The 70,853-nt window shown below is 46.6% G+C and overlaps 1 protein-coding gene, 2 long non-coding RNA genes and 1 pseudogene across 6 annotated transcripts in view; 3 read left to right on the forward strand and 1 right to left on the reverse strand.

Moving 5' to 3' along the window:
* Positions 1-1,614: 1,614 nt before the first annotated feature.
* Positions 1,615-3,973, forward strand: LOC115281806. The gene is made up of 2 exons (XR_003904413.1): positions 1,615-1,777; positions 3,750-3,973. It is a non-coding gene; the product is annotated as an uncharacterized LOC115281806 (long non-coding RNA).
* A 7,345-nt stretch (positions 3,974-11,318) lies between these two features.
* LOC115282934 lies at positions 11,319-12,233 on the forward strand (annotated as a pseudogene).
* A 6,741-nt stretch (positions 12,234-18,974) lies between these two features.
* ZNF287 (zinc finger protein 287) lies at positions 18,975-38,368 on the forward strand. 4 transcript variants are annotated; one of them, XM_029929000.1, is made up of 6 exons: positions 18,975-19,041; positions 20,748-21,330; positions 21,984-22,084; positions 24,644-24,770; positions 25,212-25,298; positions 34,224-38,368. In XM_029929000.1, the coding sequence occupies exons 2-6, from the start codon at positions 20,928-20,930 to the stop codon at positions 35,789-35,791; spliced, it is 2,286 nt and encodes a 761-aa protein (XP_029784860.1). In that variant the 5' UTR covers positions 18,975-19,041; positions 20,748-20,927; the 3' UTR covers positions 35,792-38,368. The 4 variants fall into 4 exon arrangements, with proteins under 4 accessions (XP_029784860.1, XP_029784859.1, XP_029784862.1 ...); XM_029928999.1 differs by having other exon boundaries at positions 18,987-19,217; XM_029929002.1 differs by lacking the exon at positions 34,224-38,368 and adding an exon at positions 31,265-31,358 and having other exon boundaries at positions 18,987-19,217.
* Positions 38,369-49,568: 11,200 nt separating this feature from the next.
* LOC115282755 overlaps positions 49,569-70,853 on the reverse strand; it is a 22,914-nt gene continuing 1,629 nt past the window's right edge. The window contains exon 2 of the long non-coding RNA XR_003904735.1: positions 49,569-49,756. This is a non-coding gene — a long non-coding RNA (uncharacterized LOC115282755). The remainder of the gene's footprint in view (positions 49,757-70,853) is intronic.

Here is a 70,853-nt window from a genome sequence, read left to right on the forward strand (position 1 = left end):
GTCAAATAGAAACTTAGAAATCCCTTCATTGTTCCACCTTTCAAGAATTTTACATTCACAGAATCTATTCTGTAGATATGACAGCCTAAGAATTAGTTCTGTGCAAACTTCATTAACATTTTAACAACGTCCTTCAAGTTTCTGGTGTGAATTAATAAAATTCTCTTTTCATACATTTATAAATCAAAATTGAAAAGGTCTACTTGTTAGATAATATTTTACTATTAGAATCTCCTTTTATTATAAAAGCAGATTTTCAGCCATCAGTTTTCACCCTCGCTCATTTATTTCAGATAAACAAACACCTGTTCTTCCCACACTGAGGAAACATAATCAGCATACACTTCTAGAAAACCCGAAGCAAGAGTATTTTTTTTCGGGGCAAAGTATCATTTCCTAGAAAGAAAAGATACAGAAGAGTAGAAAGACAGGGTTAGAGAAATTGCCCTACACTTACTTTCAAAGGTTTGCACCACCTGAACCAACACATCGGACTTGTTTCTTAATTCCTATAGGGGCACTTGGATAGCTCAGTTGATTACGCAACTTTTGGTTAAGAAACTCTTGGTTTCAGCTCAGGCTCAAGTCATGATCTCACAGTTGGGGAGTTTGAGCCCCACATCTTGGAATTCTCTCTCTCTCCCTCTCTGTTTCTGTCTCTGTCTCTCTCTTTCTCTCAAAAGAAATAAGTAAACTTAAAATTCTTTTAGGGGCACCTGGGTGCCTCAGTTTGTTAAATGTCCAACTTCAGCTCAGGTCATGATCTCACCGTTCGTGAGTTCAAGCCCCGTGTTGGGCTCTGTGCTGACAGCTCGGAGCCTGGAGTCTGCCTCGGATTCTGCATCTCCCTCTCTCTCTGCCCCTCCCTGGCTCATGCTCTGTCTCTGTCTCAGAAATAAATAAAACATTAAAAAAAAAAAAGCTTAAATAAATTCATGAAAGGAAAGTAGGCTTTAAAGATGGCAGAGCCTTCCCACATAGTATTTGCTCCATTTTGTGGCCCCCTGTCCCTCCCAGTGAGGGTGCTTGCTCAGCTCCAGCCAGCCTGGGACTCGAGAACTGCTTCTCTAGCTAGAGAAATGCTCCCCAGACAGAACCTGAGCCAACTGCTTCTTAGCTCCAAGGAATTTGGACTGGAAATAAATGGAACTCGGTGTTTGCTTTGGAGGGCCTTCTAAACCGGCGTGAGAAAAAGTCATCCGGTGACTTGATTTCTGTCATTCCTTACAATACATGTTGTTTGCTCCTCCCAATGAGGGAGCGAAGCAGGGGGTTGGGGAGGGGAGGGGAGGGAGGGACAGTTCCCGAGACTCTTCTGGTCACTTTGTGATGAGAGCCGCTCCCAGGGCCCTGATCTCAGCGTCCAGCCTGTGTGATAGGCTTTCTTCCCTCCTGCTCTGTACCTCTATCTCCTGCCCTCAGCTTGCTCACTGCGTCTCCGATCCCGTCAGAATCAGAGCAGGGGCGTAGGAGGAAAAGGGGTGCAGGGAAGTCTACGTGGTAGGTAGTGTCGTCAGCAGGGGGTCCTACTCTTGGGGACTCGGGGAATTTTGAGAGACCCCCTCAGTGCCTGCATTCCACTTAACCCTGAGGAACGCATTTTTATTTCAGCTGCTGGCTCTTTATGGAGCAACATCTAGGATTGTCCCCTTGGAGGTGTGATCAGCTCTCCAGGCTGCCCGTGTGGACAGCACCTACGAAGACCCCAGGCGCATAGGTGTGTCTACACCACGGGAAGAACTCATGTGTCTCTTGTCTCCCAATATGTCCCCCAAAGGTATGCAGACACCTTCTTTCCACTGGACCCTCTCTTGCCCATTAGGTTTCTTTCTTCCTTTTTTTCTATTTGTTATGTTTATTTATTTTTGAGAAAGAGAGACAGAGCATGTGCGTGGGAGGGTCAGAGACAGCGGGAGACCCAGAATCTGAAGCAGGCTCTGGGCCCTGAGCTGTCAGCACAGAGCCCGACGTGGGGCTTGAACCCACAGACCACGGGATCATGACCTGAACTAAAGTAAGTCGCTTAACTGACTGGGCCATGCAGGGGCCCCGCCCATTAGGTTCCTTAAGCGAAAATATGCATCAGGCCTCTGAGACTCCCAACTCCGGTGGACGCGCATCAAGCTGTCCACCCGGGGTCGGGGAACATGGGGGGTCCTGCTGAAGCCTCACTAGGTCTGAACTGCGGGGTAAGCAGCCTCCGCTCTCCTTTGTGAAGCTCTCTCCAAAAGTTCAGAAGCCGTATTCAGTCTCTTTCCGGATCCGTTGGGTCCTCTCGCTGTAGGTGAGGACCTTTACCAGCCAACGGTCTCTCGGCCACTAAGCGTTTGGTTTTGCCGGTTCCGTGGCGGCCTCACAACTCACTTTAGCCGTATGTGATCTCCTGTTAGAGTCTCGGCCCAAGCTTCCAGGCGAACGTCGTGCTGTCCTTACGCAGCAGAGGGGAAGGACCGGGGTGGAGGTGGGGGCATTTCTCTTCTCTGCACAGAAGTGGGGTCCCCCCAAGGGCCCAGGCCTGGCACGCTACTCTGGGATGGCTGTTCGAGGGTCATGGTGTGTCCACCGTCTCCAGCTGCCTGCCCTCGGCCCCAGGCAGACCTCCACCTTGCCTCCTGGTCCCAAGCTCTGGTCCAGGGAGTGGGGACACCTCCTTTTCCAGGGGGGCTCAGTGCTGAGACATCTCGGTTCTTTCCACCCTTGAAGGAAGTGGCCCGGCCTCCATTTCCAGCCCCCATTTCCCAGCCTCTGTTTCCACGTGGCCCGAAATCCAGACCTGGGCCACACAGGCTCAATTATCCCCAGCGACCCTCCACTGCCTCAGCGCTCTGACCACCCGGCCTTTGAACCCGACTCTCCTGGGGAGGTCGACCTTCCCTGAGGAGGCCCAGAGGGACCCACAGGGTGAGCAGTGGAGCAGGTCCCCTCCCACTTCCTAGACCAGGTACCAGATCACACACCCAGGGCATTCTCACCAACCTCAGACCTTTCAGAGTTGTGAGAAGCGACTGGACCCACGGGAGCGCCTCCCACTTCCTCGGGACTCCAGAAAATTCCTAATATCCTCGCCTGCACATTCCAGGCAGTAAAGGCACCTCCTCTCTAGTCCCGGCCACCTCCCAGCTGCGCGGACACCCTCATCCCTTGCCCCCAAGTCCGGCCAGGGAGATCCATCCAGGCGGCCCCAGTGAAGGCCAGAGAAACGATCCAGACGCTCTTCCTGGAGCGCGTCGATGGCGAGGTTGTCCTGGCAGTTTTGCAGAATCTGGATGGCAGTGATGTGAGGGAGCACGGAGAAGGCCGGCGCTGCTCCCACAGGCAGCGAACAGTTCAGAAAGGAAGGGCCTGTGGGAAGCCAGCGTGGGCGCTGGTGGCCACCACCGAGCCCCCCAGTACTCACCAGCTCCCCTCTCCCAGGCTGCCGCTGGGACCACCCTTCGCGGGAGCCCAGGCCCCTCGCACCTCCTTAGGTAGCATCGGCCAGCAATCAGTGTGAGACCAGAAGGGAGACGGGGTCGTGGTCGGAAAACAAGGGTTTGGAGAAAGTGGCCCAAAGATGGCTGGGCGAGGGTCCCAGGGGGACGGAGCCCCAGCTCCGATCGCCACCAGGTGGCGCTCCAGTCGAAGACTCGGCAGGTGCAGGCTCTCTGCAAACCCCAGGCTTGTTGAAGCGTCCCCAGGACACTTTTGTAAGAGGGACTGTTGCGAAGCTTGTTGCTGGACCCTCACAGCCTGCACCTTTCCTTATCCAGGAGACCAGCTGGTGTGGAAAGAGGCGCTTCTGGAGGCTGATACCAGGCACACAGGCCAAGAGGCGCTTCAAGTCCTCGCCCTCATCTATGTGGATCCTACTCAGGAGTTTACTCAAGGGGAGCAAGTCCTTGCTGGGAAAACATCTTGATATTCATCCATTGCCAGATGGTTATTTTGAAATGTGTGATTTTGTTATTCCTTATTATAGATCATGTTAACGATACACTTGAAGTTTTTTTTAATTTATTAAACGTTTATTTATTTTTGACAGAAAGAGACAGAGTGGGAGTGGGAGAGAGGCAGAGAGAGAGGAAAACACAGAGTTGGAAGCAGGCTCCAGGCTCTGAGCTGTCAGCACAGAGCCAGACATGGGGCTCGAACCCACAAGCGGTGAGATTATGGCCTAAAGTGAGACGCTTAACTGACTGAGTCACTCAGATCCCCCATACTTGAGATTTGCAATTGAAAATTGTGTTTATTTTCCCCTGCGTCATTGAGGTATCATTGACAAATCATTTAACAAACTTTAAAAAAAAATTTTTTTTTAATGTTTGTTTATTTTTGAGAGACAGAGCATTAGCAGGAGAGGGACAGAGAGAGAGAGAGACACAGAATTTGAAGCAAGCTGTCAGCACAGAGCCCCACACTGGGCTGGAACCCACACATCATAACCTGAGCTGAAGTCAGATGCTTAACTGACTAAGCCACCTAGGTGTCCTGTTTAGGAAAAGTTTTAACAGAAATTTTAGTTAAGTCCTTGGCATTGTTATTCAGCAATTTCACGGCCATGAAAAATCATAACATTTAAATGAAATTAACATATATAGGCATACCTTGGAGATATTGTGGGTTCTGTTCCAGACCACAACAATAAAGTCAGCCAAATGAAATTTTTTGGTTTCCCAGTGCCTATAAAAGTTTGTTCATATTATATGTAGTCTATTAAGTGTACAATAGCATTATGTCTTTAAAAACAATGTACATACCTTAATTTAAAAATACGTTCTTGCAGGGTACCTGGGTAAGGCGTTGGTAGACCGGACATCCAACTCTTGATCTTGGCTCAGGTCATGATCTCACGGTTCATGAGTTTGAGCCCCAGGTCGGGCTCTGCGCTGATGCAGCGCCTGCTTGGAATTCTCTCTCCATCTCTCTCTGCCCCTACCCTGCTCGTGTTTCTCTCTTGCTCGCTCTCTCTCAAAATAAGTAAATTAAAAGTTTTTTTAAAAACACAATATCCACGAAGTGCAATAAAACAAAATATGCCTGCAGCAGTATTTCCATCGCTGCGTTGTTTCACGTTCCTTGGTTTAGAAGGATTTTAAAACTTGAAATGACATTTTATAAGTCAACACTTTATTAAAATACAGAGGTTTGGGTTCTTTATGGAAAACAATATGCTAACTATCTCTCATCTTTTCAGTTTGGCTTCGCCTGGTGTCATCACCCCCAGTAACTTCTCTTGGGGTCTCTGAAGACACCCTGCTGTAGTGATGGGGTGCCTGGTAAGGGCGGACCCATGGACCCCGGAGTTTGTTCCCTGAACGCGGTGAGTTTGCTGTGCTCCCAGTGTTTCTAGAACTACCAGCCTTGCCTTGTCAGTGCCTGGGTCTGCAGGTCAGAAACACCGGGCCAGGGGCGCCTGGCCAGCTCAGCCGGGAGTGCATGTGACTCTTGATCTCAGGCTTGTGACTCTGAGCCCCACATTGGGTGGAGAGGTTATTTAAAAATAAAATCTTGGAAAAAAAAAAAGCAAAGGAAAAGAAGCACCAGGCCAGCAGGTGTATTGCCCTCGCAGAACAGGGTCAGAGGTTAGAGCCGGGGCCTGGCGAGCATTCTCCGTACCTGGGGGGATGGCTTGGCAGTCTGCAATGCTAGATGCTGGGATTTTTTTTTAATGTTTATTTATTTTTGAGACAGAGAGAGAGCAAGCAGGGAAGGGGCAGAGAGAGGGAATCGGAAGCAGGCTCCGTGCTATCAGCGCAGAGTTCAGCATGGGGGTCAAGCTCATGAACTGTGAGATCATGACCTGAACTGAAATCAAGAGTGGACACTTAACTACTGAGCCTCCCAGGCGCCCCTGCTAGATGCTGATTTAAAGTTGGAGGCGCAACGGGTCTCCGAATCATTCAGTAGGTTTGTTTTGTGTAGCGGTATGGGTGAAACAAATCCAAAAATGTCTTAGATGTATTGAAGGATTGAACAAATGGGTAATGAGATATTGTTGGTCTCACTGAGAAGAGGGGGCATTCAAATAGGGACTAAAAAAAGGCAAGAAGAGATTCTAGGGCGCAGAACAATTAAAAGTATTTGTTTGACTCTGGGGCCCCTGGGTGGCTCAGTCGGTTAAGCACCCAACTTCATCTCAGGTCCTGATCTTGTGGCTCGTGAGTTTGAGCCCCATGTCGGGCTCTGTGCTGACAGCTCAGAGCCTGGAACCTGTTTCAGACTCTGTGTCTCCTTTTCTCTGCCCCTCCCCCACTCGCACTGTATCTCTCTCTTTTTAAAAAAATTTAAAATTAAAAAAAAATTTAAGTAACAAAATAAGAAATATTTGTATGACTTTTATCTTAAAGAGATATGTCTCTTTAAGATAAAAGAGAAAAGATTGCATGTATATCTCTTTAAGATAAAAGAGAAAAGGTTGCATGTACAACCATACAATCTAGAGAAATGAACAGTTTGCACAAACATGCATACATCTATACAAATCATCTACACAAATACATGTATGCTTATGTGCATGAATATGTATATATGTGGGTGTATACATACGTGTGTATACACTTCCTAGCTCTTGCCCACTGGAAGGGAAAACCCACAGAAGCACCCCAGTGACAATGAGCATACCAGATCATGGTCTCTTTATTCCCCACTAATACTTGTTTTAAAACAAGGTCTGTTTTATTTATTTTTAAGAGAGAGATTGCGAGTGGGAGAAGGGCAGAGAGAGAGAGAGGGAGACACAGGATCAGAAGCAGGCTCTAGGCTCTGAGCTGTCAGCACAGAGCTCAACACGGGACTCAAACCCACGACCCATGAGATCATGACCTGAGCTGAAGTTAGACGCTTAACCGACTGAGCCACCCAGGCGCCCCTTAAACCTCTGTTTTAAAAAAATTTTTAATGTTCATTTATTTATTTGAGAGAGAGAGAGAGAGAGAAAGAGTGAGAGAGAACAAGTAGGGGAGGGGCAGAGAGAGAGGGAGACACAGAATCCGAAGCAGGCTCCAGTCTCCGTGCTGTCAGCCCTGGGAGCTCTCCTAAGGAAACAAAGACCCAGGGAAGTGCCAAAATCCACAGGCTGTTAAACTAACTAGGTTGAACGAAGACAAGCAATTGTGAAAAGTAACTAAAATATACCGGAGGCTAAGGGAAGATAAGAATTATTTCAACAAGGTCTGTTTGCACAGAATTCTTTCAGCCTTGACTCCCCAGTCTGTGGAGATAAAAATGTCTCTTTTCTCCTGATCTAGGGAGGATAGCTTTCCCAGGGGTTTTATCATCTGTTTCCAGGAAGAAAGGGAGGAGGAGGAGGGGGAGAATCTTAAACCTGCTGTTCAGCGCTATTATTTTGGGCAGCACATTCTGCCACCCTTCACTTCCGATTGTCACACCCGGACAAAGAACCAGAATCACCCACGTCATCTTTCAACTAAGAGGGAATAAACTGAATCAAATTACAAGCCACATAAAATAAATCTAAACTGTGCAATCTTCTTTTAAAAAATGGGGAGGTCAGGGGCACCTGGGTGGTTCAGTCGGTTAAGTGTCTGACTCCTGATGTCGGCTCAGGCCACGGTCTCATGGCTTGTGAGTTTGAGCCCCGAGTCAGGCTCTGCGTTGACAGCATGGAACCTGCTTGGGATTCTCTCTCTCCTTCTCTCTCTCTGCCCCTTCCCTGTGTGCGTGTGCTCGCTCTCTCTCTCTCTCTCTCTCTCTCAAAATAAATGAACTTTAAAAAAATACACTTCCCTGCGTTTGTATTCTCCGTTCTCCTCTGTGTTCTCCCGCAGAGAGAGTTCCGGCACTAAACAGGCAAAGGTGAGGAAGAAGCAGCCATGAGATTCCAATCTTGCCCACAATTCGCAGACACACGGATCATGAATCCCCCAAGCTTCGTCTAGGGAGCACCCCCCTCCATCTTAGGGTCAAAATTCAGAAGGCTTTGACTACTGCTGCTCATAATGAACACAGCAATATCCCCATTTTGCATAGTTTCATGCTTTAACACGCCCTGTTGTCGGAAGTATATTTCAATTCCCTCCTTGACCCCAAATTCCAGGAGACCCTGACATGCATCACATATAGAGACTGGCCCCCACACCCAGGAAGCCATTCTTGAACTTCTCATGTTTAACTATTCCTGGTTTGGCACACTTGCATTGGTTCCTTTTTTTCTTTTCTTTTAATGCTTACTTATATTTGAAAGAGAGACAGACAGAGCATGAGAGGCAGAGGGGCAAAGAGAGAGGGAGACACAGAATCTGAAGTAGGCTCCAGTCTCTGAGCTAGCTGTCAGTACAGAGCCCAATGCAGGGCTCAAACCCACAAACTCTGAGATCATGACCTGAGCCAAAGTCGGATACATGACAAACTGAGCCCCTCAGACACACCTAGTGTTGGTTCTTTAAAGCTCAACCCCCACCGTGCGATGCTCCGACCCTCTGGGGTCAGCTAACCCCAGCCATCCAGGCTGCTCCACATGAAGGAATCAGACAATGTCAGTGCCTTGGTCCTGCCCCCCAGCTCTGCCCCCACGGATTCAGATTTCTCCTCAGGCAGCAGTGGGATGTCTTTTAGGATGAGGTGGGATAATCCAGAGACCCCTCCCAGGTCTGGGGATTCGGAACCTCCCATGGCACAAGCCTAGCTCTAGAATCCCTTGCACAGGAAGGTAGCAGGTGTGAGCTAGGTCATAGCGCCACCGTTGTGTCCCACGATCTCCAAGTGGCAGCAAGTTCATAAAACGCAGAGTGGAGACGGGGTTCAGGAGACATTAAATTGGCACCACCTGGTATCTTAGTGAAGCAGGAGATGAACTCCTGCCCCATTGGAAGCAATAGCCTGCATCTCATAGTTTATGATGTGAGGTATTTGTAAGCTATAGTCCCTCCCTAATATATTAAGAATAACATAAACCAGGGGCGCGTGGGTGGCTCAGTCAGTTAGGTGTCTAACTGGTGATCTCACCTCAAGTCTTGAGCACAGGGTAATGAGTTCAAGCCCCGTGTTGGGCTCTGAGCTGGGCATGAAGCCTACTTAAAAAGAAATTACACTTAATGATAATATTCCACAATAAGAAGCAGGATTAAGTCAACCCTTTGAAGCTGAGATGCAGCAGAGAAGAGAAAAAAGTCCTAACAATTGTACTAATTGAGATGTTCATGAAGACTTTTTATACATTTGCTGGTTTAATCCTCAAAGTAAACCTGCTACTTAGGGATTAGCTACCCATTTACAAATGAGAAAGACACAATTCAGAGAGATTTAGTAACAGAATTACATGGCTAACTAGTGACCTGGCTAGAATTAGAATCTCTCTGCCTTCTCCTGAAGTTCAAATTCTTATCATGTGTATCTTCATGGTGTACGTCCTATCTACGTTACGCTGGATCTTTTTTTTTAATGTGTATTTTAAGAGAGAAGTAGTGCGCAGGAGCAGAGGAGGGGCAGAGAAAGAGGGAGAGAAAGAGAGAGTCCCAAGCAAGTTCTGCAGAGCCTGATGCCGGCTCAACCCCACAAACCCTGAGATCATGACCTGAGCTGAAATCAGGAGTCGGACGCTCAACCCACGGAGCTACCCAGGCGCCCTCTGGCTTCTACCGGGTTTTCACCTCTCCGATCAATTATCTGAGATCCCTTCCTCTTTCCATAATAGCTTTCCAGCTCATTCCCACAATCCCAGGTTCTCTGACCACGTGGGAACTCCCAGGGCATTGAATGCACTTCTCAGGAATGAGTCCCCACCTCTCCTCGTTTTTACTGCCCAGTTTCATCCACAGTTATCTGGAAACAAAGACCAAGTGGACCATGACCTCCTTTTGAGAGCGTTCTTTTTCCCAGGGTCCTCTGACAGCTCAGGCTCCTGACTGTCTTCAAGCACCGCAGACACTTCTTGCCGCTGTCTGCTGGAAGATCTGCCTCACAAGGACTAGTGGAACCGTCCCAAGATTGTCCCCACCGCTGTGCCAAGATTGTCCCCACCGCTGTGCTCTCATATGGACTTGTGCCTCTATTTCATTCCTGCAGTATGATAGTACAGGAAGTTAAAGTGCAATGTACCTCAGACTGAAAACCTTAACTTCCTCCTCAAATAAAAATCACTTTTCCTCTTGTCTCCAACCTCCGATAATAGCTCCACAAAATGTCCAGTAAACTAATCCTTGACCAACCTCTCAAACTACACACATACAATCCAACGCTGCTGTTACCCCTACACAAAGCTCTATTACCAGTTCATTTCCACACCGACCCCCATAAAGTACTCCCAACCCCTGCTCATAAGGATTCTTTGATCTCAGATTGAACGTCAATTCCTCGAATAACGCAATCGCTGGTACTGAAATTTCAAAGATAATGTTTCCAACCTCCAAAATCCAATTGAAGAATGTCGCTGATTTCTTTTTCACATGAGAAAGTGGACTTGGTAACAAGATTTCTAACCACTACCAGTCCCAATGGGGCACCCCCGTTGTCAGGAAGCTGTAATTAATGAACAGTCAGCTAAGGTGTTTGAGCAAACTTCAAACATGTCGATCATAACAAGTGAAAACGAGATCAGAAAAGAAGTATATTTTTAAAGTAGTGATTGATGAGTTTGCTTCCATGAAAGCTGGGAGAGTCCATTTATTATCCATTTTATTTTTGGTATAAACTGAATTTAAAATAACACGACTTTTAAATCCCCCGCCTTTGCCACTTTTCACTCCCGTTTCCGAGCGCTGCGGCGTCCGTGCTCCGGGAGCGCTCGATTCCCCTCGGGTTCGGGGACACTCCGCCCACTCCCGCCACCGCCGTCCGCCCTGCTCCCCCCTCTGCGTTTTGCAAACATTCCCAGGGACGTTTTTCTAAAATCGCGAATGCAGAAGCTTTTATTTTCTGGAGCGTCGTCCTGCGTCCTATTGTATACTTCCTCGTGTCATCGTTCATCAAGGCTCGCTTTATAACGGCAGCCGTTCACCGCGGCGTGTAAAATGAGGGACAGAGAGCCCCCGGCTCGCCCGCGGGGGCGGGGCGGACACCCAGCGCTTCCCACCCGCCCCGGGGACACCGCGCCACATCCCTGGCCGAACGCGCAGGCGCGCTACGCGGATCAGAAAGGGCGAGTTCGCGCGCCCTCTTGTGGCCGCCAAGGCGCAGCGCACGGAGTTTTACAGTGTTGGCGTGTGCCCCCTGCTGGCCGTCTGCTGAATCACTGGATTTGAACTTTCCATTTCCTCTAGATTACTTCATTTGTGGGTGTGCATTGTTCGTCATATTCTCTTACAATCCCTTTTCTTTTTGTAAAGGGGAGAGAAAGCATGCGCAACCGTTTCCCCCAAACATGGAGTCGTACCTGAATCAGGATGAGGGAGTGGTGGGTTCAGGCGGGGCTATTGGCTCCTCCCGCCCCCCTCCACAGCTCTCTCCTGCTCTTCACGCCTGGAAATCGTCAGGCAAATTTTTCACCTACAAGGAATTGTGCATCTTCTACCAAGACTCTGTGGGTGTGGTTGGAAGTCCTAGGATGGTTGTGCTTGCACACGGATTTCCAACTTCCAGCTATGATTGGCACAAGATTTGGGAAGCTCTGACCCTAAGATTTCATCGGGTCATGTCCCTTGATTTCTTGGGCTCAGGCTTTAGTGACAAACCGAGACCACATCACCGTTCCACCCTTGAGCGGGCCCGCGTTGTGGAGGCACCTCCGTGGTGCCTCAGGATTTTTGTCTCGTGATTATGGAGATCGTTGCTCAAGAGCTGCTCTGTAGGTCCAGGCAGAATCGATCTGGTCGGCTTGCCATGAAGAGTCGCTGTCAAATGGAGGCTATTTCCTGAGACTCGCCGCCCTCTCCTTCTCCAAAAGCTTCTCCAAGACGGAGCTGTGCTGTCGCCCCTCCTCACACGATCGGTGACCTTCTTTGTATTCCCCTGAGGGCTCACCCCCGTCTGTGGGCCGGATCCTCGCCCCTCTGAGGGTGAGCGGGGAACTGCAACAACGACGGAAACTTGGTGGTGGACAGTCTCCTACAGTATATCAACCGGAAGAAGAAGGTTAGGAGACGCTGGGGGGCACTCTCGCTTCTGTGACTATTCCCAGTCATTTGCTCGCTGGGCCATTGGATCCTGGGGATCTCTATCCTGGGTTTTTGGAGCGGTGCAGGAAAGCGCTGCCGTGGGCCCCAGTGTCGGTGCTGGATGACCCCAAGAGCCACTATCCACAGCCAGAGGATCCCATGGGCTTCCTGAATGCCTAGATGGGCTTCATCAGCTCCTTCTGAGCTGGAAAGAGTAGCTTCCCTCTGTTACCTCCCCTACTCCCTTACCTGCTGCATATTCCACTTAGAAATATGTGCCCCCGGGGCGCCTGGGTGGCTCAGCCGGTTAAGCATCCGGCTTCGGCTCAGGCCATGATCTCACGGTTTGTGGGTTCGAGCCCCGCGTCCGGCTCTGTGCTGACAGCTAGCTCAGAGCCTGGAGCCTGTCTTCAGATTCTATATCTCTCTCTGACCCTCCCCTGCTCACGCTCTCTCTCTCTCTCTCTCTCTCTCTCTCTCTCTCTCTCTCTCTCTCTCAAAAATAAATAAAAACGTTAAAAAAAGAGAGAAAGAGAGAAATAGATGCCCCCAAAGAAGTCGTGGCCACCAAGCACTATTTTCTCACAAAAGTCCACCTGACTCACTGGTGAAGAGCATATAGTAAAAAGCCCACAGAAGCTCTGGCTAAGGATGGCTCTAACAGCCCACCTCCTATTCTTCCAACACCTGAGCGAGTGTATGGACTTGCCTTTGTCTTTGTGCTACTAGAAAACTCTGATGAGAGCACCTGGGCGGCTCAGGGGGTTAAGCATCCGACTTTGGCTCAGGTCATGATTTCGTTGTTCATGAGTTTAAGTCCCACATCGGGCTCTGTGCTGACCGCTCAGAGCCTGGAACTATGCCTCCCTCTCTCTCTCTACCCTTCCCCCACTCACATCTGTCTGTCGGTCTCTCTGTCTCTCAAAATAAACATTAAGAAAATTAAAAAGAAAATTCTGATGAGTGCTACTACTCACAGATACACGAAGACAGACATTCTTAGAAGTCTTACTAACGATTCTGTGGACTTTTCTGACGTATTTAGAAATGCTCATTTCTGACCCATCCTCCATTGGAATCCTGGGATAATGAGGAGAGGGTGTCTCCTTACCCATCCTCAAGGCATTAAGGGCACGGGCTTTCGTTAAGTTCTCTAAGCAACACAGCTTAGTGAGAGTGAGTCCTCTGGTCATAACTTTGGATTTTGTCCCATCAGCTGCTTTTTTAAGTTTATTTTTGAGAGAGAGAGAGAGAGAGAGAGAGAGAGAAAGCATGAGTGAGGGAGGGACAGAAAGAGAGGAAGACACAGAATCTGAAGCAGGCTCCAGAATCTAAGCTGTCAGCACACAGCCCGACACAGGACTCGAACCCGAGAACCGAGAGATCATGACCTGAGCCAAAGTCGGATGCTTAACCAACTGAGCCACCCAGGCGCCCCTCAGCTGCTTTTAATTAAAGGCATTTTGTTGACCTAGGTTTTGGTTTGAATGTGCAGTATTCTAAGTGTAGTTTAAGACTATGATTTACCTGCATGTATTATATATTTTTTCTTTTTTAGGATACTAAACCAGTAGATACTCTGGCAGAGTAATGAACCTTATTCGACAGGCTTAATTTCTGAATAAATTGAATTAAATCCAAACTATTTACCGAATTTTCTAAAATCACAGGATGTTAAGGGCCAGTAGCATCCATGCTAGAGATGCGCTGTTATTAGCTGATTCTAACAGCAAAGAACAGTCTGACTCTTCATGCCCGGGTGCTTAGAGGCGCGCCCCTCCTGAGCCAGAGGGGAGGGAATCATTGTATTGTCCAGGTTATCGGGAAGGTGCATGGACTCCTTTTATGAGGATTGCTTAACTTCTCGTTAGTTGTCCTAGAGAAGCTTCCTTGTGTAGCTCAGTAATTCCTGTACTTTCCAGACAGGAAAGTTCCAGAAACCTTAAAAACAATTTCCAAAAGGCCCATGAGCAAATGGTGCTGAATACTTTTGTTTAAGCCGCCGCTTCATTGTCTTAGTCAAAACAGGACGATTGAGAGATTATTTAAAAAAATTTTTTTTTATTAGCAACCTCAAGTATAATGACTGAAGCTGTAATGTTTTTATTTTCTATTAATAAAAATGAATTTTGACCCCCCAAAAAGCGGATAGCAATGTTTCTACTTTCGACTCTAACTTTATTACTTTGTGTCTTCCCTCTGTTTTCCTTGGTCTGCCCAGGTAAAGTTAGTTGATTGCGTTGATCTGTTCAAACGTTTGATTTTGTGGGTTTTATGTACTGTTTTCCTAGTCTCTATTTCATTTACCTCCACTTTCATCTTCACTATTTCCTTCTTTCTTCTAACTTTAGGGTAGTCCTTTTTCTAGTTCCTTAACATGTAAATTGAGATGTTGGTGCAAGGGGCGCCTAGGTGGCTAAGTCGGTTAAGCATCTGACTTCCACTCAGGTCATGATCTCGCGGCCCTTGAGTTTGAGCCCAAACTGCATCGGGCTCTGTGCTGACAGCTCAGAGCCTGGAGCCTGCTTCAGATTCTGTGTCTCCCTCTTTCTCTGCCCCTCCCCAACTCATGCTTTGTCTTTCTCTCTCTCTCAAAGATAAATAAACATTAAAAAAAAATTTTTTAAAGAGGGGCACCTAGGTGGCTCAGTCAGTTGAGCGTCCAACTTTGGCTCAGGTCATGATCTCGTGGTTCATGAGTTCAAGCCCCATGTCGAGCTCTGTGCTGACACCTGAGAACCTGGAGCCTGCTTCGGATTCTGTGTCTCCCTCTCTTTCTCCTCCCCTTCCCCCACTGTCTCTCCGTCTCTCTCAAAAATAAATAAACATGAAATGTTTTTTTAAGAAAAAAGAGAGCGTGAAAACAAATGAGAGGTGGCTTGGGGAAGGGAGGAGGCCGCGGGGACAGAAAGAGAGTATGAAAGAGTCATTAGGAAATATTTGAGGGTTTATATATATGGAAGTCATGACTGTGCTGATGGCCCCACAAGCATGTCTGTCAGTCGATACTAAAATTGTAGGTTTTAAGGAGCTGCAGTTCATCACCTGGGAATTATGAAGTGCATTATCAGTGAAGCTGGCTTTTTAAAATTCTCACCAGATTTGCTGATCATTCATTGCAGGCAAGTTCATGGACCTTCTGACATAAGACGCAGTTATACAAAAGAAAAGTCAAATTAGCACTCCCAAACCAAAACCGAGATGAAAGAAAGAGAAAGAATTTTACAAAGTGCAGGCGGTTCGGGCCCCTGGGTGCCCTGGACTGAGCCTGGGTCATGGGAACACTTGCTGAGCTCCAACAAACGGGTCGTTCTCCACGGTTGTAGGCACTTCGCGGGATTTTCGGCAAAGGAAGTGCCGCTATTTAAGCTCACTTTAGAACTTAAGTCTTTATAAAGCAGCACAATAGAGCCTTTTCTCGAAAACAAATTTCAACGCCATGACTGCTAGGGTCACTGCACGTACGGGTGCTCGGAGTGCAAAAGAGATCTTAACTCTTCTCCTTTTCCTGTTTCAGGCTGAGTCTTAGCCCCTGAGTCCTGGTTATCCGGGAACAGGCGCCCTCCCGTGGCAGTGCACAGCTGGAAAGGGACCACGGCTCCAGACACCCCAGCCTGGATGCTGGCCTTGCCACGGCTGCTGTGTGGCGGTGGGGAAGTCCTCAACCCCTCTGGGCCTCCTGTATAAAATGGGGATCCTTCCACCCCTGTTGCAGGATTGATGTCAAAATAGAAAACAAACAAAACCATTGGTGACGATCAGGCAGAGCACTAATGCTGCTACCAGAGCCAGCCGAGTCGAAATCTTCCCACGGCACCCAGGTGGATGCTGATAACCCAATGTATTAAAAACCTAGTTTTGTTTGTTTCCATTGAGGAACAGAGAAATGGGAGCTATGAGAAACGGGGCTCCCCTGAAGTGGAGAGCAGGAGGCGGAGCCTAGGGGTCCGTGGGAGAGGGGCGTGACTGGGGCTGGGACAGGAGAAGCCTCACGGGTTCCGGAGTTGGTATATTTCCGTTTTCCATCATGACAGCTGGGAATTTTTCCTGGATGTTTAGACATTTGCTACCTAAGTAAAAAGAAAGACTATCTAAGTATTCTAGCTTCTCCTCTGACCCTTCTTTGAATGAGGGCAATTAATTTACCTCCTTTTCCTACCGAAGACATGATGACCACTGAGAAGATTCCAGAGCCACCATTTTTGTAGACAGGAGTAACCAAAAAAAAAAAAAAAAAAAAAAGGAACAGGGCTAGGCTTGGAGGTAGCACTGCAAGGTTCAAGGCCGAGTCTGCACCTGATCCCTGGAGGCCTCGGCAAAGTCATACTGTCTTTCTGAGCCTCCCGTTCCTTGTCTATAAACGGCATGGTCGCCCTCGGCCTACAACATGAAGGAAAATGCACTGCTTGAGTCAGTCTCATTACTGCGCAGACCTCACATCGCAGGACAGGAGAGGGAAACAGTTTGTGCCCCTGGGTCCTCACCTCCCTGGTCTCTCATTTCCCCTCCGGGAGGTGGCCTTTGGCCCTGGTGCTCCTTCAGGGAGTTCAGTTAAGGCTGCATCCATTTCTACCAGACCTCCATCCAATCTCTTCATATGAAGTCTCTGCTGAAGTATGGGCACATAATTCCTAAAGAAAAACACTAGGAGAAACGGAAGCAGCGCCCTGTCATACCGAGACAGTTAGAGACTGAGGGAACAAGCCCCAAAGGGTAAACATCATGCACCTGGGGGGCTTCATGTTGGATGTTACTGCTACGTGGCCCTTCTCTTAGAGAGAAGCAGGATGCGGGCTCACACACCAGCCGGACTTAAAACGCAGGATCAGCTCCAAAGTCACCAATGAGCTGCCTGAGTGGCCTACCGATATCAACCAATCAGGGCCAGGCCCTTCTGACCAATTAAGATGAGGCATTTGCCCTCTCTTTCCCCCCCCCCCTTATTAGCATATGGGACTTGTGCGAATTTTCTCTTCTTAAGCAGAGCCTCGGGTAGCGGGTAGCCTGTGCCTTTGATTTTGCGGTCCGGCTTCGTTTCAGTCGTTGGCCACAAGAACCTGACTCTGGTAGCACTACTCTAAAACTTTATGTTCACAACCTTTGTGAGAGGGTGGGAAGGTTTTGAGTATAATTTATGTTGTTCTGATTAATTAAAAGACTCCTTAAATTTTTGCCATACAGGACTTGCTCTCCATTCTTTATTTTTTATTTTTACTTTTTGCTCTCTATTACTTAGATGATCATTAGTGGTTTTTTCTTTTATTGTTTTTTAAATTTATTATTGAGAAACAGAGAGAGAAAGAGAGAGAGAGAGAGGGAGAGGGAGAGAGAGAAAGAGAGAGAGAGAGACAGAGCGCATGAGCATGGAAAGGGGAGACAGAATCTGAAGCAAACTCCAGGCCCTGAGCTGTCAGCACACAGCCCGACACGGGGCTCGAACCCACAAGCAGTTAGATCTTGACTTGAGCCGAAGTCGGATACTCAACCAACTGAGCCACCCGGGTGCCCCTCTTTAGTGTTTTTCAAAATTGTTGACTAATTTTCTCCATAAAGTGTTTGCACAAAAGGTGTCTTTTTTCTCTCTCAAAATAAATGAAATAAACATTTTTACAAATCCATACAGTGATCCATAGGAAGGGCAAGCTAGCAGCTTTGTCCCCAGAGTTTCTTTTTCATCAGAGAAGCCTCAATTCTGCTTTTAAGGCCTTTCAGATCACTGAATCAGACCCACCCAGGTTATCTAGGACAATGTTGCCTACTTAATTCAACTGAGTTTGTGGACTTTAACCATATCTACCAAATACTTTTACAGCAACACCTAAATTCTTGCTTCACTGAATAGCTGGAGACTGTGGCCTAGCCAAGTGGGCACATCAAAGACCATCACAGTTTCTTTTTGTTGAAATGTGCCAATTGTGGTAATATCAAGACTGTATGACACTCCTCCCATCAAGAGATGGAGTCTACATCTGACTCTACTAGATTCTGCACAAACTTGTGGCTGCTTTGACCAAACGTATGACAGAAGTGATGCTTTGTGACTTCCAAAGCTATGTCATCATCAGCCATGACGATTCTTTCTTAGAATATGTGCTCTTGAAGCTCAGAGATGCCATGTAAGAGTCCTTCACATGGAGAAGTCCACTCTGCTCAAATCCGAGCTGAGCTCATCCTTAATCCATATGAGCCCACCCATAATACATGTGAGTGAAGAGGCCATCTTAGAAATGCACCCTCCTTGCCATTAAATCCTCTTCACTGAGCCTCCAGACACAGTGGAGCAGTGAAAAGCCGTGTTGCTGTTCCCCTTCCAAATTCCTGACCACGGAGCCTAATAAAATGGTTGTTCTTTAAAACCATGAAGTTTTGGATCATTTGCCAACCCAGCAGTAGATAACAGGAACCCCTGGAATGTTTTTTCTATCCTTTTATTTTCAAGAATTTTATGTTGGTTTGTTGTGTCTCTATAAACAACACACTGTTATCCCTTTTTCCTGAGTCTCCAGACCAGATTCCTTACGAGGGACTCAGAACCTTTAACAGTGAATGTGTATGCAGAGTAAAGCCCGAAAACGCGCTTTGGATTGTTCTACCTTTAGACCCACGTCTTGTCTGTTCATCCTTCTAAGAACTCTGGCACTAGGTTTTCTCTGGTTAATCAGCGCAGATCTTTAACCACCCCTGTCCGCATCCCCTTTCCTCAGATGCTAGTAGCTCCCCGACCTTCCAGTCACCTATCAGACCTGCTTTTGGCCACGGAAACTTTAAAGTTCCCTTCAGAACCTTGCAGCCTAAAGGAGCAAGTCACAGTGATGGGTGGAGGAGGTTACCATGGAGACAGGTCCAAGGAATGAGGCTCCGGAGGGAGGGAGGGCCGGGACGCGGCTTCCGATTGGCTCAGCGGGCGCGCAGCGTTCTCCGTGCGCACATGCGCAGTGGCGCTGAGGCGAGGTCCCGGTGGAGCCGAGGCGCGGCGCGTTCCGGGCCGGGCTCCTCAGGAGCGGGCTGGAAGGTGCGGCTCCCGGCCGAGACACGTCGTGCTTTCCGGGTTAGGGAAGTGGCGGAGCCGGAGGCCCCTCTGCAGCGCGGGACCGAGCTCGCCACGCAGGCGCCCGCGCCCCCGCCGCCATTGTTGCCCCGGGCCTCTCGGGCCGCTCGGGCTGCGCGTCCGCAGGGTCCCCGCGACAGGTAACGATGTCGGGGGCGCCGGGCGCGAGTGTCCGCGCGGTCAGACCACAGCCCCAGCCGGTCCACGCGCGGGGGCCGAGGAGAAGGCGGACACGGGGCGGAGGCTGCTGTGGGGGGTCCGGTCCCAGCTCAGCGCGTCGCAGGGTACCCACTCCCCCCGCTGTCCGCGACAGCCCCCCCACCCCGCGACCGAAGAGGAGTTAGGGACACCGGACCGCGTAGGGGAGGCGACGGACGAGGCCGGCGCGTCTCCCCTGCAGGGCCTGGTGAACTGTTGGCTTCGGTTCCACGACAGCTTTGAGGAGGGCTCAGGGCTGGGGCCCGCGGACAGGTGGTGTCCGTGCCCCAGGTCAGGCCTGTGCTGAGGTTTTCTCCGGGAATCCCGGCTTCGTATTTATTCGTGAGGAATTGTATCCTGTAGAATAAAAGGGCTTCAAATGACACCAGTCTCGGGGCCCCTGGGTGGCTCAGTCGGTGGAGCCTCCGGCTTCTGCTCAGGTCAGGATCTCACAGTTTGAGGGTTCGAGCCCCGCCTCGGGCTCTGTGCTGACAGCTCAGAGCCTGGAGCCTGTCTTCAGCTTCTGTGTCTCCCTCTCTCTCTGACCCTCCCCTGCTTGTGCTGCCTCTCTCTCTCAAAACAATAAATAAAACGTAAAAAAAAATTTTTTTAAATGACACCAGTCTCTTCTACTTTTTTTTTTCTTCCAGTGCTAAGGCTAGCCTCCCAGCCTTCTGATAGCAAAAAGCTAGAATAGTCTGGCATTTATATGCAAAGCAGGTAAATGGCTCGCCCTTTTTTCCTTGACAGTTTCCTTGGGAACCTTGAGCACTTCATTAAGAAGACATTCTCCCCGATTCTTCTGAGTACCTAAAAGATGTGCTCTGTAGTTCTTGAGAGATAGTTCCCTTCCTTTATGGCTTCTGAAGTGACATCAGAAAAATACTGAAGCTTTCTTTCCCCCCTCTGTAATTTCATTTGTGTTTCAACAAGTTAGAAGTTTCTCTGATCTATTGTTTGGCTCATGATTCAGCTCTTTGCTTCTATTACCACCTTTTTTTCTTTTAATTCTTTTTTAACTCTCTCTCTCTCTCTGTCAAAAATAAATAAAACATTTAAAAAAATGTTTGTTTACTTTTGAGAGACAGAGCATGAGCATGGGAGGGGCAGAGAGAGAGAGAGAGAAAGAGAGAGAATATGAACCAGGCTCCAGGCTCCAGGCTCTGAGCTGTCAGCACAGAGTCCGATGTGGGGCTCAGACTCACAAACCGCGAGATGATGACCTGAGCCGAAGTCAGTTGCTTAGCCAACTGAGCCACCGAGGCGCCCCTCTATTACCACCTTTTGATGGCAGTTCAGCCCCTGTCCCCAGCAGATTGCATGTATGCTGCAATTCTAAGGATGTAGGAGAGGAAGATCAAGGTAAAGTCTGTGTGTGTTTATCTGTGCACACCGAGTAGGCTCTGTTGGTGTATGTGAATAGCAGAGAGCACCAGGAGTTCTTGACTTCGCGGTCTTTTCTTGTATTTCAGGGTCTCTTAGCCATCCCTGCAAGTTCTGAGCTCTGAATTTGTAACTAAGGCTGCTGACTACCTTGACCTTGTTCTGCCCCTGGCTGTAGCAGTCCTTGGTAGAATCATGAGACTTCAAGCAGTTGGCTCACTACTGGAGAAATAAAGGATTCTGCCCGATTGCCTCTCCCGTCTGTAGCCATGTTCTCCCCGTGCAAGAGGATGACCAGTTCTGCACGCTCCCAAACCCTTCTCATGTGGAAGCCAGACAGGGCTCAGAGTGGACTCCACAATGTGGAGAAGGGAACCCACGCGTTGAGACTCTTGCGTGACACAGAGACCTGTCGACAGAATTTTAGGAATTTCCCATATCCAGACCTAGCGGGTCCTCGAAAGGCATTGACTCGCCTCCGAGAGCTCTGCCTTAAGTGGCTGAGACCTGAGATTCGCTCAAAGGAACAAATCCTGGAGCTGCTGGTGCTCGAGCAGTTCCTGACCATCCTGCCCGGGGAGGTCAGGACGTGGGTGAAGTCCCAGTACCCAGAGAGCAGCGAGGAGGTGGTGACTCTGGTGGAGGATTTGACTCAGATTCTGGAAGAGGAAGGTGAGGACTGTAGGGCAGAGGGGGAGGAGCCCTGGGTGGTTAGGGATGACACCCAGCACTGTCGAAGAGCAGCCCTTTAAAGAAACCGGGGAGAGCAGAGCTCAGTGAGTGAGAACACCACTCCAATGTGAGCCTCATCCTGCATGGTCTGCCCCTTCCAGACTGCTGGAGACCACACACACACGCACACACGCGCACACACACACACACACTACCCAGTGTCTTAAAACAGTGACCAGGCACAACCAAACCACCCCTGTGTGAGCCTTGAGGAATTTTACCTGCAGAAGTTTGAACCATTATGAAAAGAAATCCTTTGCTTTGTGAATCGGATTGTATAATAACATGCTTGCAAAAAGGTAGAAAAGGGTCCAGAAAACCTCTCCTTGTTAAGAGACAACACAAATCTTATGTCACGTGAAGCTTCAGTAGGAAGTTGTGAATTTGGCACATGTCCTCAGCAGTCCCAGAACAGACTTGCTTTTGAAGCCTGGATCGATCGGCCTTTCCCTCCACTGCTTTGAAGTACGGGTGCTGGGTTTGGTGTCCTTCCCGTTTCTCAGTGTAGGGAAGTGTGGGCATCTATCCAGTGAAGAATTTCCTAGGCTGTTGAAACAGGACTAATCTCCACCATGGTCTCCTTTCTTCCGTAGCTGCTCCTCAGAATCCTGGCCTTCCTCAGGAGACCCCCGAGGAAGACCCCAAAGGAAGACCTGCTTTCCAGTCAGGATGGTTAAATGACTTGGTGACCAAAGTAAGTGTTGGTTTCTTCTGTGATTTTAAAATGGCTTGTTAGGAGGTGTGTGTGTGAGGGCGTTTTCTGTCCTGGCCCTGTGACTTTTTTGCACCCCAAAAGCTCATCTAGGAAGCATGAGTTTCTCTCTTTAGATCTACTTGGGTCTCTTAAGGTAAGTGACTGCCCTGTACAGGAAATAGGCTCCCGTGACCTTCTAGGCCCATCTCACTCTGTGACTGTCCAGCAGCAACACTGCATAGAGATGAAGGCATTGACCTCCACAGCCAGACGATCAGATTTAGTTCCTGGTTCTGAACCTATGATTTGGGGCAAGATACGTGACCACACTTGGCCTGAATTATTAAACTCTGATAAATAGAATTTACCTGTTAGACTGTGAGGATTAAACACTGTGTGACTTGCAGTTAGCCTGGATTACAGTAAGCCATCAAGGAGCAATAGTTGCTAATATTATTTTTCTCATTAGCAAGTAATTGAAGGCTATGCGTTTTGTGGTGTTACTCTTTATCATGAGTCTGTGTTCTATCAGGCCGTCCTAAGAGAAAGCTTTACCATAAAAATGCACATCTGACACCAGTAGCCAGAGTAAAATTATTATTCATAGGTTAAATGATTGTGTATCTGGAAACCCTAAGAAAATCAAGGAGAAGACTGGGAAATGACAAAATTTGAGTCAGGCGGTTACTACGGAGCACGGCATACGAAAGTCAGTTGATAACAGCATCCAACCCTTGATCTCGGGGTCGTGAGTCTGAGCCCCTTGCTAGACCCGGAGCTTGCCCTGAAAGAAATCAGCTGGGACACTCGGGTGGCGCAGTGGGCTAAGCATCTGACTTCGGCTCAGGTTGATCTCACGGTTTGTGAGTTCGAGCCCCGCGTCAGGCTCTGTGCCGACAGCTCAGAGCCTGGAGCCTGCTTTGGATTCTGTGCCTCCCTCTCTCTCTGCTCCTCCCCTGTTCGTGCTCTATCTCTCTTTCTGTCTCTGTCTCTCTGTCTCTCTCTCTCTCTCTCTCTCAAAAATAAACACTAAAAAAAAAAAATTCACTTTCGTCCATGAAAATCAGCAGATGATAAGATGAAATAAAAGATTCCATGCACAGGGGCACCTGGGTGGCTCAGTTGGTTAAGTGTCAACTCTTGGTTACGGCTCAGGTCATGATCTCCTGTTTCGTGGGTTCGAGCTCTGGGCTGTATGCTGCTTAGCGAGGCGCTGCTCGGGATTCTCGGTCTCCCGCTCTCTGCCCCTCCCCTACTCTAACTCTCGCTCTCTCTCGCTCTCCCAAAATAAATATAAAAAAATATTCCATGCACAGTTTTCCCCACCCCCAAAATTTAAGGTATCTAGTACTAAACACAGAATAAATTTTATAGTACATCCGTGTTGACTATCGTTCTATAAGATGTAAAAGAAGCTTTAAATAGTCTGTTCTCCCTAAATTATAAATTGAAAATATAATTTGAAAACCCCATATAATTTTTTTGGGAAACATAAAGTCATTTGAAAGACAGGTAAGAGTAATCAGTTTTGTTTAACAAAAGGAATTGGAAAAGGCAAAGAGGAATATGAACCTTACCAGGTTGAGACATGTACCCACTAGTATAACAGTTCAACAGTGTGGGTTTCAGTCCCAATTTTAAAGATTTTTTTTAATGTTTATTTATTTTGAGAGAGAGACCAGAGGGTAGGGCAGAGAGAGAATCCCAAGCAGGCTCCAAGCTGTCGGCGCAGAGCGTGGTGCGGGGCTCCAACTCACCAATCAGGAGATCCTGACCTGAGCCAAAATCAAGAGTCAGACATTTAATAGACAGGGCCACCCAGGCGCCCCTGAAGATCTTTTTTTCAGGTAATCTCTACACCCAGTGTGGGGCTCAAACTTGCAACTCTGAGATGAGTCACAGGCTCCACCTACTGAGCCAGGCGGCACAGCCCCAATTTTATTTTAAAAAGGAAGTAAGGGCTCTGCATTTCATTGTAGAGCATGCAAATATAGCTTAAAATTTCAAATTCTAGCACATTGAATTCTTTTTTTTTTTTTTAAGAGAGAATCCTTTTTTTTTGAGAGAGAGAGCGTACACACTCATGTGAGCGAGGGTGGGGCAGAGGAAGAGGGAGAGAGAATCTTAGCAGGCTCAACGCCCAGTGCGGAGCCCCACACAGGCTCCATCTCACAACTGTGAGATCATGACCTGAGTGGAAATCGAGAGTCAGATGCTCAACCAACCGAGTCCCCAGGCACCCCCATAACACACTGAATTCTTGAGTCAGAGCTTGAAAAGCACAACCATTCGAGTGTGTCATCTTTGTAAAGCCCATTCTCCTCTAAGAAGGAGCCACCGGCGCCCGCTTCCGTGCCAGCTGGAAACGTGATGATGACTCCTGCTGTAGTTTCAGACTTCCCCGAGGGACCGGGCAGGTGCGGGGGAGGGCTTGGCTAGCTGACCTTGAGGATCTTCCTGAAGCTCAGGACCCTGCGGTTGGCCTCGGCACACGTGTGCCTGGCGTTTTCCCTGGCCTCCTCCTACCCGTTCTGGAACCAGTTCTATTGAATGTTTTAGGAATCCATGACCTTCAAAGACGTGGCTGTGGACATCACGCAGGAGGACTGGGAGATGATGCGTCCCGTGCAGAAGGAATTGTACAAGACTGTGACGTTGCAGAACTACTGGAACATGGTTTCTCTGGGTAAGCGCCGCCCACGCCGGTGTGCCCGCCACACAGGCTTCCGCCCTCCTTGATAGAACGGGTTGGCCTCTGAAGTACTTGGCTACGAGGGGGCCTAGAGGTGAGCGCACTCATCCCATTCGGGCACAGAAATGTTTTCCCTCTTCCCAAGTAAAAAGTTTCTAAGTGAAAGATCATTGAAAACCGTGATGCCCAGCCTCCCTGGGCGTCCACTCAGCACTGCTCCTTTCCTGAGACCTCGTCCCGCCCTGATCTCTGTGCACGTATCCTCTTGGGTGGCAGGAATTTCCGTCCTAGCTCTGAAAGGGACAGTGACCCACTGCTCCCGCTACAGCATGTCCATGAGCTGTTGTCTTCCCGTAGAAGTAAGTAGAAGTCAGGTAATAAATTCCAACAGCTGTTTATCTCCAGGATAAAAGTCCTCCTCTTCCTCCCGAACAGGACTGACAGTGTACCGACCAACCGTGATTCCCATGTTGGAAGAGCCATGGATGGTGATAAAGGAAATCTTAGAAGGCCCTAGTCCAGGTGAGAGCACGGCTGCGTGAGATGGTTTGTCCTCAGAGCCTGACCACGCGCAGTGGGATCCGGTCCTTCACTGTGGCCATGGCCGTCTCCGCAAGGGCCTCCCAGCCCATCCGGGGCCCTCAGCTGTTGGGTGTTGCTCCCTGATGGATGCTGTGTTCAGGAAGAGTTTCCCCTGTGCCTCTCAGTTTATCCTCCTCTGACCCTTGGCCCATCCCCGCCTTTGTCTGCGGCTTCTGTGCCGTTGTTCCCACCCTCTTTTTTTTTAAATTAATTTATTAATTTTGAGAGAGCAGTGAAGGGGCAGTGGGGGGAGAGAAAGAGAATCCCAAGCAGGCCTGCACCCTCAGCACAGAGCGCAGTGCGGGGCCTGATCCCACGAACCGTAAGATCATGAGGTCATGGCCTGAGCCTGAGCCTGGACTTGGACACTCAGCACACTGAGCCACCCAGGTGCCCCCCCGCCCTCTTTTTTAAGCATACATGAATGTCCCTATGGTTTTAAGTTTCAAACCTTCTTTTTAAGTTTCTTCTTTCTGTTTCACCAACAAACCCTTGTAGCCTCCTGCATCCACTTTGCTAACTTATTCTTTATTTTCTAATTTAAAAAATACATTCAGAAGATTCAAAAAGATTCATTGTAGAGCACGTTCATCCAGTTCCTACATCTCCCAGCACCCAGCCACTGTTGCTTGTTTCTAGTTGTTTATGTTAAGGTGTTTTGTTTGCCTATCAAGGCAATATAAAAATGGATTCTCCTCAGGGCACCTGGGTGGCTCAGTCAGTTAACTGGTGACTTGGCTCAGGTCATGATCTAGTGGTCCATGAGTTTGAGCCCAAGCCCTGCGTCAGGCTCTGTGCTGACAGCTCGGAGCCTGGAGCCTGCCTCCGAATCTGTGTCTCCCTCTCTCTCTGCCCCTCCCCTGCTTGCCTTCTGCCTCTCCCTCAAAAATAAACATTTAGGGAAAAAAATTTTTTGTAATGTCTTCTAACAGAGATGGTAGCAAACTACACAGTTTTGTACTTTGCTTTTCTTTATTTAAAAGTGTATCTAGGGGCATTTGGAGGGCTCAGTCAGTTGAGTGTCTGACTCTTGATTTCAGCTCAGGTCCAGATCCTGCAGTCATGGGATTGAGCCTCACCTCAGGCTTCACACGTGGAGCTTGCTTGAGATTCTCTCTCTCCCCCTCTGTTCCTCTCTCCTGCTCAAGCCTGCTTGTGCTGGCTCTCTCTTTTGGGGGGGGGGGGAATATATATATATATATATATATATATACATATATAATTTTTTTAATGTTTTATTTATTTTTTGAGAGAGAGACAGCGTGAGCAGGGGAGGATCAGAGAGAGTGGGAGATACAGAATCTGAAGACAGGCTCCAGGCTCTGAGCTAGCTGTCAGCATAGAGCCTAACACGGGGCTCGAACCCATGAAAGTGAGATCATGTCTGAAGCTGGACATTTAATCAACTGAGCCACCCAGGCGCCCCTATATATAATTTTTTAAAAAGCGTATCTTGAAAAGTATTCTAAGGATATAAAGAACCTCCTCGTTCTTTTTTTTTAATATCTGCATCACATTTTATTGTGTGTCTCAATTTATCGAACCTGTCTCCTGTTGATGGGCTTTTTGGTGTCCCCATTCCTTCTCTCCCCCACAAGAGCTTCAAACCTACAGAAAAGTTGCAGAATCAGTACGTTGAACACCAGCGTAATTTTCATCTGGAACCACCAGCTACCATTATTTAGTCACTTCTGCCTTTTTTTTTTTTTAACATTTATTTATTTTTGAGAGACAGAGACAGCGTGAGCAGGGGAGGGTCAGAGAGAGAAAGAGACACAGAATCTGAAACAGACTCCAGGCTCTGAGCTGTCAGCACAGAGCCCAATGCGGGGCTCAAACCCACAACCGTGAGATCATGATCTGAGCCAAAGTCGGACACTCAAACCGACTGAGCCCCCCAGGTGCCCCAAGCCACTTCTGCTTTTGATCACTACACACACACACACACACACACACACACACACACACACACACTTTGTTTTTGTAAAGAACCATTTGAAAATTAGTTGTTGGAGGGACCATGACCTCCCCCGCTGTGTATTTCTGCATGTATCTCCCAGGACCATGAATGTTCTTCTACACAGGCACATCATTCTCTCCCCCCAAATAATTCACATTTATACAAAAAAGTCGTCTAATGTATAGTCAATATTCAGACTTCCCTCACTGTCCCCAAACATCGTGCGGTTTTTCTCCCCATTCCGGGATCTCCAGCCAGGAGTCCTATGCTCCACTTAGTTATCCTGTGTCTTTAGTCCTTTTAATCTAGAATTGTTCTCCACCTTTCCTTTCCTTTCTTTTCTTCCTGTTTCTTTTTTCTTTTCTCTTTTTTCTTTCTTCTCTTTTCTTCCTGCCTTCTTTGGAACATTGTTTGAAGGATCCAGGCCAGGTTTTTTAAAAGAAATTTTTTGTTTTAATGTTTATTTATTTTTGAGAGAGACAGACACAGAGTACAAGTGAGGGATGGGCAGAGAGAGAGGAGACATGGAATCCGAAGTAGGCCCCACGCTCTGAGTTGTCAGCACAGAGCATGATGCGGGGCTCGAACCCACGGAGCATGAGATCATGACCTGAGCCAAAGTCGGATGCTTAATCCACTGAGCCATCCAGACGCCTCAGACCATATTTTTGTAGAATGACCCACGACCTAGATTTGCCTGATTGCTTCCTTATGTTTAGATTTAAATGAAACCTTTTTACCAGAAAGACTACATAGGTGTGTGCTTTGCATTGCCATTTGTCTCCTCATTGATGGTACTTGTTTTGGGTAAGGCGCTGTTGGCCAGATCTCCCCATTTTAAAGGTGTATTTTCTTCTTTATGATCAATAAACAGTCTGTGGAGTGATACTTAGAGCCCTTGTGACTATTCTATTCACTGGTAATACTGTATTTAAGGGTTTCTAGCATCCATTGTTGACTCTTGCTTTATCATATTGCTGGTTGCAAGATGGTGACTTTCTGATTCAGCCATCCCTTCTAAAGGATTACTAGCATTCTCCTGTAGAGAATAGTTCTTCCAGGGCCCCTGGGTGGCTCAGTTGGTTGAGCATCCGACTTCGGCTCAGCTCATGATCTTGCGGTTTGTGAGTTCAAGCCCCATGTTGGCTCTCTGCTGACAGCTTGGAGCTCGGAGCCTAGAGCCTGCTTCAGATTCTGTGTCTCCATCATTCTCTGCCCCTCCCCTGCTCACACTCTGTCTCAAAAAATAAATAAGCATTTAAAAATTAAAGAAAAAAGAGAATAGTTCTTCCTCCTACCTCATTTTTATGTATACGGATCACTAGAGACTAAAGGAGTTTTTCCAGCTTCAGGGTGTTAGTCAACTAATTCCCGGTTTGTTTTGTTTTTTGTTTTTCATGCTCATTTGTCCGCCGTTTGGGTAATAGGAGCCCTTCAAACCAAGTCAAAGTCCTTTGCCAGGTCCCCATTAGTCTTTGATCCTTCGCTGGCTTTCTAGCACCAGATGTTCTTTAGACTCACCTTGTGCCTACCTTAGACCTAGACTCTCTCCAAAGTACCCTGGTTTATTTTGATAGGGAATAGTACTTAGAAACCAGGATGTGGGCAGCAAGTGCGCCCACTCCTGTGGGTACCATTGCTTCCGGTGCATAGAGCTGGGAAGTGTGTGTGTGTGTGTGTGTGTGTGTTTCTCTCAAACGTGAGTTCATGTTGGTAACTCTAATTGATATCCAGCACCACAAGGCTATTCCATCTTGTTTTATTTTCTTTTCCGTACAATGAACAACCTGGTTCTCAACAGCATTAGTATATACTGATTCACCCTGTCACATAACACACAGAAAAATGGTTTCAGAATTATGTCAGTATCACTACCGATAACAAACTGGGTAACGGTCAAAATTTCTTCGAAGTCCTTTCTGTCCTTACACTATGTCCCACTAAGGGTATACAGAACACTAGGTTCAAAAGTTCCTTCGGTTCTTTCCTTCTGGCTATGTTAAGGGTTTGATGTACAGCTTAAGGGTTTGTTTGATTTTATTTGTATTCAATTTTAGTCTTTTCTTGTTTTCTGGTTTTTTAATCTTCCATTTTTGAGCATGTAAAAACATTAGCTTAGTTCAGAAGTCAAAACTGTGTAGAAAGGGAATATACTCCCATCCCTCCTGCCCTGTTCCCATCTACTGCCTATTTATTTCTGGTTTCTCTTTCCGTGTTTCTCTTTGCAATTAGAAATCATAAAGATATTCCTACCTCTCTTTCCATATACAAGAGAAGTGCACTATACTATTGATTCTTGCTTTTCTATTGCCTTTTTTTTCCCCCCTAAGGCACTGAATTATAATATGTGTTATCTTCCCTGGTCACTAGGTGTTTTAAGGGCCATACTACTGAAAAGCTAACTCTCCTCGTAATTTATAGCAGAATGACCTATATACTCCTATAGCACAGTAATTCTTTGTGGAATGATTTTGGCACACTCTAAACACTGAAAAAAACATGCATGACATTAATGAAATGAGCCTGAACTAGAAGTCAGGATAGTCTTCTGGAAGGTACTACCAGTCTGGGACCACTTTTTTTTTTTTTTATGTTTGTTTATTTTTAAGAAAGAGAGCACATGCATGAGGGTCAGAGAGAGAGGGAGACACAGAATCTGAAGCAGGCTCCAGGCTCTGAGCTGTCAGCACAGAGCCCAACATGGGGCTCGAATTCATGAACCGTGAGAACATGACCTGAGCTGAAGTCAGACATTTTACTGACTGAGCCACCCAGGCGTCCCTAGGATCACTTAAATTTGAGCCTGAGAAGTTTTTTAGATGGCCTTTCAGGTAGCATGCATTGGGGCTGAAAATCCACAAGAGGGGACAGTTTATAGTTAGGTATTTTAGGAGTAGAATCTTCTTCCTCCAAAGAGCACCAAGACTGAGAAAAGCAAGTTTCTTTTTGCCTTATGTAGAAGTGAGGTTTCTAGCCAGTCCTTAAGCAGAGTATAATTCTCTGTTCTCAGGAGTCTTGTCAGCCACCCCCCTGCACATGTTAGGGCCTCAGACTTTGTTTTCTGGTCCCTGGGCCTCTTGCACCCTCCAAATGGAAGTGTAAGGTCATTAGCCAGATGAAGGAGCTATCTCCGTCACTCGATGATTTCCCATCTCCCTGCTTTTGCTTGATTTTCGGCCTCTGAGGATTTTCCTTTCTTACCAGCGTAGAGATACATAAGAAGTGGAACCTTTGGTTTGGATACCTGAGTACTCATACTTCAGGAAACATAAACTCTGATAATTCACAAATAGAGCAGTAGTATTGGTCTTCGCTGGCTATTCATGTCTTGGAACTTTGATACTTCTTTATACTTTATACAGGAACTTTGATAGTTCTTTATACAGGACCTATAGGCATTCTTTCAGGTTCCGCTCCAATCATACCTCCCCCCTGAAGCTTTCATTGATTACCTAAGCCCACACTTGTCTCATCTCCTAGAAGTATTGCACCATTCTTAGGCCCTATTGACTAAAGGGCCACTTACCTTCTTACCACTTCCAACCAGCCCTTTCTGGTTAAATACATATATTTCAGCACTGTTTAAGAACACCGATTTTTGAATTTCCAATAAACTAATTTATTTTATTTTTATTTTTTTAAACATTTATTTAGTTTTGAAAGACAGAGACAGATCATGAGCAGGGGAGAGGCAGAGAGAGAGGGACACACAGAATCAGAAGCAGGCTCCAGGCTCTGAGCTGTCAACACAGAGCCCGATGTGGGGCTCAAACCCACCAACTGTGAGATCAATACCTGAGCTGAAGTTGGACGTTCAACCGGCTTAGCCACCCAGGCGCCCCTAAACGGATTGATTTTAAAATGTGTATTTATTTTAGCAATTTCTTCATGGTCATGATTCAGCCATATTTTAAGCTTGGTATCATTTTAGTGCTTCCCTTTCCAGGTATGTGGTGCACTCTCCCATAGACCATCTGATTGCATAGAATCAGACTTCAGCTCAGCTTCTGGTGCTCTCGGGTGTGTGGGTGTGCGCACGCGTGTGCACACGCCTCTGCCTATCCGATCCTTTAACATTTCCATTTTGTTCTTTTGGAGGGGAGAGTAACAGATCCTGGTTGGAGAGGGTTGTTTTTAAATATTATTGTTAAATAAAAATAATATAACTGCGGTTACACTAGTACTATGAGCAACAGAAGTCACATCGCCAAGTCATTGAAAACTAGGAAATGTGTTTTAAAAACCTATACTCTCATTAACACTTTGATATTTGTCTAGTTCCAGTGTATTTTCATGTTAGTTACGATACTGCTTTTTTCATGTAACATTACTCCCAAGCATTTTATAAAGTCAACTCTGATGTTTGTGTTTGAATCAAAGTAATAAAAGTCATTTATAAATTCAGTTAGTACAGGAAGAAAAGTGAAATATTTGTCTACCTCTCCTCACCCATTACCATGATTTTCGCCCCTCAGATTATTACTATCTGTGTATACGCGTCTGTATTACATATAGCGTATCCTTACGTAGAGTGTGTCTTGTTCTACATCATATGTCCTACCCACCCTTACCCAAAAAGATCCATGTATGTGAACCTACCCAGTTATTTTCATCAGTTATCAATATTCCATATCCCTCACTCTCATCCTTTATTGATTGATGGCAGCTATCATTTTTAATCATTTTTAATGACTGAGTGTGATTCTATGGAATGGATATATTTGTAAGGTTTTTTTATTTTAAATTTTTTATATTTATTTTTGAGAGAGCACGTGTGCATGTCCGGAGGGGAGGGGCAGAGAGAGAGATTGGGAGACACAGAATCTCAAGCAGGCTCCAGGCTCGGAGCCGCCAACACAACATGGGTCTTAAACTCATGAGCCGAAGTCAAATGCTCAACCGACTGAGCCACACAAGCACCTCATTTATAAGGTTTTTACACTTTGATCTACATCTTAGAAAATTTCTGAATTACCCAGTACCACTTTTGCTATATTATAAAATCCATATTTGATTATATTTCATTACATAATTCCTAATATTTGAAAGTTTTATGTTTTCGACCTGCCTGAGAAAAGGATGCTAAAATTTAAATTTGTTTTACACCATCCTGCTGGAGACCATGAGCGTCAGTACATTTGATTGCTTTGTGGGCAGGTTTGAGGTCAGGGATTTTTTGTTTGTTTGCTTTATTTTTGTGAGTATGTATATGCTTTCATTTGGTTCACCTTTTTACAACAAATTATTGTCATTTATTTCACCTATTCAGTTGAGTGGCCACCATGTTAGTCTTGGGCCATTTTCTGAAGGAAACATAAAAGAAGCATAAGCCATTTCTAGAGTTTGCATCTAAGTTGGAAATAAAAGAAACACACAAAGCTGTGAGTAGCAATTTAAGGCCAAGGGCTGACATGGTCTCAGCGTTACGTACGGTTGAATCATGAGACTGCTGGTGTTTCAGCCATACTGACTACAGAAAGGCAAGTTCATAGGATTCACGCTGATCTCTACTTGAGGGTTCTTAGAAGGACAAACAGGAGCTGGGCCGTACCACTTTTTTAATGGGGAGAGACGTTACCTGAAGAGAATGCCTAAATCTGGTATTCACATGACACCTATAGGAGGCTCTGAGGAAGTAGCTCAAGGTTACACGGAAAATTTAAATGTCAAGTTCAGCTAAATATGAAGTTTGGTAGAAGATACAGTAGAATAGGAGAGGCTAGGATTATTTTGGGACTGGACATGTCAAGTGGAGGTATTTGGAACTTTTTAAACCACCCTCCTTTACACCACTGGCCCTCAAACTTTAGTGATCATCAGAACCACCTGCAGGGCTCCCTAAAACCAACTCCTCGGCCCCAGCTCCAGAGTGTCTGATGCGGCTTGACTGGGGGGGACCAGTAGCCCATTCCCAGGTGATAGTGATGCTTCTGCCGCCGGTCCGGGGACTGTGCCTTGAGAACTCGTACTAGGAGAGGCTTGCTGGAGATACTGAAACATGGAGAGCACTCCGTGAAATTGCCTTTGGAATGTTATGTAGGACCGTGCGGAGCAGGCTGCAAGGGGTTAATGAGAGCTAGCGAGGTGATGCCCCGTCACCCCTCATCTTATCCAGTGTTTTCACTTTTCTTACACCTATCGCCTGACCTGACCAACTTTATTACCCTGTGCCCATGTTGAACAGTGGGGAACCTCTCCTTTTTCAACAGTTTGGTCTTCCGGTTTCCTGCCCCTGTAGTCTCTTTTCTCAAGCTTGCTTTTTTTTTTGTTTTTCTTTTTTTTAACTATTTTATTTATTGAGGTGCTTGGGTGGCTCAGTTGATTAAGCGTCCTATTCTTGATTTTGGCTCAGGTCATGATCTCACGGTCTGGTTCATGAGTTCAAGTCCAGCGTTGGGCTCTGCCCTGACAGGTCACAGCCTACTTAGGATTCTCTCTCCCTCTGTCTCTGCTCCTCCCCACTTGAACTCTTTTCTCTCTAAAAGAATTTTTGAAAACTTACAAATAAATATTTTATAGTAAAATTAAAGTAATAATTATAAAATTATAATACAGTCTTTACTTATTTTTTAGAGAAGTGAAGAAGGGTAGAGGGAGAGGGAGAGAGAGAATCTTGAGCAGGCTCCCCACCTAGCAGAGCCTCATGTGGGGCTCAGTCTCTCCTCCCTGAGATCATGACCTGAGCTGAAATCAAGAGCCAGCTGCTCAACCAGCTGAGCCACCCAGGCATCCCTCTCTTCTCCCAAAGAAAAGTACCTTAACTTTAAGTACCACATTGTGAGGTTGTCCGGGCCATAGTCTTTTTTAGACGTTTTGTTCACATTCAGTATCTTGTTTCTGTTTTGGCAGTTTCCTTTCTCCAAATAGAGGAAAACGTTTTATATTCTGTATTCTTTTTATTTCAGAATGGAAAACAGAAGCCCAAGAGTGTACTCCAGTGACCAATACTTCTAAACTTACAAAGACTGGTACTCAGACCATCAAGTTAGAGGAACCAGATGACTATGAAGACAGACTAGAGAGACAAGCAGCAAATCCCTTCAGGAAAGTTTCCACTCGGGAAAGAATTTTCCCTTTGCAGTCCATCCTCTCACAAGAAGATGACCCTATGGAAGAGTGTCTTAGTAAATATGATATATATAGAAATAATTTTGAAAAGCATTCAAACCTAATTATTCATTTTGGTACCCAAACAGATAATAAAACTATGTGTGATGAAGGCAGGGCGACCTTCAGTCATGTCTCATGCGGTCTCGTACATAGAAAGATATACCCTGGAGAGAAGCCTTATAAATGTAACGTGTGTGGGAAGAAGTTTAGGAAAAACCCATCCTTCGTGAAACACCAAAGTACCCATGCCAAAGAAAAATCTCATGAATGTGAAGAATGTGGGAAAGAGTTTAGGCATGTCTCATCCCTTATTGCACATCAGAGAATGCATACTGGAGAAAAACCATATGAATGCCACCAGTGTGGTAAAGCCTTCAGCCAGCGCGCACACCTGACCATACACCAGAGAATTCACACTGGAGAGAAGCCCTATAAGTGTGATGACTGCGGAAAAGACTTCAGTCAGCGCGCACACCTCACGATACATCAAAGGACACATACTGGAGAGAAACCCTACAGATGCTTGGAGTGTGGTAAAACCTTCAGCCACAGTTCATCACTGATTAATCATCAGCGAGTTCACACGGGTGAAAAACCTTACATATGCAACGAGTGTGGGAAAACTTTCAGTCAGAGTACACACCTTCTTCAGCATCAAAAAATACATACCGGAAAGAAACCATATAAATGCAATGAGTGTTGGAAAGTGTTTAGTCAGAGTACTTACCTTATTCGACATCAGAGAATTCATTCTGGAGAGAAGTGCTACAAATGTAATGAATGCGGAAAAGCCTTTGCTCATTCCTCGACTCTCATTCAACATCAGACTACTCACACTGGAGAGAAATCGTATGTGTGTAAAATATGTGGAAAAGCCTTCAGCCAGAGTGCAAACCTCACTCAGCACCACAGAACACACACTGGGGAGAAACCATATAAATGCAGCGTGTGTGGAAAAGCCTTCAGCCAGAGTGTGCACCTCACTCAGCATCAAAGAATTCACAATGGAGAAAAACCCTTCAAATGCAACCTATGTGGGAAAGCGTATAGACAGGGAGCCAATCTCACTCAGCATCAGAGGATTCATACCGGAGAGAAGCCGTATAAGTGTAACGAATGTGGGAAAGCTTTTATTTATTCCTCTTCACTTAACCAGCATCAGAGAACTCATACTGGAGAAAGACCCTATAAATGTAATGAATGTGATAAAGACTTTAGCCAGAGAACATGCCTTATTCAACACCAGAGAATTCACACAGGAGAGAAGCCCTATGCATGCCGTATATGTGGTAAAACCTTCACCCAGAGTACAAACCTGATTCAGCATCAGCGCGTTCATACAGGTGCCAAACATCATAATTAACGGATGTGGTAGATGACTTCACTTCGCTTTTACAGTTCATCCAAATTTTACTTTGTACTCCGTTAAAACATTATTCAAAAGAAGTGCAATATATGTTAGCTATCACTCAACAGAAGTATCAGAATTGGTAATGTGGATATAAGCTATTTACATTTAATGTGACATTTAAAAGAAAACTATTCACTTCTTAACCTTTATTTGATACCAGTTCCAATTCATTCCAGAAAGAAACCCTGGAAAAGTGAGAGTACTCAAAAATCTGTAACTCGCCAACTCTTAGTGTATTTCAAGTACTTCCTAATGAGACCTTCTGAATGTAACTTGGGAAGGCTTCCATCAAGTAGGGATTTCACACTATCTTGGGATAATTGAAAAAGATGCTTTCAGGCCTTTTATTACTTCCCAGCCTTGAAGCCTTAAATACATAAAGGGTTCCCTTCCCTTTTCCTGTTATGCCATAACTGTCTCGTGGAGCCAGTAGGTTTAGGTTTGCAAAATATATATATAGTGGGAGATATCATAGTTTCTATGTGACAACTGTTTAATTATATTTTCTTTTAACTATTGAAATATTCAAGGAAGAGAAGTTTAATGAATGATGATCTCTTAGGACAGCTAATGGATATATAACCCTTAGACATGTACAGATTAATGTGAAACAGGCAAAAATTAAACATCATCCTTAGATTCATCTTTAAAACATATGAGCCTTAGTTTCACTAGGTTTTGACATCTGTCCTCCTACAGGAAAAAAATAAGAATAAGGTTACATTCTTTTTTCACCTGACTCCTAAATTCAGAACTTGAAGTTCCCTTGTGGTTATTTTGCCATAGAAAGTCCATTTCCACTGAGACCCATTTCTTGAGTGCCTACTGTGCTCAGGGCCCAGACTTCCTAATTGGATCTTTTCAGGGCTTCTTATCGTGCTGAAAACCACAGCCGATTAAACAACAGAAAGCTTACTAGAATAGTGAAATGTGACAAAGGACATGATCTTAACTATTAAGTACTGTCCCAGAATGACCTACGAAGCCTACTAAAATGGGTTGGCAAATGCAATCCCATATCCCAAGACAAAGAAGTAGTGAAAGCAGCTATTTACATAGAGTGAGGGAAAAGTAATGGAAAATAGGTTTCAGTTCACTACAGAAAGTGGGTCAGGGAAGAAATCAAGGGTGAAGACAGTGAAGAAAGAATACACAGGTAACTTACAACATGAACTGTTACTGGACTTGGGTTACCTAAGAAAATAAGAGTGGCTAATTGAATCAGACCAAGTTCAGCCTGTTTAGAAGAAGGAACTAAAACTGAAGCGACTGATTTTAAAGGAATAATTGGAATCGGTTCTTTTTCATACATATAAATAAAATGGGGATTACTCTTAAAATGTCAGAAAACAAATTTAGTGGGAAAAGCATTGATGAGAGACTGTCATTGATGCAATAATCATTAAAATATTAGCTAAATTTGTGGGCTCCTAACCACCATAAAAGGAAAACAGGCAGCAATGCAAACAGAAATAGGTAAAAATACTATTGTATTTAATATCCACAGCATTCCACTATCAGAATATGAGACCATATTCTGAGAGCTGAGACTTCATCTTGCTCTTAATTCGTTTCTTCAGTGCCTTGCGTATAGGTTGTGGCCAATATATGTCAGTTGAATTAAGCAGGTAAGTTAGAGTTCAGTAATAAGGTAGAATTAACGGATATGGAGTGAAGTTGCTTCAATTTAAAGTACTTTTTTGTGCATATGTGCAAAGAAATACTTAACAAATACTGGTCATTCACTGAGTAATAGGAACTACTTAAAATTGAAGAGTCAATTCCGCATCTTAACAGTGGGGATGCTCCTGTAGAAACCGTGGGGCATCTTTGTGCAAGAAGTTTTCCTGAGCTCCATGGAGCAAAATTGATGCAAATTCTTGTGCCATAAATACCATTTTAAGCATATGATTGACCGTTGCAGTTTCATTTGGATGTTACTGTTGACAGAAAACACCCTCCAGACAGGTGCCGTAGAAAAGACCCGGAGGCTGGCATCTTCCAGAAGCTCCTGCTCTCCTGTCCTCACCTCGGCTGACCCTGCTGTCGTGGGATCAGCCTTCACAAAGCAGAGATCGTCCAGGTTGCGTAATTACTCAAGTTATGCTTATGCCATAGTTGGCAGCCATGTTAGAAATAACTGTTGTACTTAGATGCAGTTTCTATCTATAACGCCACTTACATCACGCTCGGTTTCCCCTCCTGGCATGGATGTGTGGGGTGTTCCGGTCCATAGCGCCTCTCTTCGCTTTAATTTGTAGTTCCTGCCTTTGTGAGTTTTCTGTAAATAATGGATTTATGAAGTCTTCTGCTGATGCACTGAGGCAATGGACGCCCGCAGACAATGACAGAATAGTGGAGAGCCCTGGGTCTTTGTGTATTTTTCCCACTTTTTACAGTTGTCTGATCCACATGTAATTCAAGGGGTTTTTTAGCAGATAGTCTTATTTTCCACAACTTTTTGTTACAAACCTGTTGAAATATACAGAAAAGTTAATAATAAAATAAACTGTATATATCTGCCACCTAGCTTTAAAATTTTAACATTTTTTACTGAACTAGTGGAAAGTTACTAGACAGGACGTTTCGCCCCTCAGTACTTCAGCATGCATCTCATAAAAATAAGGACTTCCACATTACCACATACCATCACATACCTTGAACAATGAGTAAGAATTCTCTAATCTCTAACGTTTCATCCATGTTTTAATTTTCCCTGTTGATCCCGTCAAGTTTCCTACACGTTCAGTTGTTATGTCTGTTTCATCTGTCTAGGCGTCTCCCACTGCTGATTTCCTCCAGGACTTTTTTTTTTTTTAAATAGAGCAGGTCAGTTGTAGGATGTCGTACATTCAGGGTTTAACTGATTGGTTGGCTTTTTTTTTTTTTTTTTGATGTTTATTTATTTTTGAGAGAGAAAGACACAGAGCATGAGCAGGGGAGGGTCAGAGAGAGGGAGACACAGAGCCCGACGCAGGGCTGGAACCCATGAACTGTGAGATCATGCATGACCTGAGCTGAAGTCGGCTGCTTAACCAACTGAGCCACCCAGGCGCCCCTTAACTGATTGTTTACATGTGGTTTGGCTTGTTCCTAGATCTCCTGTGGTTTCTATAAATAAGCATTTAGGACCAAAGCCTTGATTAGATTCAGGTTAAATATGTTTAATATTAACACTTCACTGATGTATTTCCTGTTGCATCACGTCAGAAGTCTTCTAATCTGGTGTGCTATCCGTGATGTGGCAATCCCCGTGTCTTCCCAATGTGAGGATGTGTTTTTCCTGTTGCCGCTAATCTGTGGACTGACCCTGGCAGCGTATGGATACCCTGTTTACCAAGAACTTTTCACCTGATAGTTTGAGTACCCAGTGACGACCATTCCCCAAATCAGTTATTTCATCAAGGTTTGCAAAATGGCAATTTCCCATCATTCTCCCCACATTTTCCTGATGCGTAATTCGGTAAGGCAGAGCTTTCTGTCGCCCGGGAACGCACTAGAGACAAGGTCCTACTTACAGCCGCGCCTTACCGGCTTTCAGAGGAAGCAGTTGGCAGTGGTGACAAATTGTTCCATGTGTTAACACCAATTATGGCCATTGTTTCTGTTGCTCCAATTGTCCCAAATTCGGTCCGCTGGAACCCTTCCGGTAGCTCTTAGGTCCTTTGTCATGCCTTCTCTAGCCTTTGGGGACCTCATTGCCTTCTGACACCTGAGATCTCAGGTTCAGTGTCCCAGATACAGAATGAGCCAGGTCTCCAGCAATCTCTGGATAATCCAGCAACTATTTAGAAACCAAGATCTGGACGCTGGGTGTGCTCATTGCTGCTGGGGTGTCGCTGGCAGGGAGCCTTTGAGTCTTCCCAACCATTTAACTTGTAAAGGCAACTCTGCCCTCATTTCATCAGTTCTGCAGTCTCTGTGTCAGAGACATAATTACATATGGGGACAAACTGGGGAGCAAACAACTAAGCCTTTTAAGCATACGACTAAGTCGGAGAAGATGGAAGTGACAGTATACTAGAAAGCAAGCGTGACCCCAAGAGGTCTTGTGCCAGGACCAGCAGAGGGTAAGGAAGGGAGCAGGTCAGTTAACCTGGCAAGTGGGCTAGTTAGAGAGCAGTTAATATATGGTGCCTAATATGTGTAACTATGACCTGTCTTGATAATCTGCATATTTATAAGGTAAATCATCTTTCCCATCACATTCCTTAAGGCAGGTTTCTGATAAGATCTAAAGCTGAACCCTGAGGATGTTTCATGCAAATATAAGTGCTAGTTTTTCTTGCCAAACTTTTATTTGGTTTTAAAAACTAAGAGCGTTAGGTTTCATCCTTCAACTGTATCTTCTGGTATCAACTCACTTGCATGTGCCTGTAAATGTACTTAGTCCTCTATTTCTGTTACTCTCTTCATGGCTCTGTATTTCGCTACAATTACTAGCCCCTTAGAACACTGTAGCCGTTAAGAATGGCAAGCATGTGCACTGAAGTGATATGTACAAATATGTGTGTGAACTTGCAAGCAACACGAAGTCCTCTGTGCGGATGGGGGAAGTGATCCCCGCGATGCTGACATGTCTTGCCTGAGGTCATGCAGTCAGTCAAGAGCGACACAGTAAGGGTTCGGACCGTGGCTTCGGCACTTAGGTGAATTCTTCCTGTAAAATTAATGCTGATGGAAATCCAGAGCACAAACCGTATGTACCTACAATTCTATAAAATTCTGTATTTTGATGAGATTAGAGCATTGAAAGTTTATTTTTGTCTCCCCTTCCCTATAGTTTCGTGAATTCAGATCTTTAAATGAGTACAGCCCCGCCAAGAATGCACTCCTCCCTACCTCCACTTCAATTCTGGTCTCCCACCCAGATCTTCCCCCAGTTTCAGAACTATCACCTTCAGTGGTTTAATCTAAAACAGAACTTTCATCCCCAAATCTCTGTTTCAGTTCACAGTAACTTTGACAGAGAGACTTCTAGCCTCTCTGTCCACCTGCAGTCCTAGCCCTGCCGGCTTTCCTGTCCATGCATGCCAGTTCAGTCTCCTCTGTCCCCGCTGCCACTACCTCATTTCAGGCTTCTAATTAGCTTTTGATTATTTCATAACCAGGTAGGTGTTCATCCTGCCCCTGATCTCACCCCTTTCAGTGGGGCTGCCACACTTGGCTGGAGTCACGTGAAAACATGTAAGGCCACCACGTAACTGCTCTACAGATCGAGCAGCACATTTGACCACATCACCATTTGCTTCAAACGCTGCAGTACCTTCTCACTGTCAACTGCAGCGGCTCTCACTCTTAGCTGCATACTGGAATGGCCTGGGGAGCTTCTAAAATTACCAGGGCCCGGGCCCCACGTCAAGGGATGCTGATTGATTTGATTTGGGTTGGAGACCGGGAGATGGGAATACCAGGATTCAATTCCCCAGGTGATTCTGAGGTTTTAAGTGCAGCAAGGACAGGAGCAGGACGCGGTTCCAGAGTTTCGGAGGAGAAACCATGGTGGTTGCAGGAGAGGTGGTAAGAAGGGACCGATGCTGGATGCATTTTGAAGGCAGAGGCTCTAGGACTTGGTAATGATTTGGACCGGGATGTGAGAGGCATCAAGAGTGACTAGCTCAGGGGCACCCGAGGGGCTCGGTTGGCAGAGCATGCAGCTCCTGATCTCCGTATTGGAAGTTTGAGCCCCACGATGGGGGTAGAGGTTACTTTAAAAAAATAAAAGTTAAAAAAAATACCTTCAGAAGAATGACCATCTTTTCTACTAGAAAATATGTTCCTAACAAGGGAGGTGATTACATTATACTCATTTCTGTATCTCCACAGGTGGGCCTAGATGCATCCCGGCAGAAACAGGCTGCCTTACAGGAAAGAAGGCTGAGCTTGAGGGAATCACTACTTTATTATAGTGAATTGTAACCAAACGTGCCCTTTGCCTTTCAACTCCCTGCTTTGTCTGTTTGCTTACTGTGAACACAAGGCTGAAAATGGCCCAGGTAAAGAACAATTAAGACCCTGTACTCTTGGCATACCGAGCAGGAAAGTGTAGGGAAGTTCAGGGCCCTTGGCATACTGCCTCTCCCAATATTGTCCATTCTAGTTTAGAAGATGGGAAATCTCCCATTAAGAATTTGGGGGCCATTAGGGCTTATCTGTAGGAAAGACAGAAACCCAAATGAAGTTGCCTGTTTTGAGACTACAGAGTAAAGGTCTTTCCCTGAAGAAAATTTTCGGTCATTCCAAATCGGATCTATACGCAGAAGGTGAAAAGTAATGATCTCACTCCAGTGTACACTGATTAAAAACGGCACCTGGGATGCTCATTCATTCATTCATATTCCACACTGGAGTAAAATCCATTTAAGTGGAAAAAATGATTATTTTCTGGTACATGAAATTCAAATTTCAGTGTTAATAAAGTTTTATTGAAACACAGACATATTCATTTAAGTATTGTTTTTGTCTGCTTTCCTGCAACAACCTCAAAATTGTTAAACATAAGGAGACCGCAGAGCCTAATATATTTACTGACCCTTTAAAAACAAGTCAGCCAGGGGCGCCCAGTCGGTTAAGCGTCAGACTTCGGCTCAGGTCACATGATCTGACTCGTGGGTTCGAGCCCCGCATGGGGTTCTGTGCTGACAGCTCAGAGCCCAGAGCCTGGAGCCTGCTTCAGATTCTCTGTCTCCTTCTATTTGCTCCTCCCCAGCTCATGCTCTGTCTTTCTCGGTCTCAAAAATAAACTGTAAAACTTATAAAACACAACAAGTTTGGGTTGGGGTTTAGGTCTACTAAGCCAAACCCCAGGCAAATAAAAGGAGCAAACCCTCATCGGACGTGTGAGTGAGCGACGAGAAGGTCAGTAAATAAAAGTTAGGAGTGCTCTGAGGCATGAAAGGAATAGGAAGGCACAAGGCCAGGAGTCCGGGTCAAATAAGGCAGAAGCCGAGTTCTGAGGAAGCAAGCGGTCACTGCTGCCCTCTGCCGACCGCACTACGCCTGTCCGCCTATAACCCTTCGTCTTAAATCAGTGGAGACACCGGGTAGGTGGGGAACGTGGGTTGAAAGGTTAACCTAAGGGGCTCAAGAAGAGAGAAGTCTGCCCTTCCTGGAGTTTGCAGTGTTCACGGTACTCGTGTTCCAGGCTTGCTTACGGGAACGTGGGTTCCGGCTAGCACTTTGTTCCTAACCACCGTGGATCTCGGGCATCCTCCCTGCCCTACCTTCGGTCACTCACTCAATTAAACAAGACCGCAAGGAGCGTAGCTTCAGGGAAGTGAGTCCTCTTTGAAAGCCCTTGTAAGCCGCACTCCACACCGGCATCCAACTTCCGCCCGCCTCCAAGAGGCTGCAAGTCCACCCGTGTGGCGGGGCGGGCCCTCGTCGGGCTGAGTGCGAAGTGACAGCCAAAGGACCAAGCTCACCTTCTGCTAGAGGGGCTCGGATCTAAAACCCAGCCGAAATGGGCTTCGGTGCAAGAGCCGCCCCTCCTCCAGGCCCAGAGAACAAACAACCCTGCAGCCCACAGCAGGCCAGCTCCGGCTTGAAAACGATTCTGGGGCACTGGGCGGGGCCAGCTGCGCAAGCGTTTCTGGGAAATGTAGTCCGCAGCCTCCGCGGCGCATGCGTACCTCGTCGCCATCCTGGTTCAGCCCCTGCGTATCGGGGCGCACCTTGCGCGCCCTCCACTGACGAAGAAGAGAGGCTGCGGTGGGAGCGGAGGTTCGGGGCCTGGGCTGGGGAAGGTGTCCACCGGCCGCTTTGGGAGCGCACCAGGCCGCCTCCAACTGAGCTGCTTTAGGAATCTCGGCTTTCAGGGACAGAGGGACTTGTTGACGTGGTCTCTTCAAGTGTCTGCGTTGGCAGCCATAGCAGCTACCATCATCTCCTTCCAAGAATGCCGCTGCCTTCTCATTGGTCCCCACATGCGCCCTGGCTGTACCTGCCCACCCGCTTCAGCTGTCATCCTGTCGCGTTCTGATCTATAGCCCGCCACGCTTCCACCACCGACACACTGTGCCCTTTCTTTGGAAGCACATCTCAGTATCATATTATTGTACATATGAACACTAAAGTGTTTCTGAAGATGACTTTTGAAACACAGTGACGGGGCGCCGACTTCGGCTCAGGTCATGATCTCACAGTTCGTGGGTTTGAGCCCCGCGTTAGACTCTGTGCTGATAGCTCAGAGCCTGGAGCCTGCTTCGGATTCTATCTCCCTCTCTCTCTGCCCCTCCCCCGCTCATACTCTGTCTCTCTCTGTCTCAAAAATAAATAAAAACATTGGAAAAAAAAGAAAAGAAACACAGTGACATACCTGTATTCATTAAAAAAAAAAAAAAAGTCCTGGGGTGTCTGGATGGCTTGGTGGTAAATCATGCAACTCTGGATCTCCTGGCCTCGAGTTTAAGCCCCGCGTTGGGCATAGAACCTAGTCTACTACATGAATAAGTCCTAATTTATTAAAAATCAGGGGCGCCTGGGTGGCTCAGTCGGTTAAGACTCCGACTTCGGCTCAGGTCAGATCTCACGTTCGTGGGTTCGAGCCCCGCGTCAGGCTCTGTGCTGACAGCTAGCTCAGAGCCTGGAGCCTGCTTCTGGTTCTGTGTCTCCTTCTCTCTCTGACCCTCCCCCTCTCATGCTCTGTCTCTTTCTGTATCAAAAATAAATAAAGCATTAAAAAAAAATCAAGTGAATTGTTGAGGTTTTCCTGCCTGCTATAAATTTCTTTGCCTTCTTCCCAGTTTGAGTTAGGATGAAAATAAGTTCTACATTTTGAAGTTAATTGATACTACTCTCTAACTCTCCCTTTCTTTTATTTCTTTTAATATATTTCTTGGGACACCTGGGTGGCTCAGTTGGTTGACTTCGGCTCAGGTCATGATCTTGTGGTCCATGAGTTCGAGCCCCACATTGGGCTCTGTGCTGACAGCTAAGAGCCTGGATCCTGCTTGGGATTCTGTGTCTCCCTCTCTCTCTGCTCCCCCCTCCCCCAGCTCATGCTCTGCTCTGTCTCTCAAAAATAAATAAACATTAAAAAGTTTTAAAAACATATATATGTCTATATGTGTGTGTGTGTGTATATATATATATATATATATATATATATATATATATATACATATATTTCTTGGAAAAACTAGGTCTTTTGTCCTGTCAATTTTCCTACAACCCAGATTTTGCTCATTAACTGGGATGATATTTTAATATTCTTCTGCTTTCCTGTGTTTCCTATAAACTGATGGCACAAGAGGCTTGATCCCATTCAAGTTCAATTTTTTGGCAAAAATACTTCATAGGGGATTTGTGTTCTACCAGAAAGCACATGTCTAGATTTCTCTTTTCATGGTGTAAGCACCTACTGATCATTCTTACCCAGATCTCTTAATTTATTAGGAGTTGCAAAATAGTTATATTCTATAATCTGTAATTCCTTCATTTATAAATTGGATTATTCCCATAAAAAGAAACTTCTCATCAACTACTGGGCCACCCTGGGGTAAAGTTTGCTCCCTAGGATACCGCAAAGGTGAGCGACGAGGTTTTTGTTTACTCAGTTGCTCTGTACTAAGTGCGGGGTGGCGTCTGGTGAAAGATCATCTCTCACTTCCCAGCAGAGAATCCAAACGAGGGGAGAACGCGAACGCCATGAATGTAGGATGTCCCTCCATGTTTATAAAATCCTATTTGAACAGTAGAAAATTTATACTGGGGAAAACCTTATGAATGCATTACATGTGAGGAAACCTTCCCTTAGTGCATTGAATTTATGCTATGTTTGAGTGCTCATGCCAGAGAGAGAACTTCTAAATGTAATAACTGGAGCTCCTGGATGGCTCAGTCAGTTGAGGGTCAGACTTGATTTTTGCTCAGGTCATGAACCCACGGTCTGGGATCAGACCCTGCATCGGGCTCCACACTGAGTATGGAGCCTGCTTGGGATTCTCTCTCTCTCCTTCTGCCGCTCTCCTCCTGCTCGCTCTCACTCTCTCTCTCTTCTCATAAATAAGTAAATTAATTAAATATAATGACTGTGAAAAGCCTTAATCATGCCTCTTCCTTTATTGCCATCAGGGGAGTCCTTTATGGGAGGAAAAGTCTCCAGATGTCCCGAACCTGGGGCAGTTGTCAAAGCAGATATCTTATTAAAGATCAGATCAGAGATGGTGGCCCCTGGAGAAACAGTATGGAGGTTCCTCAAAAAATTAAAAATAGAAATGCCCTAAGGCCCAGGAATTTCCACTACCGGTGATTTATGGAAAGAAAATGAAAACACTAATCTAAAAAGGTCTCTGCACCCCTATGTTTATTGCAGGGTTTTTTACAATAGCCAAGATATGGAAACACCCACTGATAGAGGAGTGGATGAAGAAGACGTGGTATATGTACACGAGGGAATAGTACTCAACCCCCAAAAAGAATGGAATCTTGTCCTTCGCAACAACATAGATGGATCTAGAAGGTGTGCTAAGTGAAACAAGTCTGACCGAGAAAGACGAAAACAGTATGATTTCGCTCACACGTGGAATCTACAAAACAAATGACCAAACAAACAAAAGCAGAAAGAGACCCAGGAATGCAGAGGACAAACTGGTGGTTGTTAGAGGAAGGTGGGCAAAATGGGTGAAGGGGCGGCGCAGTTCCAGGCTTCCGGTTACGGAATGAATAACTCTCGGGCCACAAGGCACAGCGTCGGGAAGGCGGTCAGTGGCACTGTGACAGCGCTGCACGGTGACCGATGGTGGCCGCGCTTGCAGGAGCACAGCCTCAGGTACGAGTTGAAAACCCATATTGAATACCTGAAACTAATGAAACCTTCTGTGATCAAAAAATCCCACTAGAAAAAGATCTTACCAGTGTCAAAACTGTGAGGAAATCTTCTGACCAAAACACACCCACCTAAACAGTCGGAAATTCATAGTAAAGAAAAACCTGACGACTCTTTTTCCCTCTCACTCCAAGCTGCCATCTCTGGCTACACCTCCAGCAAAATGATACCGTTCCACCCCCCCGCCCTCCAAACACACACACCAGCGTGAGGTTCACCCACACACTCTCGCCCTCTCTTTATAGCTGCCTCCCTCTTCCTTCTCAGTTGCCCAACTCTTATCATAGATTTTTGTCTCCAGAAATATTTGGAGAGCAGTGCCAAAAGGAAATACACTCCATCTACTTCTCCAATTTTGCTAATACTCGCCAGTCTACCAGCCAGTTAAACACATTGACCAAATGGCTTTGACCCTCCGTGGGATTGCTCTCACTGAGTTGCATTTGGCATCACGCCCTCGGCGAGCATCCAGGAAGGCAAGGAGCTGCGGTCAGAGGAAAGGACTGTCGTTTTTTATTGAAACGACATCATTATGTGTGCTGTTTACTGGTGTCTTCAAGACGCCCCGAGGAGACATTTCCGGTAAGCTTAGGCCAGGAAAAGCTGTCCTCCTGAGCAACTGGTATGTTTCTAACTTACAAACACCAGGCATCTTGTAACTGCCAACTCACCAAATACTCAAGTAAACAGCATCTTTTTAAGGAAATAACCAGAATACATGATGTTCATGTCCCTGCCAATTAGTAATGTCATCACATAAATGGACGATGATTCATCTTAGAAGATTGTTTTGTCACCGGTCATGAAACCTTCCAGAGACTTTAAATGCGGTGGAGAAAATTGTTTGGTTTTAAGCATTTCCATTTATAAGAGATATTGATGCTTCCACGTAGATGAGGAGGAGGAGGATTTACTTTTAGGAATTTTCCTCCCTACTTTTCCTTCTCTAACCTACTTAGATGATTTCAAGAATTTTTGCTTTGAATTAATTGATAAAAATGAAAGGTGATGAGGAGGTAAATGATAATGTAGAAATTCTGCCTGTGGTAAGGCAGAGAAATTTCTCTTTATATCAATAACAATTAATTAATGTGTAAACACTGGCATGGTCATCTAAGCCCACTTTGACCTCAGAAAAGTTGTCCTGTAGAGGAATCCCAAGAAGTACGTGCACAAGCCTTCCGCCAAGATTCGTATCTCACTGCATATCTGAAGATTAATTCATGTCCACTACTTATCATCATATAATATACAGTGGAAAAAACTTGGGATTGAGGGGCACCTGCCTGGCTCAGTCAGTGGAGCGTGCGACTCTTAGTCTCAGGGTTGTGAGCTCGAGCCCCACGCTGGGTGTAGAGATTACTTAAAAATAAAATGTTTTCAAAAATAAAATAAAGTGGTATTGAATGTGAGAAATCCTCAAAGGTCTTCCACCTCTACATAGTACGCTCCCAGGTAAGCTGAATAAATCAGAGGGAAAGGGGCTATTTTGTAATGCATCTTTGTGAAAATCCAAACTTCCCATAAAATCAGAAATGTATTTGCTAAAACTAAAATTATAATATTAATAATCCTAAGTTTAAAAATAAAATAACCTTTTAGGGCAAAAAGATATACACACAAATTAACCTATCATCATGTTTCTAATATTATGTAATTTTCCCAGTCTGATTGCTAAACTTTTTTATTCCAATGAAGAAACAAATAGCCTTTAATGTCATGGTAAGTTTTGAAGTTGTGTTTGGCCCAAAATACAGTAGTCATCTTTTAAAAAGATTTTTTAAGGTAATTTTTATCACAAAGTTGGGCTTGAACTTATGACTCAGAGATCAATAGTTGCACAGCCCACAACTGAGCCAGTCAGATGCCCCAATAGTCATTTTATTTTATTTCATTAAAATAATTTTTTTCACATTTATTTCTTTTAGAGAGACAGAGAATGAGTGGAGGAGGGGCAGAGAGAGAAGGAGACACAGAATCCGAAGCAGGCTCCAGGCTCTGAGCAAATGTTCAACACAGAGCCTGATGCGGGGCTTGAACCCACAAACCGTGAGATCATGACCTGAGCCGAAGCCAGACGCTCAACCGACTGAGCCACCCAGGCGCCCCAGATGCCCCAAGAGTCATTTTAAATTTAAAGATTTTTTAAGTTTACTTATTTATTTTGAGACAGAGCGAGAGAGTGAGAAAACACGCACTATTGGGAGAAGAGCAGAAAGAAGGAGAGACGGAGTCCCAAGCAGGCTCCACACCACAATGCGGGGCTTGAACCGATGAGCTGCGAGATCATGACCTGAGCGGAGATCAAGAGTTGGACACTTAACTGACTGCACCACCCAGGCGCCCACCCCATTTTAAATTCTCTTATTTCCTCTTTGTTCTCCAACATCAAACCAGTCATGATTTGTTTTAAGTTTATTTGTTTATTTTGAGAGAGACAGACAGCGTGAGTGGGGGAGGAGCAGAGGGAGAAAAAGAGAATCCCAAGCCAGTTTGGGGCTCGAACTCATGAACCATGAGATCATGACCTGAGCCTAAGTCGGATACTTAACTCACTGAGCCTCCCAGGTGGCCCTGGTGGAGTCTGTGAGCCCAAGCTTAAGCCCGTAATAAAGCCCTTTGCTTTTGCAGGTGTGATCGGTCTCCCTGGTGGTCTCTGGTCTTTTTTTGGGACGATATTACAAATTTGGGCATAACAGCCCCAGTCATGATTTTTTTTTTTTTAGTAATCTCTATACCCAACCTGGGACTCAAACTCAAGACCCTGAGATCAAGAGTTGCATGTTCTACTAACTAAGTTGGCCAGGCACCCCACTTTTATCCAAATGTGGGCTCAAAATCTAGGAAGTTTATAAAGAATTCCTAGATCACCATTCAAAACTTCTTTTTTTGGTGTCCATTAAAGTTCTATAATCACTCTTTTATTCTCTGAATGAAACTCCTAGATTGTATCATATAAATTTGTTCATGAAATCATCTTTTGGGGTGCAATCAAATGTTAAATAAGTGATGAATATACAATTCATTGAACACAACCAGTTACAGATTTCTTTGTTCCTTCTCCACTTGCACTGCTTCACTTGACTAACCTTGAAAAAAAAGAAGAAAAAGAAAGATTAGTGGAAAATTCTGGAATTGCTGAACATTCCAATATTTTAAATACAGTCAGTTCTTTTTTTTTATGTCTATTTATTTTTGAGAGAGAGAGACAGAGTGTGAGCAGGGGAGGAGCAGAGGGAAAGAGACAGAATCCGAAGCAGGCTCCCGGCTCTGAGCTGTCAGCACAGAGCTGACTCGGGCTTGAACTCACAAACTGCTTGAACTCACAAACTGCGAGGTCATGAACTGAGCCAAAGTCAGACACTTAACCAACTGAGCCACCCAGGCGCCCCAGTCAGCTCTCCTAGAATACTTGGTTTTTTTTGTTTGTTTGGTTGGTTTTTTTTTAATTTTTTTTATGGTTTTTTTTTTTTTTTTGAGAGACAGAGACAGCGCGAGCAGGGGAGGGTCAGAGAGAGAGGGAGACACAGAATCTGAAGCAGGCTCCAGGCTCTGAGCTAGCTGTCAGCACGGAGCCCGACGCGGGGCTCGAACCCACGAACCATGAGACTGTGACCTGAGCTGAAGCCGGACGCTTAACCGACTGAGCCACCCAGGCGCCCCAGAATACTTGTTTTGAAGGTACAGATTTGTTCTATCACAATTGCTACACGGGGGAACCTTCCAGTTTAGTATGTGTGATTTCATCCCTAAAAACACTAGGTGGATAGAGAAAACCACACGCAGCGTAACCAAGGGATGCTGGGAAAAACACAAAGGCACACGCGCACTCCTGCCCATCGCCTGCCCATCCATGTTTGATGGGACAACCATCCATCCAAAGTCAGATGACCCTTCCACCACTTCACAAAAAATCAAAAGCTGTGCCCTTTGGATGCCCGCTCCCACCAGCGAACTTTTGCAGGGTAAACACCGTTCATTGTAGTGTTTACCGTATTTCCTAACCGTGTGACGCGCTGCTACTCGATTCCCACCCGTCTCTGTGTGTCCGGGACCGAGTCTCAGAGTGTGGCCTCCCGCCCCGGCTTAGCGCATGGCGTTCTACAGCCGGTGAGTTTTGGTGTCACAGCAAAGCTGGGGTGTTGTGGCAGGTGGCGTTTATAAAGCTCATGGGCTTTGGTTTCTGTGTTGAAACGCAGGCAAAAACTTGAATAGCATTAAACTTTGATAACATCATAAAGCTAAAGGTGGTGTTCTGTCTTAGAGACTTACTGCTTCAAGAACCACTCATTTTCACAACAGAATCTGCACAGGGACTTCCCAGGGGAACAACCTGAAGGTGTGGCTCAGGACGGTGCCAGACCTTCCGGAAACTTCCCCTTTCTCCTGCCCGTTGGGCTAGAAGAAGAAAAACCAAACGGTCTGGGAATAAGAGGCACTTTCCAACGGAACGCAGTGATTTGTACGCAGCCAGCAAAGGCACAGCCACCACATCGGTCGAATGTTTAGAGAAGTGGTGTAAGGCCTTTTTGAGCCGACATTTCTATCAGTCAAAATCACTTCTGAGCACCCACCTTCAATATGTATACATAGGTTTTATTACATGACACGTTCATGCACTCACACCTGCTCTGCCCTTTGACTTCACGAGGAAGCTAGAATGTGCACGGTGCTGGGGGTGCCTGAGTGGCTCAGGCAGTTAAGCATGTGACTTCAGCTCAGGTCATGATCTCACAGTTTCTGAGTTCAAGCCCCGCATCGGGCTCTGTGCTACCAGCTCGGAGCCTGGAGCCTGCTTCTGATTCTGTGTCTCCCTCTTTCTCTGCCCCTCTCTCACTCGGGCTCTCTCTCTCAAAAATAAATAAACATTAAAAATGAACAGTAATGAACAGTGATCTGAAGAGGGAGTCATGTACAGAGATTGGTAAAATCCAGATAATGTGAGCATGTTGAGTTTTCCCAGAAGGTAGATACAATTAATCACTTTGTCCATTATATTTCTCTCTCTTTCACTGCTCTTCTCGGTCTGCCAATGGGCAAGTTTACCCAATCTGCAGACTAATTTCTAAAATTTCAATGACTGTTTTTCTTTCCATAGTTTGAAGATTTCAGTTTGTTTCTTTTTACTGTCACCTGTTCCTACTTTGTTTCTGATGGCTAGAATTTATTTTATTATTTTTTTAACGTTTATTCATTTTTTAGAGAGACGGAGACAGAGAGTGAGTGGGGGAGGGGCAAAGAGAGAGGGAGACACAGAATCCAAAGCAGGCTTCAGGCTCCGTGAGCTGTTAGCACAGAGCCCATCATGGGACTTGAACCCAGAAGCCATGAGTTTATGACGTGAGCTGAAGTCGAACACTGAACGGACTGAGCCACCCAGGCTCCTCTACTTTTTAAAAAGATTTTATTATTCAGGACTTGGGTGTCTCAGTTGGTTGAGTGTCTGACTTCAGCTCAGTTCATGATCTCACAGTTCGTGAGTTCAAGCCCTGCATGGGGCTCTTTGCCTTCAACTCAGAGCCTGCTTCAGATCCTCGGTCTCCCTCTCTCTCTGCCCTTCCCCTGCTTCCTCTCTCTTTCTCTCCCTCTCTCTCTCTCAAAAATAAATGAACATTAAATTTTTTTTCAGTGATCTCTACACCCAACGTGGGGCTTGAACCCACAATCCTGAGATCAAGAGTCACACATTCCACTGACTGACCCAGCCAGGTGCTTTTCTGATTCCTTTTGAAATAATTTCTTGCTCTCGTTTGAAACAGAAGTTATTCCTTTTTGTATCTCCCTGAGCATGCCACATACATTTATTTTGAAATCTGTATCAGTCTGTTCCAGAGAATGAAAGTGGAGTGGATTCCAATTCCAATTTTTTATTGTCTTGGAAAGGTTTCTCTCTCCCTCTCTCTCTCTCTCTCCCTCTCTCTCTCTGGGCTCACATCCCCACCCATCTAGTCTTTTTGCAGTTGGCCAAGCCATAGTCTTACAATGACATTTTAGGACTCCCGTGTCCCATCGTGGTCTTAACATTATGCAAAATCCGGTAATATGCCAACTGGCGACTTGGTTATGAGGCGTCTCTGACTGCCTACCTCCCCAGTCTTGCGGCTTGTGAAATGCCATCTCTCCAGGCGGCAGTCAGCCATGGTTGTTTATTTTTTCCCAGCTTCCTTCCATGACCTGGTCTGCCCCTCTCTTCTAGCAGAGAGCCTGATGTGAAGGCCAAACATTTTTAGTTCTCTCCAATCGTTCCCACTGACTTCCGACCAGAGCACAGCGAACCTGGGGCCGCGGTGTGCTCTCTGCGTCACATTTCCACTCTTGCACTATTTTATCTCTTTCCTGCTTGATCTTTTCTATCCTCCAGCATTCATCTTATCTTTGAGTTTATGCAGGTATTTGGAGTTTTCTGTTTCAACAGTTCGTGTGTCACTGCTGTATATTTGGAGCAGAGAAGGTGCATCAAAGCAGGAGCTTCCGGTCCCATCCCTTCCCTGTCCTCTCTGCCCTGGGTTTTTGTGTCAAGTGGCTACCGTGCAGGGCAAGTTTGGAGTCTGTTGATGTGGTGGCGTATCTGGGTGTGACTTGACAACCCTCCACTTACCAGGCAGTTTAATGAGCTGCCAGATCTTTGATGAGATGCACAGGGAAGGCTTCTCACAGTTAGATTATTTCTGAAAGATTTATTCGAGTATGAGCCCACTCTCTATTTCATGCCCGGAACCACCAAGAGATCTTGGATGACAAAACTGGAGTGATCTCAACCAGATTTAAATGATCTCCCATATTCAGTCATTATTTTGGAGAAATGCACCGCGACTAAGTTGTTTATGAGTGGTTTTGTTATCACCAAACTGGATTGTGAGTTTATGAGGTCATTGTGTCCTAGGATATAGAACATGTTACGGGCTCACTGCAGAAGATCCAAGCCTGTGACGGACTGGGGGAAGCTAGTCACAGACAACCGACCTTGGTGATCGTCTACTAGTAGGGTACCTCTCATTCAGGAAGTTCCTTTTCCCAACCCAAGGCGGGGCCCTTCAGTCACCAGAGCGAGGGAGCCCGCCACCCTTCGGAGCAAAGACAATATGGCACAGGACTCAAAGGCATGGATTTGGGGATCTACGTGTCTGAGTTGCAATCCCGACTCTGCCACTGGTTGGCTTGATGAAACTGGCCAATCGCCTTCATTTCCTTGTCTTTTGAGAAAGAAATAACATTGTTCTCCCTCCTAGAATGACCAGCATTTAGTGAAATGGTGTGTGTAAAATGCTGTCCTGGAACAGTATGTCTGTTTCTTTAAAAAAAATGAATAGGGGCCCCTGGGTGGCTCGGTGGGTTAAGTGTACGACTTGGGCTCAGGTCATGATCTCACAGTTTGTGAGTTCGAGCCCTGCATCAGGATCTGTGCTGACAGCTCAGAGCCTGGAGCCTGTCTTCAGATTCTGTATCTCTCTCTCTGACCTTCCCCTGCTCATGCTGTCTCTCTCACTCTCTCTCTCAAAAATAAATAAAAACATTAAAATTTTTTAAAATAAAAAATTAATAAACACAGAGGTGCCTGGGTAGCTCTATCAGTTAAGTGTCTAACTCTTGATTTTGGCTCAAGTCACGATCTCATGGTTAGTGGGTTCGAGCCCCACAATGGGGTCTGCAGTGGTAGCATGAAGCCTGCTTGGGATTCTCTGTCTCCCTCTCTCTCTGCCTCTCTCTCTATATCAAAAGTAAGTAAATATTTTTTAAAAAGGATACAAATAAATAAAATGATTAAGATGAAAATAAATTAAGTAATTAAAATTATTAAGATGGTGAATTTTATGGTATGTGTATTTTGCCACAATTGAAAACAAAAAGAGCCACGTGACAGAAATTTCTGTTCATTGCTCTGCTCAATAAACCTCTATTACACAGACATTCTGCAGATCCTCGGTGAGGCACCATTTTTTCCCAAGAGGACTCAGACCCTGGCCCTGCCCTCAGAGGAGAGGCGAGGCAGACATTCAAACGATGTGTGAAATAAAGTGCAAATAGAGGTCTGGGTGGATAAAGGCCTATCAATGACATGAGGGACCCAGGGAAGCCAGTGGCCCTTTCTTCTTGGGAGGCCACAGTGAAGGTCAGGAGGGCTTTCTAGAAAGCAGAACATGTGACCTGAATCCTGAAACCCGCAAAAGGAGCCATCAAGCTTTGGGGATTTGGGAGAGAGAAATTTGGGGGGCTTGACACGTCCTGGTGCACTCATGGCCACACACTTGGCTTTGCTGGTTCTGGGTGACAGAGGTCTCCTGGGCCACCGGCAGATAGGGCTCTGAAAGATTGGGCTCTGTGAACCCACAGAGGGCTTCTGGGCCTGGCGAGGTGTTCGGACACTCACTTGTGGGCCACGGAACGTGACTGGGAGGTGCCCGGCGGGGGACTGACTCTGTCACATTGGAACGGGAGCAGTCACTTGGTAACACAAGACCAGAGAGCCTGTGTTCTCTGTTGTTTCCAGGCTAAACAGCAACTGGCAAATAGCCAAAATCTAGTGTTTTCAGGCCTGCCTGGAAAGAATGAGACACGTGGGCCTGTGAATCTTCAGATGCTTATTCAGACTCTCGTTGCTCATAACCAGAAGGAGTGCTTCGCTATTTGCACACAAACTAACAGGTTTATGCCACCCCAGCACCAGAGGCCGTTTCTCTACTCCCTTCTCCCACTGTGTTTTAAAATGAGCTTTATTGGGGCGCCTGGGTGGCTCAGTCGGTTGAGCATCCGGCTTCGGCTCAAGTCAGATCTCACGGTTCAGGGGTTCGAGCCCCGTGTCAGGCTCTGTGCTGACAGCTAGCTCAGAGCCTGGAGCCTGTTTCAGATTCGGTATCTCCCTCTCTCTCTGACCCTCCCCTGCTCCAGCTGTCTCTCTCTGTCTCTCAAAAATAAATTTAAAAAGCATTAAAAAAAACTAAAAAAAAAAAAAAATGAGCTTTATTGATGAAGACCTCGTATCTCATCTCCATCAAGTAGCTTTACAATCAAAATGACTAGGGGCCCCTGGGTGGCCGGGTTGGTTAAGCGTCTGACTTTTTTTTTTTTTTTTAATGTTTATTTATTTTAGACAGACAGGGAGAGACAGAGCACGAGCCGGGGAGGGGCAGAGAGGAAGGGAGACACAGAATGAGAAGCAGGCTCCAGGCTCTGAGCTGTCAGCACAGAGCCCGACGTGGGGCTCAAACTTAGGAACCGTGAGATCATGACCTGAGCCCAAGTCAGACACTTAACCCACTGAGCCACCCACCCAGGCGCCCCTATGTCTGACTCTTGATTTGGGGGCAAGTCATGATCTCACAGGTGGGATCGAACCTCATGTCAGGATCTGTGCTGACAGCACAGAGCCTGCTTGGAGTTCTCTCCCTCACTGTCTCTCTGCCCCTTCCTCGCTCTCTTGCTCTCTCTCAAAATAAATAAGCTTAAAAAATTTTTAAAAAGTCATTGTAACCGTCTTTGCTTCGTGTTCAAGAGCCTTGCATGTCGCCGCTGAATCAGGAAATGAATACTTTGCTCTGACAGCCACACACAAACCTCTTTGTCTAGGATCGCGGCCCAAACGCTGAAGCGCTTCCCAAAGATCCCCAGGGACCGTGAAGGAATACGCATCAGCTACAACCAGAAAAGCCACTTCCTCTGAAGTCACAACAGCGCTGTTGGGGTTCTAGAAGATCAGTCAAAAACCACTGGCCTCCTAATGCTTTGCTGGATGGAAGCACTGCCTGGTTTTACCAGGCCGAGGGCTTCTCCTCAGTCTTTCCCAGACGACCCATTTCCGGAAACAAATAGCCTTCTTGGGCATCTGCCCCCCTCCCTCCTTTGCCACGTCCACACAGAACAAGGACTTGCCAGGTGCTTACACACATTGTCTCATGTTAGGCAAGGTATCAAGAACAACAACAACAACACTGTATTTCTCACAGAAGTTTCAGAGAATTGTTAAGCACCAGATAATCCAGAAAGCCTGTTCTTTGCAAACAAGCCGCTACAGTTTTGAGATACTGGGCAAAGTGAAAAGACTGGCGGAAGCATGGCTGTGCGCGCTGCTCCGGCCGCGACCCTCCGGCACAACCTCCGGCACGACCCTCACCCTGGACCTGGGCTTGAAGCCAGCGCCTCAGCTACGCTCTCTGTCAATTTTGTGAGCAAAAACCAGCAGCGACTCCATGAGCTTTCCAAGTGACAAAGTGTGGGTAGGTGGCCTCACTGCATTTTGTCCCTGGTTGACACGCTCTCATTGTTTAGAACAATGATTCTCAACTGGGGGTGATTTTGTGCCGCAGGGATATTTGGCAATGTCTGGGGCTGGGGGAAGACAAGGGAAGAGGTGTTCCTGGCATCAGGTGGGTAGAGGCCAGGGATGCTGGTAAACACCCTGCAATGCCCAGGACAGAGTCCCTCCCACCGCCAAAGAATTATCCAGACCCAAATGGCAACAGCGTCAAGATCAAGAAATCGGAGTCTAGAATTAGAATCCAAACACCAGAGTGCCTAACATTTGGTCCTCTCGGAAAGTCAAACTTCTCTGCCCACTGAAATCATTCTCTTTTTGTAGTGATGGGGGTTATAGCAAAGTGCAAGGTTAGACTACACTCCCCAGCCTCCTTTGCAGTTCAGTATGACCACGTGACTGGTTCTCTCCAATAGCATGTGACTTGAAGAGATTGCAAGATAAAGTTTTGAAGAATCATATTTCCCCTTCTGCTGGTAAGATGTAGATGATAACTAGGCTATCTTAGAACCACATATTGGATCCTGGGTCCCTGAGTCACCCCATGGGAAGGAACCACCCATCAACGCAAGAGCGCATGCTGCAGTCTGTTAGGTGAATGAGAAACAAACTTTTCTTGTGTTTGAACCAATACATATTTTGGGGTATTTTTTGTCATGGTCACTCAGCTCATCCTAGCTAATAAGGAGCCATTCCCTAAAACCCCATTTTGGTCCTAGGAGCTGAGACGCCTGAATGGGACAAACATGGTGGGGGTCTCTGCCTCTGAAGTTAGCTTGGGGTTCCCCTCCTTTAACTGGTAGGGCTGCATGTGTCAAAGCCCACTGGTAAGGAGTCCTTGCTTTGCTCTGTCCAGCACTGACTCTTGGAGTAAACTGTGGTGTGATCCCAGCTCTGTGTGACTTCGGTTACATCTGGCAGAACCTCAACAGGAAGCAGCTTTGGCAAAACAAGGGAAAAAAAGCGGGGGGCAGAGGGGAGAGAATCAGGTAACCAAACCACAAGAAGCAACATGGCAGACCTGGCTGCCAGGAGAGCAGGATTCTCTGTCTCCATCTCATATCTCCACGGCTCTGGGTGCGTTGGCTTCATTCTCTCTGCAGTGAAGCTTCTTCACACGAAAGGGAAGAGGCACCATCATCTTTGAACTCACATCCTCACAGCTGCCAGTCCAGAAAAGAAAGGACCTCCTTTGCTTCGGGCTTGAAACACCCCAGGATGGACTTAGATGAAGGATTCCCGCAGTGGCTAGAGGTTGTTGCTTTGACACAAACCTTAGCTATATGGGCATTCTATTAAATTGAAGTCTTCCCAAGGGCCCATCTTGCCTCTGATCCCTGAGCTAGGGAATCAGGGAGTAGCCTTGGGGTGTGAGCATTTCACAGAATGTTCCCACACCCTCCCCCACTCCCACCACTGGCAGGGAGGGTTGTCCAAAAAGCGACAGGAGCAAATTCTCTGTGCAAGATATGATAAATCACAAAACAGGAGGGCTCCTGAAATCTGCTGTGTGCCAAAGGTGGGAATTTCTCAGCAAGATAAACCGACTACCATGCATCTCAATGAATTTGTCTCCAGTTTCTACTGGTCTATCCTACTTTGATTTGTTCGTGGCATTTATCACACTTGTTCTTGTCCATCTCTCCTACTCGAATGTAAGCTCCCTCAGGGCTGGGATCTCGTCTGTCCTGGTCCCTGCCTTGTCCCTCACATTCGGCACAGTCCTTGGCATGACCCCTCCTTGAGATGTGTGCAGGAGACTGTGCCTTCTGCCAAAGTTTGGAGCACGCCCCGTTTCGTTGAGGGTCCGTTCTCCTCTCTCTGCGTGTGGTGACTTAAATTGTCTGTGGGCTCTTTGAATCTACTCTCACTTGCATGAACCCTTGCAGAAGCTCCTGGAAGTCTTTCTCTGAGACCAATGGCAGCTTTCTCCTACTTCTGGTGGGATTTCCCACTACTTTTCATCATTTCAGTGATGCCTTGGGAGAAGGGGCTTACTGGTACAGAGAAATCAAGATTAGAGAGATACAAACTGACAAGATAGTGGCCACTCTCTGGACATGGCGTTCATAGTCTCATCTCCAAAGTTTCTGCCATTCATTTCATAAATATTCACTTATGAGTGGGACCTCAAGTCACTCTTGGGAACCCAGAGGTACGAGTGCTGACCTCTGGCAGCATTTGGCACCAGGGACAACTCTTTCCTATCTGGCACTTTCTCCATCTGTGGCTTCCACAGCGCTTTGGTCCTAAACCCTGCCTCTTCCTAATTGTCTTTTTGGGGTGGACTAGGGAGACCCTGGGGCCCTGGGCCTCAACCCAGCGCATCCCAAAGGAAGGTTCTTGGTCTACTCACTAGAAACAATTCAAGGACAAACGCTCAATACAGAGGACAAGGAACACAAATGGGAAAGTTTATTAAAGGGAAAAGCACGTGAGAGGTGAGAACAGGTGAGAGAGAGACAGAGACAGAGACAGGGAGAAAGAGAGACAAAGCAAGTGGGCGCAGGGGTTGGGTTTCTATCTTTTATTGCCAGTTGTTAACTAGGGGCCAGAATATTCATTACTTGAGACAGGGATGCAGGATTTCATGCTTTCTTCCTTATTTGGTCGGGGTTTCCTGTCAGGGCACCTGCCATCTTGGGCTTGTTTGGTTTGACCGGCTTCTTGCGGATCACTGCCCTGACAGGCCTCTGTCCTTCCCCAAAGCTGGGCATTATTTCCTCCTTCTGGCCGCCAGGTGCCCTGTCAGAACCTGACTGCCTCCTCCAACAGCTCTGCCATCTTCCTCTTTGACATCACCTCCAGATGGTCTTCAAAGCCTCCGCCTCCTCCTCCAGGGTGTGAAATGACACAAGGACCCACTGACCCGTCCATGTCCATCTTCCCATCCCCGTCATCTCCACTCATCAGGGTTCAGTTATTGCTAAGCGTGGTCATTCTCAGCTGCGTGTGTCCGGTGAGATCAGGGTCCTGCCCCTCCACAAAATGCGTCCCAAACTCAACAGGTGTAAGGCAGGAGTCATTTCCTCCCCACACTTTTGCTTCTTCCTCCAGCTTCTTCTCTTTCCCTTCACATTTCCCTGCACCCCCATCCAACTTGTAACCAAGTCCCGTCAGTTCTGCATCCTCGGCATCCCTCTGTGACCCTATGTCTCCATCCCGACTGCCCTCCCTTCGGCTCCAGCCCGCACCTCCAGCTCCCTACCTCCCGTTCCACCTCCTCTAGAATAATCTTCCCACAACACAGGAGTGTCGTTTCGCTCTCTGCCCTGGACTTTTCAACACTTCAATACCTTGACTGCAGGATTAAGCACCAAATCCTTGTCACCTAAGGCTTTCGTGGCCGGGACCCTGCCCACCTCTCCAACCTCCCCTCCATCCCCTGCACCCATATTCCAACTCTATGGAACCATTAGAGGTACCGACGTGCCGAGATGCAGCACACCACTTCCTCACTGCAGAATCTCTCCCCTTAGTCAGGCTGGAATGTGCCACCCGTCTTTTTTCTTAATGCTTTTTTAAAATTTTTATTTTTGAGAGAGACAGATAGCCAGAGTGCGAGTATAGGAGGGGCAGAGAGAGAGGGAGACACAGAATCTGAAGCAGGCTTCAGGCTCCAAGCTGTCAGCACAGAGCCCAATGTGGAGCTTGAACTCACGTACCATGAGATCACGACCTGAGCCAAAGTCGGACGCTTAACCAACTGAGACACTCTTCTTTAAAGTTTTATATATTGGGACACCTGGGTGGCTCAGTCAGTTAAGCGTCTGACTTCGGTTCAAGTCATGATCTTGCAGTTCATGCGTTCTAGCCCCATGTTGGGCTCTGTGCTGACAGCTTGGAACCTGGAGCCTGCTTCAGATTTTGTGTCATCCTCTCTCATTGCCTCTTCAGCTCATGATCCTGTTTCTCAAAAATAAATAAACATTAAAAAATTTTTAACAAAATAAAATAAAATAAATCTTTAGATTAAAAAAACTTTTCCTTTTCTTTTTTTCTTTTTTTTTTAAGTTTATTTATTTATTTTGAGAAAGAGAGGAAGCTGGGGAGGGGCAGAGAGAGAATTCCAAGAGGCTCCCTACTGCCAGCACCGAGCCCGATATGGGGCTCAAACCCATAAACAGCAAGATCATGCCCTGAGCTGAAAGCAAGAATCAGACACTTAATCGACTGAGCCGCCCAGGTGCCCCTAAAGCTTTATTTTTCATTTAAATAATCTCTACCCCCAGCTGGAGCTTGAACTCATGGTGCTGAGTCACATACTCCACCACCGATCCCGCCAGGTGCCCCTCACCCATCCTTAATAACAGGTTCCTTGGAGCTCCTCTCCAGGGGCCCCTTCCTCCTCTATGACTCACTGCACCCCACCCTGTGTTTATTTCCATCAGAGGCCCTGTAACACTTTAATTCATGTATTTCGTTACAAGTCTGTCTGCCCTGCCAGACTATACATTTCACGACGCATAGTAGGCTTTCAATAGATGTTCCATGAATATTATACACACACAGACTCCACGAAGGAGTACGTTGGTACTTGGTACCCTGCTCTACCCCCAGAGCCTAAAAGAAGTAGCTACATAGCAGCTACTCAACAAATATTTGTCGAATCTCTGAGCGAATACAAATAAAAAGACACACACCTAATGTATATCATAGACACAAATTCTGGAGATCGGCTTTCCAGGAGGCTAGAACCCGTGGAATTTTTCTTCAAAGCAAGCCCCAAGGAGACGCCACTTCTCCTGTCTCCTCAATGGTCAAACACCAGTCAACCGCCTCCTGGGCCTCCCGGATGACTCACTGGAGAGCTTTCTTGGGGAGGGGTGGGAGGAGATGATGGCTGACAAAAATAACCACAAACACTTGAAGCATCATCAAGCCTCCGTCTGTGGGGTGAACAACAGGGGTGAATCTCAAGGTCTCTCCCAAGGCAGGGTGGGACCCGTCCCTCAGCACAAGTGGTTATCCAACAGTCACGTGGGCAGAGACTCAGACACACGGAGGGTAAATGAGATTAAGCAGCCCTGCGCCTTTGCAGTCAGCCGCCGGGGTTACAGGTGCACATTCTTGGTAAATGATGAAGGAAACGGCGGAGCAGTGACGACTGAGCATCACGAAGTTGATCATTCCCTCTGCGTTTTTTTAAATGGTTACCGAGGGCTCTTCCAATACATGATCTCGTTTGAGATCGCATCCGAAGGGCAATGTTACAGATGAAGAAGACTCAGAGAGAATCAGTGACGTGCGGAGAGCATGATGCAAAGTGGTGCAAAGACCGGCAGCGGCAGCATCTCCCGGGAACCCGCTGGACCTGCAAATTCCGAACCCCGCCCAGATCTACTAAGTCCGAAACTCTGCCCTGGGGCCCTGCAGTGTGTTGTAACAAGCCCTCCAAGTGATTCAAATGCATGCCCAAGACTGAGAGTCCGCAGGTAGCAAGTTACAGACCCCGGGTGAGAACCCAAGGATGTCCTTAGGTAATATTTTTCATCAGAAGACTTGAATGTTAATAGAGAACAGTTTCCCGCTTTTACTTGCTTCATGAAGCCCTGCAAAAACAAGCTCCAGCCACATCTCAGCCTCTCTCCACGCCACCCTCCCTCCCACTGGCCTCCTCCATTCCTTACACATGCCAAACTCTTTTTCCGGCCCCAGGACCTTTGCACATACTATTTCTGCTATCTGGAATGCCATACCTCTTGGCTTGATTCTTCTCACTTTTAGTATCGCCACAATGCTTAGCTCAGCAAACATGTATCGAATAAATAAACCACAAACTAGAGGCAACTCAGAAGAAGGAAAAGGCAACTTTCTCCATTCCTGCCTCCACTCAAAATGGCCAGTCTGGGCTGTCCTTTGGGGAGGCTGGCATGGAAAGTAATTAACAGTGTTTCGGACTATCAGGGGTACCTAATGGAAGCTCCCACACAGGCCTTGGTTTCTAAGGATAAACACATCAGTGGATTAAGGTGCAGTTACCACAGATGGGGAGGGGAGGGAAGCTGGCTCTGGAAAAGAAGAGTGATAGGACCCAGGATAGGGTGTGGCTTCCCTGAAATTCTCTTCTTTATTGTAGCAAAAAACATATATATAACATGAAATCTACCCTTAACTTTTTCCACCCTCAACAAATTCTTTTTTTTTTTTTTTTTTTCATTTTAGAGGAGTGCCTGACTGGCTCAGTCGGTTAAGCATCCAACTTCGGCTCAAGTCATGATCTCACAGTTCGTGGGTTTGAGCCCCACATCAAGCTCGGTGCTGACAGCTCAGAGCCTGGAGCCTGTTTGGGATTCTGTGTCTCCCTCTCTCTGTCCCCGCCCCTATGCTGTCCTCCCTGTCTCTCAAATATGAATAAACTTAAACATTTTTTAAATAAATAAATAATTTGTTATTTGTTTCAGAGAGAGTGAGCGAGCGAGGGAGAGGGGCAGTGAGAGAGGAAGAGGGAAAGAGAACCTCAAGCAGGCTTCATGCTCAGCACAGAGCACAATGCAGGGCCCCATCCTGCTATTCTGGGGTCATGACCTGAGCTGAAAACAAGAGTCAGACGCTCAACTGACGGAGCCACTCAGAAACCCCTACCCTCAACAAATTTAAAAAATTATAGTGTTTATTTATATTTGAGAGACAGAGAGAGAGAGAGAGCACAAGCGGAGGAGGAGCAGAGAGAGAGGAAAACAGAATCCGAAGCATGCTCCAGGCTCCAAGCTGTCAGAGCCTGATGTGGGAGCTCGAAACCACGAACCTTGACCTTGAATGCTTGGCCCTTGACCTTGAACTTCAAATGCTTAACCAATTGAGCCACCCAGGCGCGCCAACCCTCAACAAACTGTTTAGCGTCCAGGATGGTACACTGTTGCACAGGGAACCTCTAGAACTTTGTTGTCTCGTACGACGGAAACTGTAATACTCATTAAACGACTCTTCGCTTTGTCCCCCACCCCTGCCAACCACCCTTCTGCTTCCTGTCTCTTTATAAGTGGAATCACAGAGTATTTGTCTTTTTGTGCCTGGCTTATTTCTCTTAGCGCAAGGTCTTCAAGGTTCACCCATGCTGTAGCGTGGGACAGGATTTCTGTCCTTTTCAAGGCTGAAACTATCCCGTTGTATGGAAATAGCCCCTTTTCTTTTTCCATTCATGCACTGACAGACATTTAGGTTGTTTCTACCCCTTGGCAATTGTGAATGGTGATGCTATAAAGATGAGTGTGCCAACACTTCTTTGACATCTCGTTTCCAATTCTTTGAATAAATATCCAGAAACTGGTGGGGTTGGGGAGATGCTGGGTCATGTTGTGGCTCTTGTTTTAGTTTTTTTAGTTTTATACTATTTTCCATAGTGGCCACACCATCTCACATTCCCACCCACAGCGCACAAGGCTTCACATTTCTCCACATCCTTGCCAAATCTTGTTATTTTCTGCTTCTGCTTCTGCTTTTGCTAGCAGTCATCCTAGTGGACATGGAGGGGCACCTCCTTGTGGTTTTGATTTGCATTTTCCTAACGACTAGGGATGCTGAACACCTTTCCATCTGCTGTTCGCGTACCTTCTTTGGAGAAATGTCTGTTCAAGGCCTCTGCCCACGTTTTAATTGGGTTTTTGGTTTTCGTGGCCATCTGGGAAATCTTCAATCTGGCTTTTGATTCTGCCATTTATGAAGTAGTACATGTCAGGCAGTATATAAAGCCAGTAACGCACACAACCTCATTTTATCCTCACAACAACCTTGAAAGGCAGGTACAGTAAGACTTCGCATTTCACAGAGGAGGTGCCAAAGCCCAGAGAGGTGCAGAGATCACGCCTGTGTCTCTCAGCACCTCTGAACTGGGGACGCTCTCCTGGCTGGTGGTGGAGACAGTGTCTTGCCTTCCCCTGTGCCTCCTCAAGCACCCATGGGCGCCCAGCAGAGAGGGTGGGGAGCTGTTGCAATCGGGCGCTGGTCCCTTGTGGGGACTGGCCCCTATTGCCTGGCAGTGTCCAGGGGGCAGAGTCATTTTCTGTTACGTGGCTCTTCTTCTACCAAGCCACGAGAAAGGGACGAGCAGTGTGAGAACACGGCAGAGCAGCGGTCTCCCACGGGGTCCGCATCCCGGTTCCCAGAACTACTGAATATGTTCACGTACGTGGCAAAGGGTCGCTGCAGATGGGGTTAAGGATCTCGGGATGGGGAGATTGTTCTGGAATATCGGGGTGGGCCCGACGTAATCTCAAGGATCCTTATAAGAGGGAAGTAGGCAGGTCAGAGAGAGAGGAGATATGACAGCAGAAACAGAGGTCCAAGTGATGTGGTGGCTGGAAAGGAGGCGTGAGGCAAGGAGTATGAGCAGTTTCTAGAAGTTGGGAGAGAAAAGGAGACAGACGTCCCTCTGGAGCCTCCAGAGGGAACAAAGTTGTGCCAACACCTCTGTTTTACCCAGGAAGACCCACCTCAGACTTCCAACCTCCAGAACTGTGACTCGAGAAAATCATGTTCTTTTAAGAATGTGGCGATTTGTAATAACAACAGGAAGTGAATACAAGGTTCTTTTCACGTGGTGAGTCGTTGTAGCAACAATAGGAAACGAATACAACAACCCATAGAAAATGGACCCAGGCGCTTGGGTGGTTCAGTCAGTTAAGCGTCCAGCTTCGGCTCAGGTCATGATCTCACGGTTCGTGGGTTCGAGCCCCGCATCGGGCTCTGTGCTGACAGCTCAGAGCCTGGAGCCTGCTTCAGATTCTGTGTCTCCCTCTCTCTCTGACCCTCCCCTGCTCACACTGTCTCTCTGTCTCTCAAAAATAAATAAAAGACATTAAAAACTTTTTAAAAAGAAAGAAAATGGACCAAAAAAACCCAATAGAATATGGGCAAAATGGACATTTAACACAGAAAGGAAATGCACGGGTGGGGAACGAATGAAGGCATAGTCAACGTCGTCGTAGCTTATCGTAGTCAGTCTACGGCCACAACAAAATGGCTTAGAATAGACGCCCCCCTCCCAAAAGGGGGCAATAGGGGAAAAAAGGGAGGGGATGATAGATCCCAAGCAAGTCCCAAACCTAGTCTACGGTATTTTGTTTGGCAGGCTAAGCTAAGACATCAGTTACCGAGGAGATGCAAATGAAGGCCCCTGAGATCCCATTTTAACCGGAAAAAGTGAAAACATCTATCAGTAACCAGTATGGAGAGAAGAATATACGAGTCCCGCCAGGGATCTCTCCTACGGTGCAGCGGTGGGGTAACACTTTGATGCGAAACAATCCAGCATTAATCCCAAATGTTTTATTTATTTCTGAGAGAAAATGTGAGCAAGGGAGGGGGTGGGGTGGGGGACAGAGAATCCGAAGCCTGATGCGGGGCGCGAGCTCACGAATCATGAGATGGTGACCTGAGCTGAAGTCCGATGCTCAACCAACTGAGCCCCCCAGGTGCCCCACACCCCAGCCTTAATTCTAATGCTAAACAGCTGCACTCACAGAGTGCTAGCAGGTGTATGACAAGAATGTACAAGACCATCAGAAAAGCACTCTCCAATGCAGCAAAAGGCTGGAAACAACTTGAATGGCCGGCAGTGGGGGAGTGGAGAAATCAACCAAGGTCCACCCATAAATGGACTATATATTATACATCATCAAAACGAATTAACTGCAGTGACAGCAATAAGGATGATGCTTACCAACACAGTATTAAATGAAAACAGTAACTCTGAAAAAAAATTACACAGGGCAGCCTACCCTTAGATAAAGGTAGAGACAATGGAAATAAAAAATAGCTAGCCTTTAGGAACACATGTGAATGCAAGTCAACTCCCCAGAGGATGTGGGAATAGAGAAAAAACAAGATTGGCCACGATTTGAAAAGCTGGAATCTGGAAAATAGGTACATATGAGTTTATTTTATTAGTCTCCCTAGTTCTGTGTGTGTTCGACATTGCCCATTAGACAAAGAAATTTTAAAATAATATAAAGAGGGGCGCCTGGGTGGCTCAGTCGGTTAAGCCTCTGTCCTTGACTCAGGTCATGATCTCCTGGTTCTTGGGTTCGAGCCCCGCATCAGGCTCTGTGCTGACAGCTCAAAGCCTGGAGCCTGCTTCGGATTCTGTGTCTCCCTCTCTCTCTTCCCCTCCCCTGCTCATGCTCTCTCTCTCAAAAATAAAACAAAATAAAATAAAGTAAGTAATATAAAGAGGAAAGCAGGGAATGATGAGCACAGGAATCAGGAGCTAGGACAAAGGGCTGGAAGAGAACCGCACGATGAAATGGCTACCTTGGCTCTGTTCTGCGTTGGGTGGTGAGTTCACGGGCACTGATTACATAACTAACGAAATAACTAGATTAAAGCAAGCCATGCATGGAGCCGTGGAGAAAGAATGAAAGAAGCAGAAAGGGGAAAGCATGAAGTCAGCCTTGTGAGCCGTTCTCAGCCGCACTGGATGGATGTGCCCCTCTGGCGTCCTGTTTGCGTGGAGGTCTCGGGACTCATGGAGGTCTGGCCCCTTGCCCCATTCCTGGATTTCCTCCTTGTCACAGGCCATTTCTCTGGCCATCTGAGAGTATCTGTTCTGGAAAAGGCCTGGGCGAGGTATCCCACGGCTCCCAGGGTCCTGAGAAGAGCTAGATCTGCCATGTGGGGTCTCACACAGGTGGTCTGCTTGACCCGGCAGGCTCTGGGACTGAAATGTAGGGGGTTCGCATGCATCCCCAGCACGTGCCACCATCAGGGACCCTGGGGCCTTTACCCAGTGGCCAGAAGAAGGCACCAGCTGTCAGGGGAGCTGGTGAGCGAGGAGGCTAACTGGTCACCCTAGAAAGGAGGAGGGTTGTCCTTCAAAAGAAAATGAACCGAGAGACGGGGACCCCGTGTGTGTGTGTGTGTGTGTGTGTGTGTGTGTGTGTGTGTGTGTGTTTTCAGTGTTCCCTCGGGGCCAGTTCTTCCAGTAACGCCTAAATTCCTCAGAGTCCAGAAATGCTTCTGTCCCCTTTTGCAACCTTAATGAGATCTCAGGAGACAACAATTTACTTCCTTCCTGCCCAGGCCCAGCTCTTCCCACCCTTCCCAAAGTGCAGTCCCCAGACACACCTACGGCAGCATCAGTGTCCCGGGGACCCGTGTAAAATGCCGCTGCCCTTGATTTCCTGAATCAGAAATTCTGGGGGTGGGGCTCAGGGATCTGTGTTTTAACAAGTGCACTCTGATGGCGGCCTCAGGTGGAGAGTCGCTGGCTGATTCCTCACTCCTGGCCTCCTGGCATCGTCTCCTTCCCCAACGACATTCAACATCGACATCGCTTCCAGGACCTATTGCCACCTAACTTGCCCTAAGAAACCCCAACACTGGGTCAGTCTCATCCCTCACTTCCTGGCTCTGGTGTTTGAGCAGCTGGAGCGGAGCAAACTTCATGCCACCAGGATGCCATCCAGCTCCGGGTCTGCCGCCTCCCGAGGGCCCTGCCTCCATCTGTTCCAGACAGCTCCCCGCCCCCGTCCCTGTCCACTGCGGGTCCTGCCGCTGCTGCCCTGCCTCCTCCCCGGGCTAGTTTCTACATCATTGAAAAAGAAAAGGGGAGGGGAGGGGAGAGAAAAGTAGAGTAGGGAAGGGAAGGAAGGGAAGGGAAGGGAAGGGAAGGGAAGGGAAGACCATGAGGCAAGAGCTCCTCAATGTCTCTTCCATTGGCAGACTCATCTGCCTCTTTCCCCTCCTTTCCCCAAATCAGCGCCACAGTCTACCTGATTCTTGTCTGAGTCCAGCCACATTCTGGGTCACCTCCCACCCACCTTCCCAGGGGCCGCAGGTCCCCCCAGCCTCCTGTCTTGTGTTTCTACCTACATCCCCTCCTCATAGTCAAAGACAAACAGCAACTATGTGGAAATAACGTTTTCAAACAAAAATGTTTAAAATACACACGAAGCATCTATATTCTCAAAAGCAGTGCAGACTTGGTTTTGAAATTCCAATCTTCAGTTCTTGCCAAGGAGGCACTGGCCGAATTCTTTATTTTTCCTAAACCTCAGCTTTTCTTTTAAAAAGGGCACCATGGGGGCATCTGGGTGGCTCAGTCGGTTAAGCATCCGAATTCAGCTCAGGTTATGATCTCACATTCTGTGGGTTCGAGTCCCGTGTCAGGCTCTGTGCTGACAGCTAGCTCAGAGCGTGGAGCCTGCTTCCGATTCTGTGTCTCCCTCTCTCTCTGCCCCTCCCCTGCTCGCTGTCTGCCTCTGTCTCTCAAAATAAAATAAAGACATAAAAATAATTAAAAGGGCACCATGGGCATTTCGTGGCTCAGTCAGTTAAGCCTCCGACTTCACCTCAGCTCATGATCTCACAGTCGGTAGGTTCAAGTCCTGCGCCGGGCTCTGTGCTGACAGCTCAGAGCCTGGAGCTTGCTTCAGATTCTGTGTCTCCCTCTCTCTCTGACCCTCCCCTGCTCACATTCTGCCTCTCTCTCTCAAAAATAAACATTTAAAAAATTTTAAAAGGGGCGGGGCATCATAATGCTTTTTGCAGGATGATTAAAACATGATAATATAATCAATGTAAAACCTATTGCAGCAGTAAAAAATTGTACTGTTTGATCCATATATTAGATATTTTGATTTAAACATTTATACAATCTGAATTATCTTCAAATTCCATTAGGCATCTTATACTTCAAGTTCTTATGCTCATGAGCAGAAACTGAAATAAATGTCCAAAGGGAAATCATGATGTGAATTCATTAATTCCAGGTTTGAAGATGACAACACACCAGTGCTTCTGATGTTACAAAAAATTACCTGCTTAGGGGGCGCCTGGGTGGCTAGTCGGTTTAGCGTCCGACTCTTGGTTTCCGCTCAGGTCATGGTCACGTGTATTCGTGGGTTCGAGCCCTGTGTGGGGCTCTGTGCTGACAGCACAGAGCCCGCTTGGGATTCTCTCTCCCTCTCTCTGCACCTCCCCTGCTCCTGTTGTCTCTGCCTCTCTCAAAATAAATAAATAAACTTAAAAAAAAGTTACCTGCTTAAAAGAGAATGACCGAAAGGATAAATTACATGATTTTCTCTTAGTAAAGTGATCTATCTCCCTTTAAAAAAAACAAACAACAGGGGTGTCTGGCTAGCTCAGTCAGTAGAGCATCTGACTCTTGATCTTGGGGTGGTTAGTTCAAGCCCCACATTGGGCATGGAGTCTCCATAAGAACTGGGGCACCTGGGTGGCTCAGCCAATTAAGCGTCCGACGTTGGCTCAGGTCATGATCTTGCAGTCCGTGAGTTCAAGCCCCATGTCGGGCTCTGGGCTGACAGCTCGGAGCCTGGACCCTGCTTCAGATTCTGTGTCTCCCTCTCTCTCTGCCCCTCCTGGGCTCCTGCTCTGTCTCTCGCTCTCCCTCAAAAATAAAGAAACATACAAAAAAAAAAACCACCGCGGTTCAATGATACAAAGTAACACTGACAACCTAGGCTCCTCAGACCAACCCAAGCGTGAATCCCAGCCCCGCCCCTCCCTGTCCCTGAGCAAGTGGCTTAACCTCTCTACTGCCTCACGTGTGAAATGGGGACATTGATAAAGACCTGGCCATTGTTGCAAGGGTGAGATAGCAAAGAAGGGAGTGATGTCTTACACGCCAAGGGAGTAGGGTTTCAACCAAAACAAAGTAGGCAACAAGAAGACACACTGAAAGCGGCCCCTGAACTTAGCAACCAGGTGACCAGTAGGGTCATTTTAATGACATAGTGTAGCTGAAAGCTCCCTCCCCCATCCCACTCCAGAAGAGGGGTGAACAGAGGTAAACGCTGTAAATAAATGTTTCCAAAAAGCTTAGCTGAAAAGGAATGGGGGGGGGGCACTGCGGACTGGAGGGGACGGGGCACATGAAAAGTTTTCTCTGTAAATAGATGGAAGAGATTTGAGCAGATTATACACGGAAGAGAACAAGCCAGGAAAGAGGGGAAAGTGGAGTTAAAAAAAAAAATCAA

Source organism: Suricata suricatta, chromosome 17 (assembly GCF_006229205.1).
Source record: "Suricata suricatta isolate VVHF042 chromosome 17, meerkat_22Aug2017_6uvM2_HiC, whole genome shotgun sequence".
Classification (NCBI taxonomy): domain Eukaryota; kingdom Metazoa; phylum Chordata; class Mammalia; order Carnivora; family Herpestidae; genus Suricata; species Suricata suricatta.

Bases quoted from the DNA above. Each gene is read 5' to 3' on its own strand.
- ZNF287 (XM_029929000.1), top strand. From the start codon at position 20,928: ATGTTCTCCCCGTGCAAGAGGATGACCAGTTCTGCACGCTCCCAAACC. The intron at 22,085-24,643 runs GTAAGTGTTGGT...TGAATGTTTTAG, and splicing joins TAAATGACTTGGTGACCAAA to GAATCCATGACCTTCAAAGA. The intron at 25,299-34,223 runs GTGAGAGCACGG...TTTTTATTTCAG, and splicing joins CTTAGAAGGCCCTAGTCCAG to AATGGAAAACAGAAGCCCAA.